A 72089-nucleotide genomic window follows, 5' to 3' on the forward strand; every position below is an offset into this window, starting at 1 on the left:
TAAGCCCTGAAGGGGTTTGAATAGCTGCCAAGGTTTCGGTTGCCGTGTGTGACATTTCCATGCTTTTGTATGTTTCTGTGTGACATGTTAGTTGTTTAAGTATGACACACTGCTTGACACTTTTTGCCACTGGAACAGTGCAGTGACGAACACGTAATAAAAATGATTATCAGAAATGTCCCCCTTTTTAAGTAGAACCTAGACAGCACATGACCTGTAAGTTAGTGAACTGTTGTATATGCTTAGTTGAGTTCAACCTCGCCTATTGCTTGCCATTGCTTTTCATTTGTCTATTTCAGTATCCTTTAAAAATCCTTGCCTGTTAGTGGCCAGTCCTGCCTCTTTGTCCCTCCTTTTTCTCTTCCATTCCTCCCATCGAGCAGGGAGTAAGTACGGTATCATTATGCTATGGTTGTTGATCTGTTCCTTGGGGCGCTATTTATTTCTTGGTCCATGCTCTGTTACTGTTTGCCTGTGCTTGCATGCTAATGCAGCATTTATCCCTCCCATTTGCATGTTTGGCAACTGCATGTGTTTTTTCTTTTGTCCGACACTGAGAAGGTATTGGAGCGTACGCTCGTACGTGGTTCCCGAACTTCAAAGTCGGCCGCTCTAGCCATTCCGTCATATCCTCTGCATTGCCCCATTCTGCCTGCTACCTCCCACCCTCTCCCTCATACCAATCACAGGATGTTGCGCCTCCCTACAGACTCAAACTCTATTCCTCAGCTTCAACGCCCTCCCCAGCTCCATTATAATTACATCTCCCTGCTCGCCCTTGTTTAAAAATAAATCTTTTTACATTTTTCAATGACGACCTTCAGTTGTTCTCTTTTGGTAGTGATGGAGCGCCATGCTATTCTGAAAGTTGTAGGGGTGCATCATAAACTCCAGTAGTCAGCACCCGCATATTTAGAAGACTATACTAATGCATGATTATTAGAAATGTAGTAATTAATCAATTTATGTTGCAATTGTTAGTAATATTCATGTCGTTTGAAGACTAATGTAGTACCTTAACTGAGAAATTTGTTAGGTAAAGTTGAGAAGATTATTGCTTCACGTATTAAATGTTGCATTAGGTTAACGTGCCATATTAAAGTTGCACGTGTAGAATTGTGTATTAATAAGCATGTGATGTTCTAACCTGATGAGAATAATATTGTTTTAGAAGTGTAATAAGAATTAATGCCTTTTAAAGTGATTATCGAATAACCTGATTCTGATGTTATGTTAGAAATACTTTTAAATGTGTAAAAGCCTGGGAAATGAAAAGCCAGTAGAGGCCTAACTGTATTTTCTTAGCATGACTCAAGAAGCAGGCCTGAATCGTCTTTGGGAAAAGGCTTTACCTTTTCAGTTGAATTTCGAAGTGTAACTTGGAGCTTGTACAAGGTTGTTGCTCATGTGTTTCTGTTGCAGGTGCAAGGCCATGGAGCTTGTTAGGTAGAATGAGCCATTGTTTAGAAGTTAGGATAATAGGAGTGGGAATGAAGGGAGAGCCTTGGAATGCACGACTGCAACATTTGGCGAGGAAGGTGCCTGGGACCCAAGGACACAGCAATGGTTTTTGAACGAAGACAGAGCCAGACTGTAAAAATCCACACACTGGTACCTGCCTCAAGGGGAGTGGCTGAGGCGTGTCAACTGTTTTTGGGATTTTGTATTAGGGAAAGTGCCCCGAGGGTGGAGAGTCAGTCTTGGGTTAGGCAGTCTTGGAGTTCAGTTGGAGATGTAGTAGGGTCTTGGGTTTAGAGGGAACTAGGCAGGAGAATAGAAGGAGCATCTTTGAACAAGCTCAGTGGCTTAGGCTACTTACCGATTGAAAGTGAATGTACTTCTTCGGAAGTCTTCACAGCTGACACCTTATTCTCTTGCCTGGGGTTGATGCTAAGTAGGGATGTCATTTAGTGTTAGTGTAGGGACAGACTAACTTTCTTTTCTTTCCTTTTGAACGAATGCAGCTAAAGCTTCAAGCTGTGTGGTGTTGGGTTCAAATCAGGCCTACATACTCTGCTAACTCTCGCACACCTTAGTATAGAAGTTGGCACGGACACTGGAAAAGGTAAAAGACAAGTTTATTAGGACCCCATGGGGTGGTGATACATTCCTACAGCACCCTTCGGCAATGTAAGAAGTAGCACACCGAACATTGGTGCGCGACCTCTTTTATACAGTTTATTAGCAATAAAAAGATAGGCGGTTACAAGTTACACATTTTAGGTACATATAAGGTCATTTTTGGAACACGGCCAACATGTGGGAGGAGTTTCAACAGCACTGGTCAGTTAGTGTGAACATTCCTAAAGAGTGACCAATTGGTGCGTAATGCGCATGTGCGCTTGACCAGTACTAAAAATAGCCTGTTGCCGAGCAGACTAGTGACCATGGGTATCGAGAAAGGACAAAAGGGCACACTGACCACGAGGCAGCGTGTTCATAGGAAACGGAAGTCAGAGGGATTCAAAATGGCCCCCGTTCGTTTTGGTCAAGTTAACAGAAAAGACCGTGTAGCTGTGCTAAACGCTAACTCAGGAGCTGCCAAAACACGACAGACGGCCCTTTTAGCGTTTAGCAAAAGCTACCTCATAGTGGACGTAGTCAGAATGTTCATCCTCAATGTTAATAGCCATTATTTTCAATACTTCATCATTGATCAGTTTCTCTTGCTTAACAATAGCTCGTTTGGACGGAATACAGGCTGTGATACATACAGAACATAATGTAGGGACACATTGAATACATAGACAAAGAAAAAATAGTACTCCAATAAAAACACAAAGAATCGTTAATAATTTCCAACCCCAAGTACTAAGCAGGGTCCAGAACCAACCAGAAAAGGTCCATGTTCCATTTTCTGGGTGGATCTCAGCAGCTATTTTATGTAATTTTGTAATCGAATCATATACAGAAGGTGAGTTATCTGGTACGTAAACGCAACAACTACTTCCGATGATGCGGCATGCTCCACCTCTATCAGCTAGTATCACATCTAGAACCATTCGATTCTGGAGCGTTACAATTCTGGTAATTTGTAATTCCTCAGTAATATTCCCTAAAGCAGAGGCAGTTTCATTAGCGACGGCTTCCACCACACGTGTAAGCCGCCTTATCTTCCTGCTATTCAGTGCAGCTCCTACGAATGAAAATAACCCCAAATTGAAATCTACATATTGTTGTAATGTGGTATCAGTCTGGTCTATTTCATCAAGATCTATTGTTCGTTTCACTCTATTCAATATGAAATCATGGTACAGAACGTAATCATTGTGATACATGGGAGGAGCAATAAATACAGGTGGTAATACGAAAGCTATATAACACGTTCCTAACCATCCCAATGGTAGACGATGGTATCCCTTATTTCCACAAATGAAATATGTGTTACGTGAAGCTACAAATGCAATTCCAGTTGGTGTATCAAAGGTAAGTGTAATATTACATTCACTGCGGCCTACAGGGATTGTACCTTTATTTCTAATACACAAATCTGCTTTTGTATCAATGACTGTTATTATATGCATGCTCGTCACATTTATAAGTCTTTGATTCGTATATACACGAGGTGTAGAAACATTGTCCGGACGGTACTCTTCCCATTCGAATTTAGTTCCTTCAGCGTGTGGATAGCCATCTTTATCGTTATAGCATATTTTATTCAACCGAAAAAGTAGTCCACCTTTCGTTGGCCATCGCAGAGTAAAAAGAAGAGTGTACCAAGCATGACAAGAACCATTATGAGAAAACGGGAGAGGAATGAGTGGTGTTCCTCCCTTCTTCTGGTGTCCGGGCAACATTCCACATACCCAACAATTGGACGTGTTGGTCATATTATGAGTATGATGCAGAATCTTAATAAAGCTGTTGTTCAAATAAGTCTGCCTATGTCTTTCTTCGTGAAAAGGCAGAGTGAAATGAAAATGTTCAGATGGACTTGGAGTGGTGGGCAGCAAATGTTCTCGTACAGGAAACAACAGTTCTATAGTCCAGGCTAATACTGCGATCACCACTACGGTCAAGACAAACAAAACAGCACCAAGAATTCTCCCTCTTCGTGTCGAAGGAGATGCCATAGTTCACAAAACAATACTCTTCAAAAACAACACTAAGCCGGAAAAATAAAAACGATGGTTATGAACCGAGGCTGCCGTTGATTTGTTCTCCGGGATTCAAGACGGGTGTCGCTACACTGGGCAGAACTGATCCCCCCCCCTTGATATTCCCGGCTTCCGTTTCACAAACCTCAGAGCGGTTACCAACCAGTTTCAAAAACACAAAAGGAATCTTATTTCCTGGGGCGTAGATTATACTTCACTTTATCAGAAACAACGTGGTCCGGGAAGGCTCCCTCCAATTCATCAGGCGTGACAGCTGGGCTCTTTTCTGTATCCAAAATCTTTCTGTAGTCGGATAGCACCACAGGGCTCACCAGATCCGGAGAGACACGACGGCAGTGCGTTGAATGTATCCACCGCTTCTTGTTGGTGACTCTCACAGCAGTTCGCGTAGCCAGCAGCACTTGCTCAGGGCCATGCCATCTCGGTTCCAAACTGCTGGATCGCTCAAAGACTTTGACCATCACGTGGTCCCCAGGGCGGAGATCGTGAGCCTCACCAGTGGAGTTATCAGGGAGCGCCTCTCGAACCTGTTGATGAATAGAAAGCAAATCATTTGTTAATCGTGCCAGATAATCGTTCATCATTATACAAGGCATATCATGTATCAAACGAGGTTTTGGAACTCCCCAAATATTCATAGGCCTTCCAAACACCACTTCGTAGGGTGTGAGGCCAGATCGAGAATGTGGCACTGATCGAATGGACAGCAATGCCAAAGGCAAAGCATCCGGCCATTTCAGAGATGTAGATGCCACTATCTTTGCTAACTTCAGCTTCAGAGTTGCATTGTATCGTTCTACTAAACCTGCTGATTGCGGATGAAAGACAGCATGGAATCGTTGCTTGATTCCCAATCCTTTCAGGACATATTCCACTACTTTTCCAATGAAATGAGGGCCATTATCACTCCACATAAGTTTACAAACACCGTAGCGCGGGAAGTACTCTTTCAGTAACACCTTAGCTGTTGTCAATGCTGTATTGTCTTTCGTAGGGTAAGCCTCAATCCATTTGCTGAAGGCACACACCACTACTAGGACATACTTGAGATTATTACAGCGCTCCAGCTGGATGTAATCCATTTGTAGTACTTCGAATGGTGCAGTAGGTGGAACAAACCCACCTTTAGGAGTATGAGTCCCTTGTCCAGGATTGTGCTGCAAGCATATCAGACAGGTCTGCACTACTCTCTTAGCCGTGCTAGCAATGTCAGCATTTTCCCAAACTCGTGCAAGCAATTTAGTAATTGCGAGAGCTCCAATGTGTGCCAGCCCGTGTGTCATTTGCACCATTGTTTGTAAATAGGCCATGGGTAGTTTCCATCTCTCCATATCTTTACTACGCCAGCAACCCTCATCATCTAATACTCCTTCAGTGGCCCATTTCACAAGTTCTGCCTCTGATGCTGACTTCTGTATATCTAGTATTTCTTCTCTAGCATCATGCCACCGCTCAGCTTGTGACTTCACCACATACATGGGGAAATTATTTTGCAGCATAGCGGTCTCTCTTGCAATACGGTCTGCAAAAGCATTGCCTTGTCCTATTTTGTCCGTCACCTTTTTGTGTGCACTGCACTTGACTATTGCAACTTTCTCTGGGCATAACAGTGCATTAAGGAGATCGCGTACCAATTCTCCATGCATGATGTGTACTCCGTGTGAAGTCAGGAATCCTCGTTCCTTCCAAAGTAGGCCAAAATCATGCACTACTCCAAAAGCGTAACGACTATCCGTGTAAATGTTCACACATAGTCCAGCACTTAACTCACATGCCTTCGTTAAGGCTATCAACTCAGCCGCTTGAGCCGATTTTTGGGGTATCCGTGCTGCTTCTACCACAGTCTTAAGTGTCGTGATCGCATACGCTGCGGAAGTCGTACCATCTGGCAACCTCACGCACGATCCATCAACCCACAGTTCCCCATCTACATCTGGAAATGGCGTATCCTGTAAGTCGATACGACCCTTTGTCTGTTCCTCAGTCAGAAAAACACAATCATGTTGTTCTTCCTTCTGGGTCTCAGCAACAGGATCCGGCAGTAAAGTAGCAGGATTCAGTGTCGCACATCGTTTTAGTGTGATGTGAGGCGCCAACAACGTTAGCTCATATCCTGTCAAACGGGCACTGGTTAGATGCTGCGTTTTCGTTTGATTCAGTAACGCATCTACCGCATGGGGAACTAGCACCAACAATTTGTGTGACAAAACTATTCCCTCACTTTGTCGTATCGCAACTGCTGTTGCTGCAACTGCTCGAAAACATCCGGGCAATCCTCGAGCCACAGGGTCGAGTACCGCCGAGAAGTATGCACAAGGCCTCTGTTTGTCTCCGTGTGTCTGCACTAACACTGACAATGCGCACCCATCCTTCTCGTGTACATATAATGTGAAAACCTTCGTGTAGTCAGGTGTACCTAACACTGGTGCAGAACAAAGAGCTTGTCTCAATTGTTCAAAAGCATTCTGACATTCATCCGTCCATTCAATGGGAATCGGTATATCTTTAGACAACAATGCTAACAATGGTTTAACAATATGCGAAAAACCCAATATCCATTGCCTACAAAAAGACGTCAAACCTATAAAGGCGCGAACATCCTTCTGAGTGCGAGGAACTGGAGTATCTAGAATTGCTTGAATTCGATCTGGTGTCAATGCACGGCCCTCCTTAGACAAAAGATGACCGAGGTAGGTCACCTTTGGTCTACAATATTGTAGCTTTTTCTTCGAAACTTTATGATTATGTTTGGCCAGGAAGGAAAGCAAGGAAAAGGTACTCTTCTCACATTGTTCTGGTGTGTCCGCAGCAAGTAAGATATCATCTACATATTGAATGAGAACCACTCCATCTTGTAATTCAAAGGAATCAAGCTGTCTTTTTAATGCCTGACTATAAATGCTAGGACTTTCAGTATAGCCTTGAGGAACTCGACAGAATCTGTACGATTTATTATTTAATGTAAAGCCGAATAGATATCGACTGTCAGGATGTACAGGGATCGAAAAGAAGGCATTCTTCAAATCAATGACTGTAAAAGTAGTTGCCGTCGGTGGAACCAACGTAAGCAATGTGGTGATGTCAGACACCACCGGGTACTGAGGCACTACTATCTTGTTTATTTCCCTCAAATCAATAATGAAACGGTAAACCTTAGCATCTGTATCTCTTTTAAGGATCGGTAAAATTGGGCTATTGCAAACATTGTAAGGAACTTCCTCGACTACTCCTGCCGAAATCAAATCATTTACAATGTGTATTAAAGCAAGTTCACCTTCTCTAGAAATCTTATATTGCGGGACACGTGGTAGAGAAACTCCCTCCTTTACAGTAATACGTACTGGAGGGATTAGCATCTGCCCCACATCCGTGTCAGAAGTGGCCCACAACGTGTTTGGTAAGGAGGCCAATACTTCAGATTCATGGAGAAAACACACTCGCTCAAAGTCTGGGTAATTCTCATTCAACACAACTCGCACTCCTTCTGGGGCACAGCGAATAGTAGCTCGAAAATGTTTTAACATATCTAGTCCAATAATATTATCTGGTGTATTTGGAGACAACAAAAAGGGACAAGGGGCAGCAAATTTATCAACATGAAATGCAACTGGTTGAGACAATGGGCTAGAAGTAGGTGTTCCATCGAACCCTATTGCTGTAATTACCTCGCCAGACAGGGGAGCCCTTGGAACCAAGTATTTGGACAAAGCGCTACGAGTAGCTCCTGTATCGACCAGAAATTGATCAGTGGAACCCAGAACATGTGCTTCTATGTATGGACCCCTTTGATCAACTGGTACCTCAACCGATTCCACCCCCCATCCTACGCAATCCTATGCATAATGCTCATCCCGTGGTTCGGCAGGACCACCCTCATTTATCTGATATTGATTGCGATTATCAAACGTATTATAATCGGACTGACCACGACCCCTTGCTCCATATCCTCCACGATCATTCGTGCCATAACCTCCTCTTGACCCTCCATAATAATTCCTAGATCTCCCACTTCCTCGTCCCCTCAAAGTGCGCTGCTCTCGAAACACCGGACAGTCTGCAATCCAATGCCCAAACTGTTTGCAGTATGCACATTGATTCACAGAAATGTCAGAGCGAGGGGGAGGAGCATTACTGTATGATCCTCGCCCCCCTCTATTGTTCCCTCTCGTAGCCTGAACCTGAGCTAACATTACCTTCGTTTTCAATTCCTTCGCCTTCTTTTCACTACTTTCTTTCGCCTCCAATTCCTGTCTTTCATATTATTGAGCCATAGTCAATAAAGAAGCAGGGGTTGCTGTGGTCCATGAACTTTCACTCGCTTTTAATCGTTTCGCAATCTCCGGTAGGAGATTAGCTACATACTTATCAACGAATAAATGCCTGCCAGTATCTTCTGTCAATAATTGACCACTGTAATCATGGAACGCTTCCTCGAAGCGAGAGAAAAAATCGGAAACTGATTCTTCCGCTTTCTGCTTACAAGAGGCTAATATAGTCCAATCAATCTTTTTAGCGGGAGCAAGAGTCTTTAGTTTTGTTAGTATGGCCCCTGGAAGGTCTAATATTAATTGACACGGCTTACATGCTGGTTCTCTATCTAAATCAGCCTGAACAAGATCTTTCCAAGTGGCCCCGAGAGTCGTGAGGTCATCAAACCTACGAATTACTCTCCACATATCAGGGGGCAATATCAACCCGAAAAATAGATCAATATCAACTAACGTCATGATACATGAAGAAATTGCACTTTCAACATTTTCATAAAAAGCCGCAGGGTTTTTACGGGGATCAGGTAAAGCATTCTTAAGCGCCATGACATCTGCTCTATTCCAAGGTGTATAAACCCAATTATATACAAAATACCCTTTCGCGTCTTTGGATCTTTTATCATCATCTGTGCCATCCCCTTTATGAGGGACATATAAAGGCGCAGCTTCTCGCATAGGTCTAACATTAATCGCAGCGATCTTATCTGTTTCAAAAATAGGGCATTCTTTGGATATCCCCGTCGCTCCGGACGGAGACGAATTCTTCGACTTTTCCAACTCCCGTAGTCGTGTCGCCTCATTACGCAGTTCAATCAAACGCTTGAAGAAGTCGTCCGCATCTGAAAGAACAAAAAGACCTTTACGAAAATACTCACGACCCTTGGATTCTAACTCGAGAGAATATTTTCTATACCGCTCAACAACTTCATCTCCAAACTGATCTAAAAAATACAGTCGTTCCTTATCAGGCCACTGTTCCATTTGTTCAGTAACGTCAGAAATAGTAACAGTATTAATATTTAGTTTTCGTGCAAATGAACGTAATTCCGCAGCTCGTTCCGCATGTAACCTGGTACGCTGTGTTCGATCACTATCCTCGTCTGATCCCTCGCTCGGAGCCGTTGGTGCGACGTACGGGGGCGGACAACGATCTAGTAATGAAAAATCATCCGTTTCATTAGTAAGGACTGGATAGAGAGGACGCCTGATAGGAAATTGACCATTAACCTGTAAATTGCGTTCTCGTCTCTCCCTCTCTTTCTTTTCCTGTAATTCCTTCTCCTGTAGCTGTAAAGCTTTGTCATGTGCAGCCTTCCGCTGCACTTTCTCCGCCAAGGCTTCCTCACGCTTCGCTCGTTCACGCACCTCTTTCTCCCACATACGCACACAATCAAACATATCTTGTCTAGACCTTCGCTGAAACAAACACTGCTCTACATATTGTACCTTTCGAAGGTCAAACGACCCATATAGCGGCCACTGTAATTCATGATCAGTTTTAGTATACTTATGCCATAATGTACTATACATTATTGGTGGAATACCGAATTTGACATACATTTCACGATTTGGAGTCCCCTCTGGGGGAGCCGGCTGTTTTGCACTTAATCGATAATTGGTACCATTTTCAGAACAGCACATCCTACGGAGTGTGCTAAAAACAGGCATGTTTCAAAAAGTACCACGAAAACGCGATACTACAAAAATGCCACCTAACACGGTGCACTGTTCAAATCAAATAAATCAGAGAAATATCCCTACATGCCTGCCTATGTGAGGTGCACTTCACATATTCAAATTCAAATTCAAAGATTCAAAACGTTAGCTAACAAATTCAAATTCAAATTCAAAGTTTCAAAAAGCCATAGTAAGTGTCAGTAGACTACCTCACCAATCAAAAGCTTACCAATTTTCTTTCAGACGTCCAAAGTCCAACTGCCAAGTTCTGTGGTCAAATCAGCCAAAACGGCACATCACGACAATCCAAGATCAGAATCTCAGTCGAAGACCGGCGCCACCTGGAAGGTCAGATCGGAAGGACGGGAAAACACACCGTGGGTGCCGAGACTCGGGTCACTCAGTGGCAGCGTACGCGTCCATGGCGAGTTTCCTGACCTTCGTCACGACCTCTCCTTCGGGCATCCGAGTCGCCGATGAGTCCCTTCGTGGTCGCCAATTGTGGTGTTGGGTTCAAATCAGGCCTACATACTCTGCTAACTCTCGCACACCTTAGTATAGAAGTTGGCACGGACACTGGAAAAGGTAAAAGACAAGTTTATTAGGACCCCATGGGGTGGTGATACATTCCTACAGCACCCTTCGGCAATGTAAGAAGTAGCACACCGAACATTGGTGCGCGACCTCTTTTATACAGTTTATTAGCAATAAAAAGATAGGCGGTTACAAGTTACACATTTTAGGTACATATAAGGTCATTTTTGGAACACGGCCAACATGTGGGAGGAGTTTCAACAGCACTGGTCAGTTAGTGTGAACATTCCTAAAGAGTGACCAATTGGTGCGTAATGCGCATGTGCGCTTGACCAGTACTAAAAATAGCCTGTTGCCGAGCAGACTAGTGACCATGGGTATCGAGAAAGGACAAAAGGGCACACTGACCACGAGGCAGCGTGTTCATAGGAAACGGAAGTCAGAGGGATTCAAAATGGCCCCCGTTCGTTTTGGTCAAGTTAACAGAAAAGACCGTGTAGCTGTGCTAAACGCTAACTCAGGAGCTGCCAAAACACGACAGCTGGATCTGTTATTGTTTGACTAATGCTCTTAGAATTAACTCTGCTCATCATATTGAGTCGTATGAGACTCTTTCATAGGATAATGTTTGTATTAGTGCCAGTCTATTTCCTAAACCTCTTGCTGAGGTGCTTGTATATTCAGGTGTTTTTGGTTATGTAATAAAACTCCTAAAACTTTATTCGGTAGTCAGTGGTTCTTGGATTGGAGTTACTTTGGTTAATTCTAAAAGTTGTTATGATTAATGTTGTTCTCCCCTTCACACTTCTTTGCAGGTAATAAAGATCTGGTCGACCTAGGATTCTAAAGATTGGTAAGAAAATCTAGTAAAGAATCCAAGCCTTCCCAGTAGGATATTGGTTTGGTTTTGTGCTTCCTTATGAGGGCGATTGGACTTGTTTCGCTTTGCCACTTATAACACCGATCAACAAATTGAGTATAGCTTTGATGGTTAAAATAAAGTATGCTCCATGTGTCCAGAAATTAACTGTATCGTTCACTTTACTCAAAATATCTGGAAGTAATATTTTCTGTAATCATTCCCGTTTAAGCTGTTTTAATGACTAAAGTACAAATGCAGCTCAAGTATTATTTTACCAATTAAAGAAGGCCAGTCGATTTTCACTCGTTTCTAAAATTGTGTGGGAAAACAGCCGCTCCTCCGTCTGTATTTGCTTCATTGTCGTTCAAAGGCAGTCGACAAGTTTGACTATCTGCGTTGATAGGCTTGACCTCCTTTCATATCGATTGTTGGTGGTGCTGACGGACTAGACTGGGTCTCGCTTCCTGTTCGTTCATGCCCAACTTGTTATTGGAATTAATTGTGTGCTCTAAAGCAAAGCAGTCCATGTGTTTACTTAGGATTTTTTGTTGTCAATTAGTTGCAGTTAGGTGTGCTCATTAGTTAGTCAAGGCAAAACAAACAGGTGGGTACAAGGTGCCTTTTGTTAATATTTTATCAAAGCTGACCAACTCCTAGATAACATAACAGGTGTATTTGTAAAGCGCACGATTACACGTAGGTGTCTTGGCGCTGAATAACAGATGTTTATTGTTACCCAACTCAATGGTACTCATTTTATCAACCTCGGATGGATGAAAGGCTGAGTGGACCCGCCGGGATTAGAACCTGTGACCATGAGGTCGAATACAGGCCCCTACAATGGACGCATTAGTCCACTGGGCCACCAGGCAGCATTGTGCTGGAACTGCAAATATGTGTGGGAGAGCGAAAGTCGCTCCCACCTTGATGAGCCTGGTAGGAGTGCGTTATGATCCCCGGTAGTCTGCACTCACATGTATTTGGTGTTACTAATGTATTAATAAAGATGGGGGTCTGACACTATTAAAAGTATCCCCATAAACTATAGCAATGTATATGTGTGTTTAGAATGTAGCTAATAGGATTGTGATATTTACATATTAATAATCCATTTAAAAGAGTTGCAAATGTGTTACATAGGTAGATGATTTATTATTGTGCCTTCAAAAATGTAACCCCATGCACAAGTTAACTTAGCTTGACTTGTGGACCCGAATTTCATTATACTTGAAGTTCATGTTTTCAGCTAACACTTGAAATTACGTTTCATTCTTTGCTGTAGAAATATTAGATGCATTTGTGTTCCCACTGCAGGTGGACAAGGCTTCGTAATTGAAACAAGCATTTGCAATGTAATCGGTCTTGATTTTAGGACTTTAAAAGTATTTAGCCATGCAGCACATTATCCTGGGTGTTATATCTACTGTTGTCATTTAGCCTTAAACAATGCCCTGAATGTGCTTCTCAGTTTCTTACATTCCATGGTAAATCAGCAATCTTCAGAGAAGGGGGCAAACATAGCCATGCCTTTGAGCAGTGCTAAATATAAAACAGAGCCTAAGCAGAATGAACGACGGGTGATGAGAGCTGCCACTGGCTATGGGCCCGATTCACAGAACTAACTTAAGACAAAATCCTTTCACAGAAGGCACTAACTCATTTCGGTATTCAAATAAGTTAGGAGTCCTAACTTTACTACTCCAAAACTGAGAAAAATCCTAATTTTAAGACTTTCATATTCACAGAAGGCATTTAGGAGTCCTAAAGTTAGGACTCCTAACTTCTTTGAATACCAAAATGAGTAAGTGCCTTCTGTGAATACCAAAATGGTAGTAAGTTTAGGATTTTGTCTTAAGTTAGTTCTGTGAATCGCAGTGTTGGCTCCTTTATAGGGGCGTGGGGGCGTAGCTCCACTGCTTTCTCGCAGTGCGAGAAGGCAGAAACATAAAATGGTAAAACTACCATTTTATGTTTCTACTTCTCGCACTACGAGAAAGCCGAAGTGCTGCATTGGGGGTGGGTGGTCATTGTTGTGGGTATTGGCTGTTAGGTTAGCCCTGGGGCCGACCAGTCAATATGCATTACAGTGGGCAAGCCACTCCCCCCTACCCTCGCGCAGGCCCTCCCTCTCTCTCTTTTTCAAAATGGCCCGGGTGGGCCGCACTCCGATGCGCCTCACCAATCACAACGCTGCCATCGCAGCGTTGTGATTGGCTTAGGGTAGGGGAGGGAGGCTGCCTGCTGGCTGCTTCTTGTGTTCCTCCAGGATTTAGAAAACGCGGGAGCGGCACGATTCCTGCGTTAAGGTAGGTAGCTTTACTGTTATTCCCCTCCTCCCCATGGCATGTCTCCTCAAAACAAAGATGCCTGTCCCCGTTTTTGACTTGTGCAATTTAGCGGTACTAAACAAAAAGGGGCACCTGCTTCGTGACAAAAGATAGTGACACAGTCTAAATCGCGTTGGCATTTCAACAACATGAAAGGAAACAAGAGTTGATGAACTGCATAACGAACATTGCTGTAAGCATTGATATAAAATTTCACCCCTAGACTGTTCCGGGGAAATTATTTGGCCTAGTGGCTGGGGCGAAGGGGGCTTTGCTGCTTTGCTACAGACTGTTCAACAGCCCAAGAGCGGCTTTTATTAATACTGTATTTAATTGCTACATTGCCTCTAAGCCATATTCTGCTGCTAGCCTGCTGCCAGTACCCGGGGTCTCTCGTTCCCACACACGGGTAGAGCTTCTTCATTGGTGGCTTCTGGTCATGGAAAGAGATCCCTCCCTTTCTTAGGTCCTTGGACAGCCCCTTGCACTTCTGAAAATAAGTGACAACTCTTCCGTTCATCTTAGTACTTCCCTGAGGATTTTAATTTGAGTAGGCTAGTACAGCTGTCAAGCATAGCGCCAAGACACGGCATCTCTGGCTGGCACTCTCGCAATTAGGCATCAAGCACGCTGGGTCTCGCTTATCACTAACTTGGACATTTAGGGGCAGATTTACAATAAGTGGCTCATCCTTGCAAATCAGCAGGGATACGCCACTTATTGTGCGCCATGCCTCCGCCACCATTGATGCACCGCATTTACAATGCGGCGCACCAATGGGCAAAAACGGCACAGATGAGTGACGCATCTGTGCCGTAAAAGCGCCGCATTGCTGAAGTTGCGTCGCAAGGGCGACGCAGCTCCAGCAAGGCTCCAGCAAGGCTCCAGCAAGGCTCTAGGGGACCCTATCTTGCGTCAATTCCTACGCCTGCTTCAAGCAGGCGCAGGGTTTTGACGCAGCATGGGCCCCAAAGTGACTTACAAGATTTCACTCAGCCACTTTTAGGAAGCGTTACTGCGCCGGAACGCGCCCCCCTGCGCAGGAACGCCTCCTTCTGGCGCAGGGCTTTACAACTTGATGCATCTCCCAGATGCTTCACGTTGTAAGTTCCCCGCACCATGGCGCTTCTTTTGCGCCACCGCTGCGTCACAAAAGCGACACAACAGCGGCGTAAAAGGGGTGCAAGGCACTTGTAAATCTGCCCCACAGATGTAAATCGGCCGCAAAATCACTTCAGAGGCAAGTGCATAATGTCCTTATGATTAAAAAGGATTTTTCAAAGCAAACGAGACCCGGATGCGCTTCTGATGCGCACTCAGATGTTGACGTTTCAAGGATTGCCTATGACAGTACATCACGCATTATACTTGAACCAATGCTAAAAAAATGTCTTTTGTGTCACTCGGTCCGTATAAGTGATTTCAGACCGGAACAAAATCGTCCCTCTGTAAATGTTGCTTCAAGAACTGTACAACAATGGCCAGCACCGCACCGGTGCATAATTCCCACTGAACCTGGGCAAAACTGTCCGGCTCTGTAAATGAATATTGCCGGTGGACTATTGGATTGCATTCAAGGCAAGATAAACAAGCTGTTTTTTGTGGGTATCATAGAAGAAATGTGCTTAAAATAAAGGATGTATACCGATACCCAACCATGAACGAAGCCCCGAGGGGCATATTAGCAAGGAACCTCGTTAAAATTATCGCTGTTTTATCGGCAGGAAACTGCCAATAAAACGGCGATAATGGGCTTGTTAATATGCGTTATAGAATTCCTATAGAATCCCAGGTTAGATGTGCAGGACATCTAACCTGGGATTGTATAGAAATTCTATAACGCATTTTAGCAAGCCCATTATCACCGGTAATTTTAATGAGGTTCCTTGCTAATATGCCCCTTGGTTTAATATTTAATAAGTGAAAGTATGCCTTGTGCGCAGAGCCCTTTCTCCCAGCTCTCTGACAAGGGCTCCCCTCGCCTGCTGGTGCTCTGCGCATCCATTTATTTTGAAATCAGCTCAGCCTATTAAGGCATTCTTTCCTCTTCGGATATGAAAGCAATTCTCGAAGGACCTGCTCATTTCTGAACAATGTACCAGAGACCTGCAGAAGTAATTTGTCTTCCCTGAATAGCGCTCACCGGCGCTACGCACAAGCCTTGGAAACCTCTCAATGAACTTTGTCTGTGGATGTTTATCTACAGCCTGCAAGTAGTATAGATTTATTTAAGTAATATAGCGAGCATTTGGAGATAATGCTGGAAGTAAACGTTACCTTACTGATTTCTTGAAATTTACACATCGCCATATTTTAATGGATTTTCTTTATGGTGTTCGGTAAAACTTTGGGCCGTATTATCAAGAAAGGGCGATACATTATCGCCACTTTTATCGACAGGAAACTGCTGATAAAGCGGCGTTAATGGGCTTGATAATACGGCCTTGTTATTTCCCATAGAAGCCCATGTTAACACCAGAACCTGGGCTTCTATGGGAATTCACAAGGGCATATTATCAAGCCCATTATCGCCGTTTTAGCGGCTGTTTCCTGCCGATAAAAGCAGCGATAATGTATTGCCCTGTCTCTACTTACGCCGCCATGATCTCAGATATTTGCTTTTAATTACGTACTGTTTTGACTAAACAAGATGAATAAACGTTTCATATGTGTTTGGTGGGCCCACATTTTTGTAGCAACTTTTTGTCTTTGACTGCTGTGGCTGCATTTCACATGTACGAACTTGAACATTTTTGACTAACTTTTCCCCAGTCGTACATTCGCTTCAGAGGCACAGAACTGACGTGCAGTTGAATTTGCTTGAGCCCTACCAGCCTTTCTAAGGCAGACGCAGACGTGTGACCCTGCTCTGTCCCTACCGGTTTGGGCCTTCCATAGGAGCTCCCTAATTTCCCTACAGACAAGGCCACCTCTGCTTGCCCCCTAAGCCTAAGGCCTCTGCATAACAACCACTCTGTTACTTTCGGATCGTCCAAGCATGCCACAGATGTAAAGCATTCGCACAGGCCAGAGACACAGATAGAGAAACACAGAGAGAGAGGGGCATATTACCAAGCAATAGCAATAGGTTAGAGACAAAAATTTACCGCTGTGCAGCGGCGATTTTTATCGCAAATAAACCTTGGCATTACCAAGGTTTATCGCAAATGCGATAAAAATCGTCCGCAATGCATGAATATCGCTGAAAAGTCCGCGATATTCATGCATTACCGAGCTAATGCTCTTAGCCATGTTATCCACCTCCCATTGGATAACATGGCTAAGAACTGCTCTGGAGATATTCTCGCTTAGCGCGAATATCTCCAAAAGTTGGTAATAGGAGATAGCGATGTTAGCGACTGTTTCCAGTCGCTAACATCTTGGCACGCCCACTTTGCATGTCATTAGTGATAAATATCACTGACATGCAAAGCGGGGCCCAAGATGGTCGCTATCTCCTACTAGCTGTCGCTAACTGGTGTTAGCGACAGCTAGGTAATAGGGAGATAATTTTAGCTCCGCGTGTTTAGAGGGTTAGAAAGAACTAGGGGGTATATTATCAAGGGGTTTATCTCCGCTTTTTTGGCTTTAAAAGCCAAGAAAGCGGAGATAAAATTGTCTCCCTATTACCAAGCTGTCGCTAACACCAGTTAGTGACAGCTAATAGGAGATAGCGACCATCTTGGGCCCCGCTTTGCATGTCAGTGATATTTATCACTAATGACATGCAAAGTGGGCGTGCCAAGATGTTAGCGACTGGAAACAGTCGCTAACATCGCTATCTCCTATTACCAACTTTTGGAGATATTCGCGCTAAGCGCGAATATCTCCAAAAGCTAACACCTGCCCTGAGCAGTTCTTCACCATGTTATCCAATGGGAGGTGGATAACATGGCTAAGAGCATTTGCTCGATAATGCATGAATATCGCTGACTTTCCAGCGATATTCATGCATTGCGGCCGTTTTTTATCGCATTTGCGATAAACCTTGCTAATAGCAAGGTTTATCTGCGATAAAAATCGCCGATGTGCGGCGATAATTTTTGTCTCTAAACAAGTTAGAGACAAAAATTATCGCTAGTTGTTGGTAATATGCCCCTAGGGTAAGTGTGTGTATGTATGTGAGAGAGAGCGTTTTGTGTGTGTGAGAGTAGTAGGGGACAGGGTAAGGCGTGTGTGCGCGTGCGTGAGAGAGCAGGTTTGTGTTAGAAAGACCATGTGTGAGATCGAAAGACTATGATGGGCATGACAGAGGGAGGGAGGAAGGAGTAAAGTGTGTGTTTGTGTGTGTGTGTTTGATACTTGCCTCTCAGGCACCCAGTTAATGCCAAAAGCACAAATGTTAAATGTTGACAGTTCATTGTGCACACGAAGCCCAGTGAATTCTGACTGTAGTACACCTTGGCACTGGCCTAGATGAACGAGCATGCCTTGCTTATGATGTTACATTTAAATACACTTTTTAATCTGTTGCTAGATATTGTGTTAAAGTGTTTATTAATATCGAGAAATTAGAAATGAATTAAAATAATCATAAAGCCCGGCAGTGAATATTCCCAGATGTGGACAAACTGCCTGAGTCAGTTCAAAAACATAATTACGAAATGTGCGAAGGCAGGACAGTAAAATATTTAAGCAAATTCAAATCACTGTGGCCATAAAGCGGCAGGGCCCCTGCAGGGAAGGGGTGGCAAAGACATTCAGGGAAAACGCGTGATGCCTGTGAAGGAAGCAGGAGGTCAAGGGAAGGCAGATAGCTGGCACTGCCCCTGTTGCAGCAGGCATAGGGAAGGTGGTGGCACAAGCATTCCAAGGGCAGGTGTGAGAGGGGATATAAGAGGCAGAAAAAGGGGGGTACACTAACCAAGAGGAAAGACAGGAGTGAGATGGAACTGGGGGAGGAGGCTGAGTGTCTGACTATTTTTCTGCATTATAATTCCTACTATAAGATCCGTTTGGGTGTCTCTGGTGTACATTTTCAAGACTGAGATGTGTCTGCTTGTTAGTTGTGTATTTGTCTGTCTACTTGGCAATCCCCAGTAGAGAGGCGTGTGTACACCTGTGAGTGACCATGGGTCTCTGTGGAGCTGGGTGAAGGTACAAGAGCAAAGCTGGGTGAAGTGAGGGGAGGTGCAGTGACCGATCTATCTTTATTAGGTCTAGCACTAATTGCTTTATTAACCTTTCTTTTTCCTCAAATTTGCTTAAAAATGCACCGTTTGTCCACTGTTTTTTCAGAATTTTCTTGGGGGAGAACACCCTCAAAGCCCCCGTAGATTGTTCGCGCTCACTTGCCGCAATACAGTATGATAATATTGTTACACATCACCACTTCAAAATGTCACCAGCCGCCACTGCGTACCAACCAGGGATCACAAGTGCACATCCAGAGTTCTCAACCAGTCTTGTACACTGGCTGTCATTGCAAGTCTCTGGGTTCTGCACTGAAGTACAATGTTTCATTGAGTGACGTCAGCGGGCCATTCTTCTTTCTGACCCAGAATAAAGTTCTGGAACTATTAGCAAGAATTGGTTCACTGCCAACATTTTTTATCTTAGCAACTCAGGACATGGATATTAGCCTATGTCATTAAAAGAGAGTAGCTTGGCGGGCATCTCAATATCACATAACCATTTCTGACTCTTTGAATTACCAGGACAGACCTAGCCCTTGGGGCACACTGAATTACTGTTATAGCTGGGCCAGTAACATTTGGAATACTAGATCTCATGGAGTTGGGTCATTCAGGAAAAGGGTGAACACCCTTGCACCATGCAAGAGATATTTCTGACTCCGCAATACTTTATTTTATACTAGCAGCCCGTCCAGACGTTGTCCGGGTCAGTATTGTAAATGTTGTTGTGTTGTTAATGAATAAGAAGACATTTATTTTAATATTTTGTGATAAACAACATTTTGTGTTTCATTAGAATTGGGATTTAGAGTAAATTGATTTTCTACATTCCCTGTCCAAGAGAGTGCAACATATAACTGCCCATGAGTGAAGCAGGCTTCTCTTAAGGCTATGCCTATAACTTTGTATGTTTGGACTTGTGATTTGTTAATAGTGAAAATGGTGACTTTTAGCAGCCCATTCTTCACCTTTGGGTATTGGTGGTACAGTGACTTCCCCTTGCAAGCTGTACTGTGCTAAAACTGGAAAATAATTGCAAAAAGCTTCCTGTATATGACCAGATATGTTAAAATGAGCTTTTCTACCTTGATATGCTAATGTACATATAGTTGAAAGAGAAAAATTGGCAAGCAGTGGGAGATGTGATCATTTTGGGATCCTCCCTAACCTAGGGAGAGTACCTAACAGATGCCTTGAAAACAAAAAAACACATCCTATTGAACGATTTAGTTGTAGTCCCATCCTCTTAGGACAAACCCAAACACAGTTATTGGCAAAAAAACTTTCCCAACCAAAGGCCCTGCAAAGCATTATGGGACAAAATTAGCAGTGGGCATTGAATATTATATAGTATACAATATCAAAAGAATTCTACAAAGAGCTGCAGTTCCACTGGTCGTCCCTAGAATGCTTGATGAAAGGGTTTCAATGGTTTTGCATTTGACTCATGAGGGACATCTAGGGACGACCAGTGGAACTGCAGCTTAATGTAAGAATAATTTCAATGCTTTGCATTTGATTTGTGAGGAACATCTAGGGACGACCGGTGGAACTGCAGCTCTTTGTAGAATTATTTTGCTATTGGATACTATAATATTCACTGCCACTGCTAATCTTGTCCCATAATGCTTTGCAGGGCCTTTGGTTGGGATTGTTTTTTGCCAATAACTGTGCTTGGGGTGGTCCTAAAATGATGGGATCACCACTAAAGTTCAACAAAATGTGTTTTTTGTTTATACTCTTTGAGTTCAAGGCATCTGCTTGGTGCAAATCCGCCCCTTTGTGTTCAAGGCATCTGCTTGGTGCTCCCCCTAGGTTAGGGGGGACCCCAAAATCATCAGCTCTCTCATTACCTAATTATTTCAATGTAAAATTTCAATTTTGTGAATTGATTATATGCTGTTAAGCATGTAAAATTGCTTTTTCAAAGCATCTGAGAGTATTGTTCATTTAGATGCTACACAAAGTTGTAAGCCCAGGGTTAACCACGCCCCGTCCATGATGTCAGCCACGGTACGTTGCATTTCCATAAAAATGCTGTAATAATGTGTTCTGTACTGTTGGCTATGTGAACTGGTTTCTTTGAACGCTGTGAACGACGCCCACATTGCAGCAGTGTGAAGTTGCCTGCCACTCTGACACTGTTAACGCCCACATCCTGCCCCTGGTAACGCCCACTTTTTCTCACATGTCAACGCCCCAAGGGACTACTTTAGGACTGAGGGCGTCTCCCCTTTCTAATGTATATGGGGTCCATCTATATAGCCTACTAGCAGCCCGTCCCGACGTTGTCCGGGTATGAATTGCTGCCGGCCAGTAGTATATTGTGTCGTAGGATTTCGTTTTGATAGCATTTCTTATCTGTGACAGGCCTGTGAAATGCTCCGATTCACAGTGCACTGTTGATGCACTTAAGAGTGCGCGTTCAGTAGTGTGTGAACTCGAGTTTCCCTACTTTTTTTTCCTTGCAATATTATATAGCGCGAACTCGACACCATGGCATGAGCACAATTTACATTACAGAAGAACACATTCATTTGTGGTAGGCACGGGGAGACAAAGCGATTTGTCTGGAATCACAGGATGTTGAGCTGATGCCGAGATTCGAACGTAGCTCCCCATCTCTAAAGTTCGTAATTCTAGAACTTGTGGTGGGAGGTGTGTCTAAAAGTGTATGTCGGTGCTGGGCATCAATGAGGGAGACCTGTGCATTTTTCCAATTGGTGGTGAAAAAATATGAGTATGTTGCTGGAGATGTGGGCTGCCGTGCCACCAATGTACTTACGGGGAGGGTAAACACCCATTATTCCGCATCTTTCTTTCCGCATACCATCACTCCGCATGCTTTCATTACGAAAGTACCATGACTCCGCAATGCCATTATAACGCATGGCATTACATTTTATATGCTTTTACCACGCATACATTTACAACGAAATTCGTTGTAAATGCATGAATGATAAAAGCATGTTTTTTTAAAATGTTTGGATAAGGCAAGTATGGGTATAGGGGTATATGTTTTGGGGTACTGAGGTATATGTTTTGGGGTGTTTGGGTATTTTAAGGGTTCAGATATAGTTTTGGGTTCTGGGGTACAAGGGTATTTTTAGGGTTCAGGGCTAGGTTTGGGTTTTGGGGTATAGGGGTATTTTTAGGGTTCAGGGGTAGGTTTGGGTTTTGGGGTACAGGGGTATTTTAAGGGTTATGGGCTAGGTTTGGGTTTTGGGGTACAGTTTTATTTTAGGGTTCAGGGGTAGGTTTGGGTTTTGGGGTACAGGGGTATTTTTAGGGTTCAGGGGTAGGTTTGGGTTTTGGGGTACAGGGGTATTTTAGGGTTCTGGGCTAGGTTTGGGTTTTGGGGTACAGGGGTATTTTTAGGGTTCAGGGGTAGGTTTGGGTTTTGGGGTACAGGGGTATTTTAAGGGTTATGGGCTAGGTTTGGGTTTTGGGGTACAGTGGTATTTTAGGGTTCAGGGGTAGGTTCGGGTTTTGGGGTACAGGGGTATTTTTAGGGTTCAGGGGAAGGTTTGGGTTTTGAGGTACAGGGGTATTTATAGGGTTTAGGGATAGGTTTGGGTTTTGGGGTACAGGGTATATTTATAGGGTTAAGATGGGTTAGTGTTTAAGGGTGTTGGGGTATTTTATAGAGTAAGGGTGGGTTATGATTATGGGGTGCAGGGGTATTTAAAGTAGGGGTGGGCGGAATTGGTGCGAACTTGGTACAATAAATCCGCAATATTTCGTTCCGTCAGATTTCCAATTATTAAAACAGAAACCTCATATATTCGAGGTAAAATAACAAGTATTTCTACATGCTAAAATGCATATAGTCATTTCACAAAAGTGAAATTAGCTTCCAGCAAGCAGTGAGAGAGGTGATGATTTTGAGATCAAGCCCCTGCAAAGCATTATGGGACGAGATTAGCAGTGGGAAGTGAATATTATAGTATCCAAATAATTCTACAAAGAGCTGCAGTTCACCTCGTCGTCCCTAGTTGTCCCTGATGAGGCAAATGCAATAGCATTTAAAATAGTATACATCAAGCTGCAATTTACCTCGTGGTCCCTAGATGTCCCTGATGAGGCAAATGCAATAGCATTTAAAATATTACATATCAAGCTGCAGTTCACCTCGTCGTCCCTAGATGTCCCTGATGAGGCAACTGCAATAAGCATTTAAAATATTATACATCAAGCTGCAGTTCACCTCGCCGTCCCTAGATGTCCCTGATGAGGCAAATGCAATAGCATTTAAAATATTATACATCAAGCTGCAGTTCACCTCATCGTCCCAAGATGTCCCAAGATGTCCGTGATGAGTAAAATTCAAAAACATTGAAACCCTTTCATGAATGCTAAAAATTATGCTAATCTTATCCCATAATGCTTTGCAGGGCCTTTTAGTTGTATTTTTGCCCATAACTGTGCTTGGGGTGGTTCTAAGAGAATGGGACCTCCACTGAATTACTATTTAAAGGGAGCAGGAATGTATAGAACCTGGGAAGAAAAAACAACACTCGTGATGGAATGCCCCCAGCGATTGTCACGCCCCCAGCACACACCCACAGCACAATGCAGACACGCCCATAAGGGACTACTTTGCTGGCACGGTTCTTTTACCTTTTAAATGTATATGGTGGGCGTCTGCATAGCCTATGTCCTTCTGCTGCAACTGCACTTTCCAGCGCTGTATTGGGTGTGTGGATTGGCGCTGTAGTTCCCGAGTTTACCTTGCCAAAAGGTGTCTGTTCTCTCTTTATAATAGTAGTATAGACGTCCATCTCCTGGTCCTCCCCTTTCCAACGCTGTATTGGGTGTTGAGATTGGTGGTGTAGTTTTTGAGTTTACCCGGCTCAAAGGACACAGTTCTCTCTTTATAATAGTAGTATAGATTTTGATACAGCTCATCTTTTGCCCATTATGGATGTTGGTGAGCTTATATTGTGAAAGCTTGAAACTCTGAAGTGAGTGCCCAATCGGGGGCACATTATCCCAAGTAATGAGTGGGTGGGAAAGGTCCACAGCTGTCCTGATTTCTGTATACGTCTCCTCTCTTTACAGGCTGTGGCTACCTAGAAATTTGCTATCTCTTTCGCTGATGAACGGGTGTGCACAATGGGTCTTGGCCTGTCCTGTTGATAGAGCGTGGGTTCATCTGCTCGTTTTACTATACTCACCTGGGCCCAAAACATACATACTTTGAACAGGTAACCCTTGCCAATCAGGATTTTAATTAACTTTTAGGACTTATACCTATACCATTTAACTTACCAATCCTAGTTGCCAGTACCTAGAGTCCTAAGGGATCAAGGGAGTTAGCATAATAGGTAGAAACAACATTTACATGCATAAAATAACCACAGATTCAGGAAAAGTTTCAACACTTTATCTATGTAATTCTTAAATGTCAGAGTCCATAGAATTTGCAATTAAAGCTCGTTCAATTAGGAAGATAATGATCAAAGCAAAAATATGCTGAAATTTTATGAGACTGTCTTTTATCATTTGAACATAGGAAGGGTAGAAAAGGGAAACAGTACATTGACGTACCCACATAGATTATATTCACCTAGAATGGTATGTAGACCAACCCTGGCCATGGGCTGGGATAAAGGACAGGACTCTCAAAAGTTCAGGTGCAAACAGGATAAACAGGTGCAGACCAGAACCAAGACAGGTGCGGACCAATATGGATCAGGACAGGTCAGATGTAGGTCAGGACAATTACCCTCAGCTAAAGTGCAACTCCAGCGTCACACACCTCACTGCGGCTAACAGTCGGACCACGATTGGGTTATCAATTCTTCTCCCTCAGACCCCCGATTGGGTTATCGATTCATCTGACAGAGTGCTCCGCCAGCACCTCTGCTCTCAATTGCCTATTGAGTGCGTTGGGTCAGTGACAGGTCAGCTATTCGGACAAGTCAGACAATCTAACTAGCTAAGACTACCTTAGATATACCATTTTCCAGGGCAATGTACCACCCCCCAATGTTTCAAATTTGTGTGTTCCCTCAATTTTATTGGTCAAAAGGCGAGGAGAGGTCATCACACCCTACCAGTTATGAGATCATTTGATTCAGTAATGCAAATTATCTTACCCGCCCATAACTTTATTTTCCCATGCACTTTTATTCCACCCTTTTATTCCACCCAACAATGAATGTTCTAATAGTAAATACAATGTTAAACATTTTAACAAGTTGACATCCTCTTGGAAGTTCATTGGGTTGGGTTCCCAGGAGCATCGCAGGCAAGACTGTCACCCGTTCAATGCCATGGCTTGTGGACTCTCTGGATTTTGGTTCATGCGTGGTCTCAGGACCCAGGATGGCGCTACATTGTACCTCATTGGTCCAAACACGAGCGAGTAGCAAAGTCAAAGAAGAACAGTTTTAGAATAAATAATAAATGAATGCACTGTATACCACTTATCTCTACTCTATTCCCATGACTTTATTTTAACTATAGCATTGAAAAATTAAGCAGAATGAACACAGTTTAGTTAAGGCAGCAGCATAAGCATTAGAATATCAAACATAGAGTAGCTATCTTTAATACTAGTGCGCAGAAGCAAATATTTCCCACCACAGCAGCGAGTACGTCACACCATGTGAGTGTGGTAGACGCATGCGTAGTGAAATTCCCGCGTTGTGGCGGCCATATTAGGTCACTCGAGTTACTGTTAGTAAAAGCACATTGAAAAGCTTCCCCAGCTTACTATAAATGTTGTGTGGTGCAATTATTAGTAAATCAAAACATGTTGATTAATACATTTCTTGTTATTTAGAGAGGGTTGAGTCCAAGCTAGTCTCTTTACATGTGAAACCTTGCTCCATCACTGTGAGAGGATCTACAACAAGGATTGGCTATTGAACGCCAAAGGTTGTTGGGCAAATGAATGTGATTGTGGCAGTGTATGTAACACAGTGCATTGCTTCTTTCAGTGCTTAATTTGATCCGGTTATTACCGGTGCTTGGCATCTGCACTTATTTCTCAGCTCTGGGGATAGGACCAGTCTCCCACATGGTGGCACTGTCCGACTAATTTAAAGATGAGCACAACAACAGTTGTTTATTAATTCAATATACATTAAAAAAGACTTTTGAGTGCCGCTCAAGCCATTGTAATAGCATTCGGGGCCTGGAATAGGCTGAATTGTCACACCTGTAGGAGTGTGATGATTAGTAATTGTGTTGGCACTGCCATTGGCAGCTCTGGGAAGGGTAGTTTGTGGTGCAAGCCGCAGTGACCTCCTGACGAGGGACCTGGCATATGTTTTTTTACAAATTAAGCACTGACTTCTTTCCTGCTGTGTGTGCGGCCCTCTGTGGGCTTCACTTGTTGCTTGTCATAAATTAGTATAAGTGATTAGTTATGTAGGTGCTGATGTCAGAATGCACTTGTAATAAGAAAGTAACGCCTGCATTGTTAGAGTGACTAACATCTGCCACTTAGAACATAAAATACATAACAGTTGAAGGAGCAATTTTTGAAAAGAGCAAATCAGGATGTCATGGCTTGCATGGGAGGGAATTTTGAGAAGGAGTTTTAGTAATGGAGTTGAGGGCCAAAACAAAATGTTTTAAAGCTTTTATAGAATTGGAGAACGGCTTTCACAGTGTCTATGGGGCTTAATATCAAGAACGGCGATAAACTTATCCATGGATACGCCCAGGTTGACACCATTTCCTGCCGCTAAAGTGGCGATAATGGGCTTGATAATATGCCCTTGTGAATTCCCATAGATGCCCAGGTTAACACCAGAACCTGGTCTGCAATGGGAATTCTCAAGCACATATTATCAAGCCCATTATCGCAGTTTTAGCGGCAGGAAATTGTGTTAACCTGGGCTTATCCAGTGATCATTTTTGGTAATATGCCCCAATGTTCGTAGGTATGTAATAGGTTTCTAAAGTGTACTTTTTGGCACTGAAGCCAATCACATGTGAGAAAGTGCTGCATGTAAGTTAGCCAAAATGTTGGCTAAACAGAGAGATCTTAAACTGCACTTAAAATTAACGTGGGAAGAGGTAACTCGAAGGTGCAGTGGAATACCAATTTCATAACTTTGTAGCCATGACAGAGAAAGCTTGGCCACTCGTACATGATCTTTTAAATCTGGGAACGATTAACAAGTTATGGGTGGCTAAATATAGAGATTTATAAGGCATGTAAGTTTTATACTGTATTAGCTCGAGTACCATGACCTACAGGGCATTGTGAAAAAGATGAAGCACTTTAAACAAAATACGAGCATGAATGTAAAATGTTATAGCCATTGTGACGGAAAGTGTGAATTCTGTTAAGTACACGGAGGCGAGGATTATACATTAAATTCCTTTTAATCCAACTCCAACAGCATACAAAAGCTTTCATAGAAAAAAACAATGGGGCATATTATCAACACAGGCGATAAAATTATCGCTTGCTTTATCGGCAGAAAACTGCCGCTAAAGCCGCTTTTGCGGCAGAAAACTGCCGCAAAAGCAGCTTTAGCGGCAGTTTTCTGCCGATAAAGCAAGCGATAATTTTATCGCCTGTGTTGATAATATGCCCCAATGTTCTCAAGACACTTCCTGGAACAAATAGACCACAATTACAATTCCCAGGATAGCCAGTATATGTTTTAGCCAATCAGGATGCAACGCTCTCCATAAACCTCAGTTCCCCTCGAGAGGTCCCCTCTGATTTTAGGTCGAGCCTGGGCAGTGCATGTTGAAGCTCCGCCCACTCCCCACCCATATTTTTAATTGGCTTGTGTCATTGTCCTTTGTAAATGCTGGCTACTGATTCGTTAGTAGACGTGTTAGTCCCGCCTTGGTTTGCCTTATCTTCATTTGTAACCTCCCATGAGGACTGGCCCTTTTACTTCGGTTGTTACACGGTACGTCTTATTTGGTCTTTAAGCACTATGGGGCAGATTTACAATTACTGGCGCATCCCCAGGGACGTGCCAGTTATTGTGTGCTGCAGCTCCGCCACCCATGGTGCGCCGCATTTACAATGCGGCACATCATGGGGCAAAAACGGCACAGATGCGTGACGCATCTGTGCCGTAAAGGCGGCGCATTGCTGGAGTTGCGTCGCAAGCGCGACGCAGCTCCAGCAATGCTCTGGGGAGCCCTATCTGTCCAATGCTGCGTCAAGCCTTATGCCTGCTTCAAGCAGGCGCAGGGTTTTGACGCTGCATTGGCCTCAAAGTGACTAAGTGAAATCTTGTAGATTTCACTCAGCCACTTTTAGGAGGCGTTCCTGCGCAGGAACGCCCCCCCCCTGCGGCGGAACGCCTCCTTATGGCGCAGGGCTTTACAACGTGACGCATCTCCCAGATGCGTCACGTTGTAAATACCCCGCACCATGGCGCATCTTTTGCTCCGCCGCTGCGTCACAAAAGTGACGCAACAGCAGCGTAAAAGAGGCGCAAGGGGCTTGTAAATCTGCCCCTATTTTTTTAATGCGTTTCTCCTACTGCAGGCATTACATGCTTTTCTGCAGCTTTCAGTCCCGTCTTGCTATTGAAGTGCCTCCTTCTGTCAATTCCCAGGCCCCCCGAGGAGGGCCGGCTGCTTCATTGATGCATGCTGTAACTGACTGACCCAGAATCACAATCGTCACATAGATAAGAACCCGTTTTAAGGCTCCAGGCTTTGAATACCAAGTTTGTAGTGATTTGTTTGGTCCCTTTGGGTCTCGTGGAGACTAGTCGGTCTTTGAGGCTGCTGGCTCTTTTGTACGCGAAAAGTGGTTGGTCCCAGTTCCTTTTCCCAGTGTTTAAGATTTGCCAGTTCTTTCTGATTATTTTAGACCCCATCTCCGATGCCTCATTATAAGTTGTGACACATGTCAAGGAGGCGGTGGTTTCCTCCCGTGTGTTGTCTTTCAGGAGAGCATCTTTATTCTGATTGCCGGCCCGTTTTTTGGTGTTTTGAACTATTTTGTTGGGGTATCCTCGCTCACATAATTTTGTGGTCAGCTGCGTTGATTGCTTTTGGTAGTCTGATACATTGCTACAATTTCTACGCAAAGGTAGTCTGCCTCCTGTTTGGAGATGTGTTGATTTTCTTCTGCATTTTCAACTAGAGATTTGATAGCCGATTGTGGTTAAGTTTGGGTTGTCTTGTAGCTTACAAACTATTTCCCTTTCTTCCTTGGAAAGGTTATTATAGGTCTTGGGTTGTTCCATCCTCTCGACTTGGTTGTAGACTGCTTGTTCAAACGTGGTGATTTCCACGGGAATGCTAGGTGGTGGTGGTAAGAACGTCGATTTAGGTTTCAGGCCCGTTTCATTAGTGTTGGTGTTAATGGTAGGCTCTGTGGCTGATTGCTTTTCAAAGAATGCTCTCAATTTGAGTTTGCGGGAGAATTCCGCCAGTTCGGTGTGTAGTTGAAACTTGTCTAGCCATGTGCTAGGTACAAAGGACAGTCCTTTATTGAGTATGTCTTCTTCTTTCTGTGCAAGGATAAATTGAATAACAGGGATGTGGGTTTCGGATCTTGCGTTCTTACCGATGTCCGCTCGCCCCTTGTTGTTGTTCTCTCATCTTGGTCCTGGCGTTAGCACTCACTGGTCCTTCTTCTTCTGCCCAATGGACCTGTTGTTGGTTCCTTCATCATCCTCTTGGTCTCCGGCCACGTCCTAAAAAAGGCGCCCTTTGGTTATTTTGAAAGATGGGTGGAGGTCCGAAGTGATACAGGGGGACCACCCAAAGTATGGATTTTGGGGGGGGTGGGCAAATGCCATAGTTAGGACCTTGAAAATCTGGCATGCTCCATGATTGCTGCCACCGTTGTTGTCGTCCCTTCCCTCTAGATTTGTGCGAGCCTGCGCTGGAATCACTTGAGATCAGGCTGTTATCTCCCATAATTGTCACTGGATCTGTCTTGCTTTTGGGGAGCAGTGTAGTTATCCTCTGTATAAGGATACGTTTTTGTGTACGAAAATTTTTTACGGTCTTTTTGAGATTTGGTCATTTTCGCCTGTGTGAGATACTCTTTATATTCCGCCATTTCTTTATTTGATTCATCAGTTTTTTCTTGAAAGATATTATCTTTGTTTAGTAATGGCTTTCTGTGGCCTGAATGACTTGCTGACTCTCACGGCCACGGGAGATCCTCTATTTTATCTCTAGGCGACTTCGCTCACCTTTTTGTATGTCTCCTCTTTAACTTAATAGAAGGCGTGTCTAAGCCGACTTCAATGCCGGATACTCATGAAGCTTTGCTCTGATAATCTCAAGAGTAAGCATTTGTAATCTTTTTACTGTCCGTCACCAATTCGGCATCATGGTGCGATTCCGCTATTGATTATATGCACATATATCTTTTACTGCTGACCAACTACCACGTCACAGTCCGTACTGCGCCACTATTTTAGCATTATGGTTACTACACGGACACAATGGCATTCAAGCACATAAGATACATGTGCATCCTGAGATGCTAATTTCCATTCATTATGTATTTGTTTGTATTGTTTTATGTCCTTTCTTTTTACAGGTACAAAGCACAGAGGGAAGCACCTTCTTACCCACATTGCACTTTAGCGAGTGTAACGCATAGCGGGTCACTTACACTCAATTCCTGACCCTGCCTTTTTAAATCACTTCACAAGCACTTCACACACTTTTAGGTCCTGAAGAAAGCCAGCTCATTACCAACGCCTGGCTGAAACATGTTGACCACACAGGATGTGGGAGACAATAGATAACTCCACAACACGTCCATTGCCGTGTTTTTAACACTGCCAAGGGCCTGCTAATAAAATTACCTGGTATAGGAATTGGTACCCGAGGACAGTTTTTAATTCACACTCACACGCTATCACTGCACACTCATTCACCACAAAACCAGCTCTGCTGTAAACCAAATGATGAAGCATGCCACCAACTAGGTTGGTGGGTGAGGGCTTTTAAAATAAATAATATTTCTTTCTTCCCTACAAACATTATCCCTATGCCCTGTGAGGCTAGTTCCCATTGATAATACATATATTTCAGGGGAAGTGAACTAGCTCTGTTGTTCCTCCCTCTCCCCTTGATACCTTACACTCTAATTGACACACATTTAGTTGTTGAATGACTCTCATTAATCCACTGAACCTATGAAAATATCACACTTAAGCAATCTCAAACATTAGCAACTACGCTCAAATGGGTGTAATTTCTTATATTTATATGATTCCCTTGCCTTCATTGCTTGATTTTGCTCGCGAGAAAGTGTCACTCATAGTCGTTGAAATTTCACTTATAGTTATAGTGAAATTATGGAAATGTCACACATAGCAATTTGAAACATTGTCAGCATTAGTGTTTCATGTACAGGGCATTGTGTAAACAATGGAAATAACACCCAGGATAATGTGCTGCATGGCTAAATACTATTAAGGTCCCAAAGGCGAGACCAATTGCATTGCAAATGCTTGTTTCCTTTGGCAGGGCCTCGTTTCTGGTTCAGATATATCAATCATCACCTTCCACAACACCCTATTATTCATAAGTCATTGGCAACAAAGTTATCACATTGACCTTTTCCCTACGAAGGGAAAAGGTCACTTTAGTCAAATACATACAGTAAATAACTGCATTTACTCCACTTGTCTTCATCCGCATTATCCTCTCCCCTATTGCCATCCGGTTCCTGGATTAAAGAGAAAAACGATAAAAAAGGTAAGTGGCCTCTCTAGATGCCCACTCCCAGGTAAGGGCAGGAGGACCGCTTTGGGTCCTCAGGTGTTGTCGTCGTATTCTTTGTTGCCATAGCCTTCCAGGCCCCCCTCCTCTGTAAGTGTACAAGGGGACCCTTTTGTGTCCTCACATTTCGTTGCCACTGCCTTCATCTGATCCATCCAGTGCAAAGTGGTGATGCAGGAGACTGTGGCTCATCTTTTGACACACCAGGATCGATGTCTCCTTCCTCCCTACTACCAGGCATTTTCTGGCTGACAGATAAACATCTTTAAAGCAGCACAGGAGCCTCCAGCAGTCCTGGAGGTCCCTAAGTGTGTGTGTGTGTCCCTGGGAACAAACCAAGTCAGTGCTGATGCATGATATTTGTATCCAGACCCTAAGCTGTGAGACTAGGGCCTTCAGTAGGTCCTGTGAGTATGCACACTCCTGAAAAGATGGTAGGTGGGTCTTCTCGCCCGTGGTGCACCCTATCAAGGAGAAACTTGTATCGGTTGAACCCTCTTGTGTGCATGAAGGTTCTCACTGGCAGTCCTCCTTGTATGGCCATCCAAGCGATGTCTTTGTGCTGGTTGATTAGGCTCTTGGAGGCAATATTCTCCCACATGTGGTCCACTGTGGCAGAAGGGAGGGTGCTGATCAGTTCACTGATGTCCCCCGCACGTATCTGGTATTGAACGATCGTTGGAGTCCACTTTGCTGGGGCAGCAGCCTCCAGACCAAACTCCTTGACAAACATTTCTACTTCCTTGTAGAATCATGGGGTGTCCAAGTTGTAGAAGACGGCGCTCGCCCATTCTGACCATCTGAGGCCGCTCCATGTTGGCAAAAGGAAAAAACGTAACCATCAGTAGCCTGCATGGCTCTCATCTTTGGTCCTCAGGATGCTGCTCACGCAGTAGAATACAAAGATTTCCTTCATGATGGTGGCGATGATCGGCACTCCCTTCCCTCCCTTGTCATGGGTCTTGTGCATTTCCTCCCTCTTCACTCTGTTCATCTTTAAGCTCCAGATGAAGTAGAAGTTAATTCTCTTGATCGCCTTGGCCGTACTGGTCTGCAATAGCCACACTTCAGAGACGTACTGTAGCACTGGCAGGGTCTCGTTCCGTAGGACCCAAGACTTCTCTTCAATTGTCCGCTGAACCAGACTCAAAGGATCTTCACCTGCTTGATGGGGAATGGCAGTGGGTCTCGGGCGGGGGGTCCAGTGGCCGAAGAGTAGGGTGTCCTACTTGGCGCTGTTGATCTTTGCTCCAGATGCCTTTCCAAACTCGATACAAGTCCTCTCCAGTTCTCTCACAATTGATCCGTCCGCGTAGATGACTGAGACGTAGTCTATGTAGAGGGAACACTTCACTTCGCCCTTTCTGTTGCTTCCTGGGGCTGTCACTCCTCTGATGTTCTATTGGATGCATTCAGCAAGGAGGTCTATCATGCAGATGAACAGAAGAGGGGAGAATGGGTAGCCCTGCCTCACAGCCGACGGGACGGGGAAGGGGTTGGTTTTCCATCCATTAACCAACGCTGTGGGCTGTCACTCCTCTGATGTTCTTGTTCTATTGGATGCGTTCAGCAAGGAGGTCTATCACGCAGATGAACAGAAGAGGGGAGAATAGGTAGCCCTTCCTCACAGCCGACGGGACGGGGAAGGGGTAGGTTTTCCATCCATTAACCGACGCTGTGTTAGAGATGTCTCTATACATTGTGGTCATCAGAAAAAATCTCCCAGTCCCAGTGCTTTCAGTGTCCGGTCCATGAACTCATGGGAAACAGGTGAACACCTTTGCCTGATCCAGGCTGACCAAGGCCATCAGAACTTTGCACCTTTTGACGTACTCAATTGTGTCCCAGACCAGGGATAGACTGTCCGTAATTTGCCAACCTGGTATCCCACAAGACTGATAAGGGTGAAATATCTTCGCTATCACTTTCTTTAGGTGGTTGGCTATCACCTTCATGAGGATTCTGTATTCCACATTAAGGAGTGAAAGGGGCCTACAGTTCTTGAAATCTCTCTCTCCCTTCTGGTTGTACAAAGTGTTATCATGCCTTCACGCTGGCATTGTGGCATACTGCCCTTGCCCACCAAACCCTCTGGGAGGTCCAGCAAGACCGGCTCATCAGCTCCCATAGTTCAACATAAAGTTCCACTGGGAGACCATCATTTCTAGGCGTCTTGCCCCTCTTGGAGGTTGTAGCGGCGAAGTGCACCTCTTTCAGGGTGAAGGGTGCATTCAGGCCCTCTCTTTCACTTCTGTACCCATTGTCTTTGAGATGTCCTCCAGGACAATATCTGCCATGGATCTCTATGACGACTTCTGTGGGTAGAGTTCACCATAAAACTCTTTTATGAATCTCCAGGCTTGCTCTTTCTCACATTGGAGGTTTCCCTCCGAGTCCCAAAGGTCTTCCAGCAGTGTGTGGGTCGAGTGAAGTTTCTTGAGGAATGAATTGCATTTCTTGTCCTTTTCAAGGTTCTCGGTTCTGGTCTGGAAGATGATTTTCTTGGATTCTTCCCTAAAGTGCCCTTTGAGCCCTTTTCAGGTTTCCTTCAGTTTGTCATCCAGATCCTATCCTTTGAGCTCGAGTCCATACAGTTGCTTCAGCTTGCTTCGCAGCCTCCTGAACGCACTCTTCTTTTCCCGTGCAGTGGCTCTGCTTGCATCCTGGAAGAAGCTCCTGAACCAGTCCTCCACCCATTCCCACCACTCGCTGGAAGAGTAAAAGAAGTCCCTCATTTCCCTCCACTCAACATATGCGACTTTGAATAGGAGGTCGATCCTTGAACGCCCAAATGTGTCCGGCCTACTCCAGGAAAAATTCCTGGTATTCGGCCCCATGCCACTCCACCAACAGCCTCCACCAACAGCCTGAACGTCGCATCCATCCCTGCAGAGTCTGACCCATTTCGTCTATCCATCTCTACTGTGCAGTTGAAATCACCACCCATCAGGATGGTCCTGGAGGTCACGAGTTTCATCCTGAGCATCTCAAGCCGCTCAGTTTTCTCCGGGGGAATAGACATCGATAAGCCTCATGGGATCACCAGCAGCCATACATGAACAGCCATCTGCCACCTGCTCAGTGACCTTATCAGTCGCTGCTCGGTGACCTTGTCAGTAGTGAAATGCTTCCCCTTGATCAGAATGGCGACTCCATTGGAAACGTTACCTACGGTCCGGATACCTGGGTAGACACCCAGCAGACGACAAATGTCTGCCGTGCAAGAAACACTGTCAAGTCCCTCCCAAGAGCTAAATTGAAGATATGTTTAGGTATTTCCACCTAAACATAAATCCCCTCCCCAGAGGTCTAGGGGATTTACTGTGCTGTGAAGGATGTTAGGAGCATTATTAGTCCTCCAGCATTAGTCCACCCAAAAGACAGGAAAAGTAGAGTAGCTAGGGAGCCCAATGTTACTGGGCTCTAGAAGCTGACCACAGGTTCTCAGGGTGGACAGGGGGTACTATTTTGCGCTCCTAGCTGCCGATTCACAGAACTAATCTGAAACAAAATCCTAAACTTACTACTTTTGGTATTCACAGAAGGCACTTACAATTTATGGTATGCACAGAAATCACTTATGACTACTAACTTTACGTCCGCACTCGGGCCGGAATTTCCACACCCGTAGTGGGATTTCCGTCTCCGGGCCGGAATCTCTGCATTTGGGTCTGATGACGATTTCAAGTGCCTACCATTCCCCCCAGGCTCAAGTTGAATGTGTGATCACTCATGATAATTAGTGCTACACACCTCTGTAACAGTAGGACCCACACTGCTTGTGCTCTTCTTTTATGCCTGAAATTGAGTCCATCACATGTGGCAGCAGAAATATAAAGTTGCAACACACTTATCATTGTAGGTACAATGATTACCTCCCAGATTCCAAGACCCACAGTGACTTCTCCTACAAGGTTGTCTGTGGCATCTGGTCAGGGACCACACACTGAGCAGATGCGGGGCCATGGTAAGTAAACCCAAGAATAGTGTACCTGAATGCTCATGCCCATGAAAGTGCCTTTAATCTCTGCTGTATGTTGTATGTGTTTTATATGGTATTTAACCACATACCAGATCACACCATGGTGGCTAGTGAAAGGATGACACAAAATGTATGAGAAGTGAGTGCTGAATGGACATCAAAATAGTATCTAGTGTCATATTGAGTGTACTAGACACAACTGGATTGTAATTCAATGATATGAAAACTCCCTAACAAAATTCTAATGGACAAATCATACTGAAATTGGTGTGGATGAGGGACGCAATGGTGCCAGTTGTGTACGTTTGTGATGGATATATGGGATGCTATGGGGAATCTTCAAGAAGTTACATTATAAAATCTCTTGGCGGAAAGGCACAACACAAATCCAGTGTAGGTGGCAGCCATCAAATCTTCACAACTTACCCACAATGTGGGATCTGAGTCAAATGTTGCATTCTGCTTGCCTCCTCTTCTACTGTATACAACGAGATAAGTGAGTGTATAACATATGAGGTTAGGATGTCTGCTGTACAAGACATCATCCGTTGTCAGCTTAGTTCTATCCTGATGTAGTAAATGGATTATGGGAACAGAGGACACTCAAAGGATGGACATTACAAATGTGTGATCTCTCAATCCAAAATGAGCTTTGTGACTTCACAGGTAGGGAAAGCACAAATGACACACAAAATGTTCCTGACTATTGCACATCTCATATATGAACTGATATGCAAATGTGAAACTGGTCAGCCTGTGGATGTACACTCCTTTTAATTTGTCAATAGACAATATCATACTCATGAGCCATGTTAGTCTTAACGGTGAAGGTGCAATCAATGTAATACGGTGGCGTCCTGATTATTTCCCCCCTTCATTCAAATATCAGTAACATTATCAAACATGTTTGTCTGTTGATGTGTCATCTCATTGATGTCAGCACTGTGTGGAGGTAACAGCTGGGAATTGCTGCATGTGAGGGGTCCCACATGTAAATTGCATGAGGTAAACATGCTGCACATTGTCCTGGAATATCCTATCAATGGTCATTGAGAATGACATATACATGTTAGCTCATAGCTACGACCTGCTGTACTGAAATATGGACATGTATGTCTCATCACAGCTGCTACTGATATGATCCCACTTGCACTCAATGTTTAATGAAAAATAATCAATTATCGCGTGCTCTAGGGTGCACTCTCCGTTAAGTGCTTGAAAATATGGATTGGCAGCGTGCCCCTCAATTGGGTGACGTCCCCTAGTCACAGCAAAAACCCCTTGGTCGGGTTACAAAATTATAAGACCCAAGATAAAAATCTTGTTCAAGTTCGTTGAGTGTTTCAAAATTTCTTTATTCAACCATTTGGTATTTCGCCTTAATTCATGGTTATTTCCAAATTTTTCTTTCAAAATAATCCAATATTATCACAGCTGCTGACAGGATGACACCAGTACAGCGTACAACACCATCCCAGGGAATGCAAGACATCCTGGCTGCAGCAGTGAAACCCTCGCACATTTCCATCAGGTAAATGTGGCGTGAAGTGTTTCCCTATCAATCAATCAATCAAGAATTTGTAGAGCGCACTACTTACCCGCGAGGGTCTCAAAGTATTGGGGAAAAAAGAGGGGGTGCTACTGGTCGAACAGCCAGGTCTTGAGTAGCCTCCTGAAGATTGGCAGGTCTTGGGTCTGTCGTAGGCTGAGTGGAGGGGTGTTCCAGGTCTTGGCGGCGAGGTGGGAGAAGGATCTGCCACCGGTGGTTGTTCGAATGCGAGGGACGGTGGCGAGGTCGGCGGAGCAGAGCTGGCGGTTGTGGATGTAGAAGAAGAGTCGTCTGTTGAGGTAGGCTGGGCCAGTCTTGTGGAGAGCCTTTTGTGGGTAGATGAGGAGTTTGAAGGAGATCCACTTGTTGACGGGGAGCCAGTGCAGGTTTCTCAGGTGGGGGGTGATGTGGCTGTGGCATGGTACGTCAAGGATCAGGCGTGCAGAGGCGTTTTGAATGTGTTGCAGTTATTTGATGAGCTTGGCCGGGGCTCCTGCATAGAGGGCGTTTCCATAGTCGAGTCTGCTACTGACGAGGGCCTGGGTGACTGTTCTTCTTGTATCTGTCGGGAAACACCTGTAAATTTTGCGGAGCATGCGGAGGGTGTTGCAGCAGGAGGAAGAGACTGCGTTGACTTGCCTGGTCATGGAGAGCGTTAAGTCGAGGATGACACCCAGATTGCGTGCGTATTTGGTGGGTTTTGGGGCTGCTGCCAGTGTCATCGGCCACCAGGAGTCGTCCAGGCTGAAGGGTTAGAGCTGAGGATAAGGACCTCCGTCTTGTCTGTGTTCAGCTGTAGTCGGCTGCTCTTCATCCAATCGGCGAAGGCCTTCATTCCTTTGTGGAGTTGGATTTGGCAGTGAGGCGGTCCTTGGTGAGGAAGAGGATCAGTTGAGTGTCGTCAGCGTAGGAGATTATGTTAAGGTCGTGCTGTCGGGCGATGTGTGCGAGCGGAGCCTTGTAGATGTTGAACAGTGTCGGGCTGAGGGATGATCCCTGGAGTATGCCGCAGATGATCTTGGAGGCTTCGTATCGGAATGGGGGAGGCAGACGCTCTGGGTTCTACCGGAGAGGAAGGTGGTGGTCCATTGCATGATCCCTGTGTCGTGGAGGCGTGCGCGTAGTGTGCGGTGGCAGACAGTGTCGAAGGCGGCGGAGAGGTCCAGGAGGATGAGGGCCACTGTCTCACTGTTGTCCAACAGGGTCCTGATGTCATCGGTGGCAGCGATGAGGGCAGACCCGGTGCTGTGGTTGCCTCAGAACCCTGACTGGGATGGGTCCAGGATGCTGTTCTCTTTGAGATATCTGGTTAGCTGTCTGTTGACGATCTTCTTGATGACCTTGGCTAGGAACGGAAGCAGGGAGATGGGCCGGAAGATCTTGAGGTCTCTCGGTCCGCCTTCGGTTTTTCGAGTAGAGTGTTGATCTCGGCGTGTGTCCAGCTCTCTGGGAAGGTCGCAATTTAGAAGGAGAGATTGATGACATTGCACAGGTGGGGTGCGATGGAGCCGCTGGCTTTGTTGAAGATCTGGTGCGGAAAAGCCTCTGATGGGGAGCCGGACTGGATTGTGCTCATGGTCTTGATGGTGTCATTGATGTTCACGTTGGCCCAGGCTGGCAGGGGGTTGTGGTCGATGGTGTGCAGAGAGTATGGTGTGTTGATGTCTGTTGGGGCTGGCTAGATGTTGAAGCTGTCATGGATGGCGGCGATCTTGTGGTGGAAGAAGGTGGCGAGGTAATCGCACATGGCTTGCGACGACGTGATGTCGTTGGGGTTGGAGAGTTCCTTCATGATGTTTAAGAGCTCCTTGCTCATGGGTGCATTGTTGCCGAGGCGGTCTTTGAAGGAGGTCCTCTTGGCGGACCTGATGTGGTGATGGTGGTTGCGGATGGCGTCTTTGTGGGCTGCGTAGCTGTCCGGTATCTTTCCACTGTGCCTTTCTTCTCTAGTTTCAGGCAGGTTTGCTTGGAGGCTAGGAGTTCTGGGGTGAACCAGCTGGCTCTCTTGCTGGTGTCTCTGTAGGTGGCTTTCTTCAGCGGGGCGAGGGTGTTGGCGCAGTTGTCAATCCATCTTCTGAGGTTGCGGGCAGCGTCGTCGGTGTTGGAGGGGTCGTGGCTGGGCTGAGAGCGAGGTTTGCCTGTAGTTGGTCCTCTATGACTTTGCTCCAGCTGTGGTGGGGGATCTGTTGGGTGCGGTGGTGTATGGTGGGTTTCTGGAAGGTGACGTGGATGCAGCGGTGGTCGGTCCATAGGAGTTCGGTGGTGTGGCTGAAGGATTCGTGGGAGCTTGAGGAGAAGACTGGGTCGAGTGTGTGATCAGCGGAATCAAAAAAAACATGACTAGGATCAAAATCCACTTTTGCATAAAACCTGCAAATGGGGCTTACAAAATGACATCCATATCATAAGTCTCACATGTGCCTGTTTGTAAATTAGTACTACAGATGATTGAGAATGGTGTCACTTCCCTCTACAGATGCTGGATCGAGGACTGCTTCGTCAACAAAACCCTTTGAGGAGCATGGTTCAGCAGTTGACATCAGCGGGGATCGCAAAGGGACACGAAGCGACACAAAGCTGTGGCTGGAGCTAGTGAGTTTGCTTGTGCAATGTACATCTCCATTTCACCCCTCAGTGCTATGGTGTGAGCTGTCACTTCTGTTGATGCAAAGTACATTAGAACCAACACTTGTGTTGCACCAGACCTTATACTAGGTCAATTACTTATCCTGTTGCAACCTCTGTGTTCCAGGTGATGATGATGATGAGGAGGATGGACTTCCACCAGTGTTGGGCGACGGGCAATCAAAGTGGAAAATCCACTGCTCCTCCAGGCAGTTATGTCGGCTGCAAGTACTGTGCAAGAGGAAGAGGAGGAAGTACCTGAGGAGGATGTAGCATTGAACGAGGATGGTGGCTATATGTTCATCCTCTCAGAGGATGAATAGTCTGATGCCATGGACAGAACTATTCCCACATCGCCCACATTTTGCAAGGCCTCACACTCATCCTCCCAGCAAAGTGCCTCAGCCTCCTCCAAAAGAAAAGATTGCCTGTCCCCAGCATAGAGCTAACCAGCCACACCTCACACACACCCCAACACAGATATCACTCCATCACAGGCCCCACATCTGGAACAGATGTGGTGGTCCACCTACATACTCCTCCTATACCCAGGCATTCTCTGAGGGAAGTACCAACCCTGTTGCAGTGCAGGTATCCCCTGGGCACCATTCTCCTGTTCACAGGCTTCCACATGCCACCCTCCCCCCTGCTGTTAGACCTGGTGGTCTCATCCATGGCCAGCCCCTGCTGAGAGGGTCTACACATGGCCATGGTGCCCAGTGGGAGCAGGACGTCTTCCAACAGCAGGCAGATGTGAGGCAGGACATTCGTGCCATAGGGGCCGCCCTGTCAGACATGTCTGAGGCCCTGTGCTGATTGCCTCAGGTGGTGGACAAACAGACCCATGTTTTGGATAGGATGGATAGATCTTGGCAAGACATGTACAAGAATATCATAGCCATCATATCTATACAAAGGGAAGAGAGTTTAAGACACCATGCCATGGCCATGAAGATGAAGGAGGGAATGATGAAAGTGATCCAAAGTCTGCCTTCATAGTCAACATCAGGAGGAGAGCCATCACTTCTGCCTGCAGTACATCACACCCATATAACTGTACCACAAACTGCAAGGGTCCACACCCACCACCTTCGCCTATCCAGGCACTCCACTCACCTGCACATCCACCCCCCCCCCCTGAACAGGCACTCCCTCCACCTGCACAACTGCCACCACCCCCTGAACAGGCACTACAACCACCTGCACAACAACCCCCTGTCCACGCACAAAAAATGCTGATTGGGGGTCACACATCCATATAGGGTCTGGCCAATTAGGTTTGCTAAGTTGTGAGTCTAAGCTTTTGATATTCCCTCACAAAAGCTGACAATCCAGTACCACATATTGGCTTTGGAGACTGATCAGGTAGTGCTATGCACTGGTGAACAGTAGTGGCTCGTTGTTACAGCTACCTGTACATGAAAAAGGGCATACAGGCCACTGTGGGTAAGACATGTGTCTGTGGACACGTTTGGTAAAATTGGAAACACTTAAGAGTGAGGCAAGAGTCTTAAAGTCTGTCTTGACTCCTTGGCACATGGTGATCTGTCTCAATCAGAACCCATATCCACCGAAAGCAATGCAAATCACAGCATCCAATAACCATTGGTCCCTCATACACACACTGGACAGTATCTGTACCATTCCTCATCCAATGCACACATAAGTTATGATTCCCTTGGTTCACTGTTAGTGGTGCTGGCATTGAAAATGTCTGTAGAAAAAAATGCAACTGTGTGGCTCAAATCCCCAGTTAAGATCCACCTCTAAGAGGTTAACTGTACACCTAGGTGTCAGAGGCATACACAGTATTTGTTAAACTACCTCTCACACACCAAAAGGGCCCTTGGTGTCATGCTTCATCATTGGGGTCTTCCCGCCCTGCTGCGGGACGGGGCGTGCTACGACTGGCGACTACGCTGGAGCACTTGAATATTGTAAGTGCTATGTGAGGTGTATTGAGTGAATGCAAGTAGTGTCAGGGGTGAATGAACAAGTGAAGTTAAAAAATACCTGACCTTATGGTAACAAAAACTATTTATTGGTCATAGGCTGGTATTATTAAAAAATGTGTGTCGGAGAGACCAAAGCTGTTAATGAGCTGGTACTCCAGTGATGTCAACATGTTTCGAGGCTTTACATGCCTCTTCGTCAGGACGGAGTCAGATCCCTCAGTCACTCACTATGGTTGCCATCTGAATGTGCAAAGTGTATATACATGTGAAAGTAAAAGTACGATACCTATGTGGTATGGAAATAATTCTAGTTGTAGCCCCGTCATTATTTCTGAATCATGAGCTGGCAATGAAAGGAGTCAATGCCCCGTGAGCCGGTCAGGAAGAGGGTTAAATGAGACTTAGAGGTGGATCTTGTTGTTTATTGATACCATTGACTGGAGGAGGGTGCATCCACCTGAGTGCTTCCTAGCACTTCCTCTTCACTCCCCCTTTTGATTTTTGTTTACTCAAATCCCCAGTTGTCATGATGAAACTACAACTCACAGAAGGCACCTGTACAGTCAATGTGCTACAGTGAGCCTTTTGCTTCATGAGGACTGCTGCATATCACAGAATAGGTGAATGGAGGCATGGGACACATGATGGTACAGCTCTGTCTTCACTCAAATCATACTTCCAGACACATATTTCATATGATGCACTTACCAGGTCTCTGCTGCTCATGCTCCTCAAGCTGAGCATGAAGGGTCGGATAAGCTGCACGCAGGACCCTCCTGTACAGTGGCGAGAGGCGAGGACAATGCACATGGTGCTGGTAAGACTGGCCCAGTAGCTCTTTGGCCTTGTGCCGGGCCCAGCCTTTTATGTCATACCAATGCTTGCTGCAGGGCATCGCATTCCTGGTGTGAACGCCCACTGTACTGCTGTCTGCCCATAGTCTGGCCCATGCGGCATTACTCACCTGGTGCTCTGGCCCCCCCATATAGCTGAGGATATTTGAGTATCACCCCCTCAGGTAAGATGTCTAATTCCCTTTCTCTGAAAGGGGGTGTTTTCTCTTCAGAAACCTCAGCCATTTTGGAGGAAATAAGGTTGAAAACATCAGCAGGATGGCAGAGGATCTGATGTGTGAGAGGATCACTCAGAATGAACACAAAATGGCTGCCAACAACTTACTGTGATGTATTTCCTGTCTCTTACTTCCTGTGTGTAATTTCCTGTATGAAATAATGGGTTCCGGTACAATTTCGGAGATTCCGGCCCGGAGACGGAAATCCCACTCCTGGTGGGGAACTTCCGCTCCGGGTGTGGAAATTCCGGCCCCAAGTGTGGACGTAAAGTTCATAGTCGTAAGTGATTTCTGTGAATACCATAAATCGTAAGTGCCGTCTGTGAATATCAAAATAGTACATTGAGGATTTTGTCTCAGATTAGTTCTGTGAATAGGCCCCACAGTGAGCAAAAAAGATACCAGCACGCTGGTATCCCTCCTCTTGCTTCCTTAAAAGTCAGTTGGGCCTTTTCTGTATTTTGCGTATGCAATGCAAATTTACTTCACTTCACAGTCAAAGTCGCAGAGCCGATACTTATCAAAATTACTACCATTTAATAGTGGTTTAAAATGATAGGAACAGATACTACACTTGATCTTAGCCACACATACATCTGCAGTTCATTAACTAATAGAGGTTTCATAACGTACTATAGTGCATTTCCCAATAACTTTTCAGTTTTATTTCACCAGGTAGGTCCCGCCCTAGCCACCGCGTGGTCCTCCCCGTGCTGTGCTGCTATGCTCTAACCGCCCATTCTGCGATTCCCGCCTCCCCCTCTGCTCCCTGCAGCCCGCCCCCCGCCGTTCCCATTCACCACCCCGCTCCTCCCTCCCTCCCTCAGCCCCTCATGCGGACGCGCGCAGCGGGTGCGCCGATTGTGCGCCGATGGCGCGCCAAAGGCAAGCCCCTCTACGCCCGTCCGCGCCTGGACCGCGCCCAGTGCCAGGACCCCTGGCCCCTGACGATGCCAGCCCACCCAAAGGACTTACGACGCAGCCACCCTCCACGCACTCAACGCCGACCGGAACCCCGCCTGCTACCGAGCCACCCCGAAACGCACCCACAGACCCTTCACCTGCCAAGAATGCAAGTTCACCTGCCTCCAAACCTGCACCGCACCCGCCAAGTCCAGCACCAGCAACAATCACCTCAAGTGCATCCTGCTCAACACCCGCTACGTCCACAGGCACACCATCGAACTCTGGAACCTCATCGACACAACAGCACCAGACGTCGCCTTCCTCACAGAAACCTGGATGAACGCCTCCTCAGCCCCTGACATCGCCATAGCCATCCCGGATGGCTACAAGATCACCCGGAGAGACCGCGTCAACCAAACCGGAGGAGGCATCGCCATCGTCCACAGAAACACCATCCGCGTCACGACCAACTACGACGACACCCTCACCGCCGCCGAGCACCTTCACTTCCAGATACACACCGACCCCAGGACTAACCTCAGAGGCACTCTCATCTACAGACCCCCGGGACCACGCACACAATTCAGCGAAGCCATTCCAGACTTAATCAGCCCGCACGCCCTAACCTCCCCAGACTACATCCTCCTAGGGGACCTTAATTTCCACCTGGAGAACAACAATGACAGCAACACCACCACCCTGCTGGATAACCTCTCCAACCTCAGACTCAAGAAACTGGTGAACACCCCCACCCACTAGGCCGGCCACACGCTTGACCCCATCTTCTCCTCCAGCAAGCACATCTCCTTCAGTCACTCCACCGGACTACACTGGACAGACTACAGCTGCGTCCACTTCGAGTTCAGGAAAACCACGACCCACCACCACCCGCAATAGGTTCCCCGCAGAAGCTGGAGCAAGATCACCGCCGACCAGCTCACCACCTCCCTCAGCCAGAACCCTCCCACCAACACGACGGACCCCAACGAAGCAGCCCGCAACCTCACACAGTGGCTCACCATCTGCGCCGACGACCTCACACCACTGAAGAACCCACCCAGCAGACCCGGCAGCAAGAAAGCCCCATTGTTTACCAACGACCTCAAAAACTCCAAGAAAACCTGCCGCACCCTCGAGAAAGACTGGCACCACGACCACACAACAGAAAACATGACAGCCCTCAAGAACGCCACCCGCTGATCCGCACCACCAAAAGGACAACATTCAAAGAACTACTGGACAACAACACCCACAACAGCATGGAACTCTTCAGCATCGTTAAAGAGCTCTCCAACCCCAGCACCTGCAACAATGACATCACACCCTTGCAAGATCTCTGCGACTCACTCGCCTCGTTCTTTCACCGCAAGATCACCGACATACACAACAGCTTCAACGCACAGACCACGCTCCCAACCGCCGAACCATCACACCCAACCACCACCCTCTACGCCTGGACCCCGGTCAGCACCGAAGAAACCACCCGCACGATGAACACCATCCACTCCGGCTCCCCAACCGACCCCTGCCCACAAAACATCTTTAACAAAGCCGACTACATCATCACACCCCAACTCCGGGACATCATCAACAGCTCCTTCGCATCCGCCACCTTCCCGGAGAGCTGGAAACATGCCGAGCTGAGCGCCCTCCTGAAGAAACTCACTGCAGACCCCACGAACCTCAAGAACTTCCGGCCCATCTCGCTCCTCCCTTTTCCTGCCAAAGTCATCGCGAAGACCGTCAACAAACAACTCTCCGCCTTCCTCGAGACTAACGGTTCCCTCGACCCCTCGCAGTCCGGTTTCCGAGCAAACCACAGCACCGAGACCGCCCTCATCGCAGCAACCGACGACATCAGGTCCCTGCTCGACAACGGGGAAACAGCTGCCCTCATCCTCCTGGACCTCTCAGCGGCCTTCGACACTGTATGCCAGCGCACCCTGTTACAGCGCCTCAGCAACACCGGAATCCAAGGAACGGCCTTGGAGTGGATCATATTGTTCCTCGCCGGAAGAACGCAGAGAGTCCGCCTCCCACCGTTCCGATCCGCGGCCACCGAAGTCATCTGCGGCGTCCCGCAAGGATCCTCGCTCAGCCCCATCCTCTTCAACGTCTACATGAGCCCCCTCGCAGCCATCACACGCCAACACAACCTTAACATCATCACCTACGCTGACGACACCCAGCTGATCCTCTCCCTCACCAACGACCCCGCCACCGCCAGAGCCAGCCTCCAGGAAGGAATGAAAGACGTCGCGGAATGGATGAAGCTTAGCCGTCTGAAACTGAACTCAGACAAGATGGAAGTCCTCATCCTGGGACAACTCCTGGTGGCCCCCTGCCCTGGGCACTGCACCCAAGCCAACGGACCATGCACGCAACCTGGGCTTCATCCTGGACTCCTCCCTCACGATGACCAAGCAAGTCAACGCCGTCTCGTCTTCCTGCTTCAACACCCTGCGAATGCTCCGAAAGATCTTGCGGTGGATCCCCACCGAAACCAGGAAGACGGTCACCCAGGCCCTCGTCACCAGCCGTCTGGATTACGGGAACACCCTCTACGCTGGAACCACAGCCAAACTCCAGAAAAGACTCCAGCGCATACAAAACGCCTCTGCAAGACTCATCCTGGACATCCCCCGTCACAGCCACATCTCTGCCCATCTGAAAGACCTGCACTGGCTCCCCATCAGCAAGAGGATCAGGTTCAGACTCCTCACCCACGCACACAAGGCTCTCCACGACATGGGACCCGAATACCTCAACAGCTGCCTCACATTCTACACTCCCACCCGCCAGCTCCGATCCGCCAGCCTCGCCCTCGCCACCGTCCCAGGAATTCGCAAAGCCACCGCCGGAGGAAGATCCTTCTCCTACCTGGCGGCCAAGACTTGGAACTCCCTCCCCACCCACCTACGACTGACCCAGGACCATCTCTCCTTCAGGAAACAACTCAAGACCTGGCTGTTCGAGCAGTAGCGACTCCCCCTCCCCCCCCTCCCAGCGCCTTGAGACCCTTACGGGTGAATAGCACGCTTTACAAGTTTGTTTGATTTGATTTCTCATGTAAGGTGCAGATTATTTTAAAAGTAGCTATCTGAAGGTCGAAGACCAAAAAAACATATAGAATATTTTTTTTTGGAGCCCCACCTTTGACCCAACCCCCATTGCATGCAGCATCACATTTCTCATAATGTTTTTAGGTCGAGCCTGAGTCAGCAAGCAAGTGCTGCTCTGGCAAGCTACTGTAGTTGAGTATGGAAGAGAGCCCCTATCCACTCCCCGCCCATATTTTTCAGTGGTTTGTGTGTTTGTCCTTTGTAAATGCCAACTACTGATTCCTTAATAGGCTTCTTAGTCCCTCCTTAGGGCCACCTTGTCTTCATTTGTAACCTCCCATGGCTACTGGCCACTTTACTTCGGTTGTTACACGGTACGTGTTATTTAGACTTGGAAGCCCTATTTTCTTTGTTGAGTTTCTCCTACTCCGACTACTTGCTTTGCTCACATTCAGCACGCCATGCGTGCTTTCACTTTCAAGCAGTCGGGACAATGGTATTGCAAATATTTTTATGCAAGGGCGCTGCTCTTGAACATGGCGCCCATTTCATTTAATATTCACCGGAGCCGTGCATGATCACAGCGCCCGCGTCGACTATTTCCCCCCACATAGTTTTTCATGTAAATATTCCATTTTAGGTGGAAGCAAGATGGCGGTGTGAAGACGCCACGGAGAGGATGCTCCTGCTGTGAACCCTCGACCCTCGAGCTCCTAAGCGATTGAAAGTGCCGAGTATGCGCCCGTGATAGCTATGGCCTGATTTCTGATGTCTGGACGTCTTGGTTGTTGAGAAAAAATTATCCTTAAAGCGCTGAGAAGGTGCCTCATTAGCGGTATAAAAGGTTTTACACAGCGATATATAACGTTACCAGCCGTAAAAAACTAAAGCTACAAAGTAACGGGTGCGGCAAGCGGCAACCTGCAAGTCATACTGCTGTTATACTGCAAAGTTACACTGTCTTTGCGAGGCTTTTTCTTGACTTTCTGAGCGGGAACTTGCTTACTTTCCGTACCGTTGGCTGTGGTCCTCTGGAGCTCGACACTCGCTGCTTCGGCTTGGGCTCGGGCTTGGGAAAACGTGGAAACGCGCTTTTGGAGGGTTGGAAGAAACCCGGCGGCCGCTGCGACCAACTGCCTGAGAGGTGGAGCCGGCAAGCCGGAAAGTGCTCGGAACACCCACGCAGGCGGAGGCAGAGGTGTCAGAGGCATCAGAGGTGGAGGCAGAGACACGAAGTCGAGAAGCACTGGCTTAGAGCGTCCAGGCACTGAACTAGAGCGACTGCCTCAATTGACTGACTTCACCGGGTAATGTACGGGGGGATTTCTGATTTTTGATTCTACGAGGTGCTTTGCCTGAGGTGTTTAGCCTGAGTTGCCGGTAATATTAAAGTGACTGTGCCGAAGCTAGGAATCGGTTACGAAGTTCAAGGCTTGCCTAATCTTGTTTGGGCATTGTGGAGAGAAGGCATACCGGGCTATTGGCCTTTGGCGCTGCTACGTCAGTATAGTACGGTAATCATTGACTCCAGCAACAACGCTATTAACGCTATTAACTCTATTTATTTATTTATTTATTTCTGAATTTGTAGAGCGCATGGTTACACTTACAGTGTGTCCCCGCGCTGTCAGAAGAGCCATCTACTCCGTCAGTCAGACAGGACGGGTTAATCTTTAGGGAAGAGGAAAGTTTTGAGCTTTCTACGGAAGATGAGCTCCGATGTTTCCAGTCTTAAGCTCAGGGGGAGAGTGTTCCATTTCTGTGCCGCCAATGTACGAAAGGATCTTCCTCCCATTCTGGCTTTCTTGTGTCTGGGGACAGCGAGGAGGCCTGCCCCTAACGAGCGGAGTTGTCGAGTGGGCGTATAGGGGCAGAGAAGGTTCCGCAGGAAGGCTGGGCCCTTGCCATGTACGATCCTGTGACCAATACAAAGGACCTTGAAATCAATTCTTTCATTAATCGGAAGCCAATGTAGGGTTTGTAGGGATTTTTTTGAAGGGGCTCTTCTGGGCAGCCGGAGGACCAGGCGAGCGGCAGCATTCTGAATTGTCTGCAGTCGCCGCCGGCTAGTGGCATTGGCTCCCAGATAGAGGGCATTGCCGTAGTCCAGTCTTGACGTGACAAGGGCGTGGACCAGGGTCTTCCTAGATGATTCTGGGAGGAGGTCAATGGTTTTGCGGAGTTTCCGTAGAATCGAGAAGCACGTCCCGGCTACCCGTCTAGTATGGTAGTCGTAGTCCAGCTTTGAGTCCACCCATACTCCCAGATTCTTGACCTGGTCACTAGGGGTAGGAAGGGGCCCCAGGGTCTGCGGCCACCAAGCAGATGACCAGACTGAGGGGGGTTTTCCCACAATCAGCACCTCAGTCTTGTCACCATTAAGACGGAGGCAATTCTTCGCCATCCATCCCGCCATATCCTGGAGGCATGCTGAGAAGTTAGCGGCGACTTGTTCAGCAGGTTGGGTCAGAGCGACCACCAACTGTGTGTCGTCTGCGTATGTCACTACTTCTACCCCGTATTGTTCCGACGTAGTAGCCACGGGGGTGACATATAAGTTAAAAAGGGTTGGACTGAGGCTTGAGCCCTGCGGCACTCCTTGACCAAGGTCGAAGGTGTCAGAGCGTGCTCCTCCTTGCTCTACCGAGAAGCTACGGTTGGTGAGAAAGGATTCCAGCCATGACCAGGCCAAGCCTGTCACCCCTCCTTTCTTCAGACACTGTAGCAACGTGTGATGTGCTACAGTGTCGAAGGCTGCACTGAGGTCCAGGAGCACCAGTGCTGCCACATGTCCTGCATCTACGTGCTTCCTCAGTGCCTCAGTCGAAAAAAGGAGGGCTGATTCCGTGGAGTGGCGTGCTCGGAATCCCGATTGGTTGGTATGCAGGAGGCCTCTGGACTCTATGTGCGCGGATAGTTGTTGGTTAACCAGCTTTTCCGCCAGTTTAGAGAGGAAGGGTAAAAGCGAAATGGGGCGTAAATTGCTGAGCTGAGACGCACTGATGTTGGGTTTTTTCTTCAGAGGCAGTACGACTGCCTGTTTCCACCGGTGAGGGACCTTGCCAGTGTTGAAAGAGGTAGATAGTATGTGGCCAACGTAAGGTGCCAGATGACTCATGGCGCTGGCCAGGAATTTAGCAGGGGCAGGGTCGTGCGGAGAGCCTGATTTAATGCCTTTAGCTATGGCTATCAGGAAGTCCTCTGACGGAACTTGGAATGCTGTGAGGCAGTCTTCGATCTTTGCCTCCCACATTGCTTCTTCCTGAGAAGGAAGAAGGTTGGGACCAGTTCTTGCATCATCCGGGAAACTGTTGTAAATGTCGCGTACTTTTTTATGGAAAAATTCTGCGATGGCGTTACATGATTGTGCTGATGTGTCAGCGTGCTCTAAAGCGGGGGGAGGTGAAGTAATCTCTTTATAAATCCTGAAGAGTTCCTTGGATGAACAGTTAGCACTATCTATTCGATCCGCATAAAAGGTCGCTTTGGCTTTCCTAATTTGGAGGTGGTATTCCTTTATGCTAGCTCTGTATACAACTCTTGCTTCTGGTGAATAGTTCTTCCTCCAGACTCGTTCAAGTCTCTTACAGGCTGCCTTGGTTTCTCTAAGAGTTGTGCTGAACCAAGGTGCAGTTTTAGTTTGTCGCTCCGGGCCCTTATTGGCCCAAGGGGCAGTGATGTCCAGGGCTTTAGTAATGTGTCCGTCCAGGGCTAAGCAAGCTCTGTCAACGTCCACTCCTAAGTCGGCGGGGGAACCGTTTAGCCGGAAGTGATGCTCGAAAGAGTCCATGGAGAACCGGGCCCATTTCCTTTGTCGTTTATTGGCGCAATGGTGAGTTTTTATATGATGAGTCATAACTGGGAAGTGAAAAGGGACTAGGAAGTGGTCTGTCCACAGCAAAGGAATGGGAGTATCCTGCTTCAAATCCTCTAAATTATTAAAAATGGGGTCAAGAAGGTGCCCCTGACGATGAGTCGGGAGGTGGGAGGCAGTTACTAATTGTAAGGTTAGCAGCTCTTGGCACAATTCTTGAGCAGCTGAGTTGTTCAGGTCTTCAATGTGGAGATTAAGATCCCCTAATACAAGGAACTTCCTGAATCTCAAAGCCAATGGAGTGACGTTCTGGATAAGACTTTCCGTAAAGTTTCTACTACCTCCAGGGGGTCTATAGATCAGTAGTCCTTTAATGACCGTATTTTTGTCAATACCAATGGAGAAAGCTCCAGTTTCGCTATCAGTTATAGTAACAGGTTCGAGGGAGCATGTCATATTCATTCTATAGATTATGGCAATGCCGCCTCCCCTTCCCTTAGGTCTATCCTGCCTGCAGATTGCATATCCAGGGGGCAGGGCCTCCCTGACTTCAGGGTCTGAATCTTCGTCCAGCCAAGTTTCAGTAAGGCATAGTAAGTCCCATTTGTAGTCAGTTATAAGGTCGAATACTTCGAGTTTATGTTTTTTGAGGGAGCGACAGTTAAGTAGAGCGCCACTGATTTTTCTACTGTGCTCTGGTTGGGCATTGCCGTTGGGCGTGCTAGCTTTGGGGTGTTTATTGAGGGTGAAGCCACAGTTGTCGCAGGAATTAGTAGGACTACCGAGATCAATACTGTGCTCACATACCTTCAGGTAGTTGGTGCGAAGGCTGAGGAGCTCGTCTTTGTCGTAGCGGTTATCTGGTAGGTCAGGACCAGGGGGTCTGGCCCCGTGCCCCGGTCTGCCGCGGACGGGCGCAGACGGGCTTGCCTTAGGCGCGCCTTCGGCGCGCAAACGGCGCGCCCGCTGCGCGCGTCCGCTGCACGTTTGTGGAGGGCACATTTTCTAATGATGTGGAGGGGGGTGCGGCCAGCGTCAGTGGGCGTGGCTTGTGCTCGCTCTGATTCTGGCGCCAAGAACTTCGCCCGCCGCAGCCCTGAAATCGGCAGCGCGGGGAGTTCTAAACAGGTAAGGTGAGGGGGTGCTTTAGTTTCCAAAGTGCAACTAGTATTCAACTTTAAAAACAACAGCATCAATTATTACATATAAATTTTAAAAGTAAGTCTTTAAAATTCGGCAATACAATTGGTTAAAAAAGCTCTCCCGGCTATCTCGCCTCAGGAGTAGAGTTGTCTCTGTTAAGCGGCTTGATTTTCACTCGCTTTTGTAAGATTTGCAAGGGGGCGCGGCCAGCGTCAGTGGGCGTGGCTTGTGCTCGCTCTGATTCTGGCGCCAAGAACTTCGCCCGCCGCAGCCCTGAAATCGGCAGCGCGGGGAGTTCTAAACAGGTAAGGTGAGGGGGTGCTTTAGTTTCCAAAGTGCAACTAGTATTCAACTTTAAAAACAACAGCATCAATTATTACATATAAATTTTAAAAGTAAGTCTTTAAAATTCGGCAATACAATTGGTTAAAAAAGCTCTCCCGGCTATCTCGCCTCAGGAGTAGAGTTGTCTCTGTTAAGCGGCTTGATTTTCACTCGCTTTTGTAAGATTTGCAAGGGGGCGCGGCCATCGTCAGTGGGCGTGGCTTGTGCTCGCTCTGATTCTGGCGCCAAGAACTTCGCCCGCCGCAGCCCTGAAATCGGCAGCGCGGGGAGTTCTAAACAGGTATGGTGAGGGGGTGCTTTAGTTTCCAAAGTGCAACTAGTATTCAACTTTAAAAACAACAGCATCAATTATTACATATAAATTTTAAAAGTAAGTCTTTAAAATTCGGCAATACAATTGGTTAAAAAAGCTCTCCCGGCTATCTCGCCTCAGGAGTAGAGTTGTCTCTGTTAAGCGGCTTGATTTTCACTCGCTTTTGTAAGATTTGCAAGGGGGCGCGGCCAGCGTCAGTGGGCGTGGCTTGTGCTCGCTCTGATTCTGGCGCCAAGAACTTCGCCCGCCGCAGCCCTGAAATCGGCAGCGCGGGGAGTTCTAAACAGGTAAGGTGAGGGGGTGCTTTAGTTTCCAAAGTGCAACTAGTATTCAACTTTAAAAACAACAGCATCAATTATTACATATAAATTTTAAAAGTAAGTCTTTAAAATTCGGCAATACAATTGGTTAAAAAAGCTCTCCCGGCTATCTCGCCTCAGGAGTAGAGTTGTCTACGCTACTAGGGGAAAACAGGCATATTGCGCTGATGGCACCCAAAAACGTCAGGAGCAAATTAACCAAAGGCACTCCCATGAAAGATGGAGTGGACGAGGGGAGTTCACCAATTTTTAAACCGATTTCACCAGCAGTGGTAGCAAGGATGCCCCGCCACGCAGATAGGCAAACTGATAAGCAACAAGCTATTCAACTTTCTCCAGATACACTTATCAAAACTAGCTCTACTACAGCAGCTATTAAAAATAAAGACAAAGGAAAAGACAAAATCTAAGTAGCAGGAATATCCACCAATAAATCTGATAAATCTATTGATACCGTAGTCAAAGACGGTAAAGTGATGTCAGACATGGTGGGTAGGAGTGCTACGTACAAGGTGGACAAGCTGAGTAAGGCTGAACATAACGAGAACATGGTGGTGGAGGCCCATACTACAGATGCTACTACTAAACCTGGCCTAGAGCCTGCTCAATCTCCTCAGTCCTTACCGGTTTTAGATCTGATTACAACTGATGAGAGAAAAGATAATCTTTTTTATGGCGCTGATGGAAATGACGGCACCGATAATGAGATGTTCTTAGAGGCTACTTCTGATGATGCGGAATATCAGGAGCTAGTTGAAGCAGGTGACACTGAGGGAGGAGAAGATATACGCGAGGACATAGACTACAGCTCTGCGCAATTAAAGGCTAGCAGATCCTCTGCCCTCAAAAAAAGGGGAAAGGCAAAAAATAAAGTTAAGAAAGGGGGGAGAAATATGATCCCTGCAGTTTTAATAAACACATTAATGCCAACCATCAGCGGAGGGAAACTGCTTACAGATCAGAGCCCGCTGAGTAAATGGTTTCAAGCTCAAAAAAGAGAAGCTAAAAAACTGTCGCCGACCTTACCAGCAAATAATCCTACTGCAGGTGAAAGCCTTAAAAATAACTAAAAAAACTCGCAGGCTATTCCGCTCGTGAGCATTGCCCCATCTAATACAGACTCGGAATCGCTGCCTTTGCCGCTACCTCCTACAACTGACCTCTCTGCTCCTGTTCCTGCGAATACACCATCTACTGGTAACATTCTTGACGGCAATATTGATACTATTGGGAGAACCCGGAGTATTCGGAAAGACAAACCTCTTGCATTTACTTCCCCCCATAGCGGTCCAGCGCTAACACCTATTATCTCCCCTCCACCGGCTTCTGCTTCTGCTAATGCTGCTAATGTTAATGCCTCATCTTTGGATTTAACTTTAAAAACATTAATGGATCATCGCCAAGAGGTACAAGACCATTTCCGACAACTACGGGAGGATAATACTAAAATTCACAGCTCCCTTCAGGAAGTCACTAATAAGCTGAGTGGCGTAACAAAAGAAATCGAGGAAATACAGCAAAGAGTTGTCGAAGTGGAGGAAACCCTTGCTACTACTACGGCTTCATTGGATCGACACTAAGAAGAAATAGGGGCTCTGCAGAGCAAAGTTGAAGATTTGAAAAACCGACAGAGGCGGCAGAACCTGAGACTCTTTGGGATACCTGAAGGATCTGAGGGAGCTGATGCAAGGGGGTATATGGTAAAAACACTACAAAGGGCATTCCCGGATCTATCCGACTGGGACTGGGACTGTCAGCATCAGCGGGTTCATAGACTCCCCATCATTCCCAGAACCCAGGAGAGTAAATACCCACGGCCCTTTCTAATCTACTTTGGCAATTACTTGCTTAGACAAGCAGTTTCAATGAAAGCCAGACCAAGAACTCCAGTGACAATCGACAATGTAACTTTCTTTGTAAAATCTGATCTCAGCAAAGTAACTATGGATAAAAGATGGGGCCTACGTAAATTGATTGACCCCATTAAGTCTCATGGTGCAACGGTTTATTTACAGGAACCGGCTCGCCTCAAAGTTATTATGTCCGGCCATAGCTATTTTTTTCATGATGTTAAAGAGGCGGAGCACCTTCTTTCGAAAATGGATTTAAAATCTTAATCAAGAAAATAATGGGATAGAAGGAGACGGGAAAAAATAAGATACATTTGCCTAACTTGCTATGTTGCTAACTTGCCATGGGTGCTATATGTGTCTATAATTGATTAGGGCAATTTCCTTCTCTTCTGAATCTCGTTCTATATTTTTGGGTCATTTGTCTTTCTGTATGAGAGCAATACAGAGGGTTGGGGTTACTGGGGAATCCTCTCTGGCTGGCTGCCCTACAAGCGGCAGTAGAAGATAGGGGGATGCTTCCGGGTAGGTACAGGGGGGAGGGATCTAGGAGAGTGGAAGGGAGGGCAGGGCAATGGAGGAGGGATGGGAGGAGTTTTGACTTGGGTTAGGGGAAAAAAAGGGAGAGCATTTTTTATTGCAGGAAGGCAAGATTGCTTAGATAATCGTAAATCATATTTGTTTGTATCAATAAAATGATGTGCACAGAGGATAGACAATTGTATGACTATAGAAAATGCCGAAAATTAGACTTTTAGTTTGGAATGTTGCTGGTCTCAATAACAAACAGAAAAGAAAATTGGTACAAGAGGAAATGGATATGTATAAGCCCCATCTAGCACTTATGTCTGAAGCACACATCAGATACCAAGACAGAAAGCTACTGTCCCAAATGGGCTATGACTTGGTTGTTAGCTCGTCCTTAGGAGCTTCGATCCGTGGGGTTGCTATACTCAAACATAAAAGCTTCGTGATGGAAATTATTAAAACGGCTTCTGATGCACGGGGAAGATGGGTGGTTGTGCAAATTCAATTGGAAACTAAGAAATTTGTCCTGTGTCTGGTGTATGGGCCCAATATTGATGACCCGAAAATGTACGAGCAGTTGAACACTGAGTTATTGGACTGGGAGGGCGAAGTCTTGGTAATGGAAGATTTTAATTGTGCTATGGACAATAAAATAGACACTACCGGTTTAGGCAGTACTAAGGGGATGCGTAAGGTGAGGGCTGCTATTCTGGAGTTGGGTAGAATTCATATCTTGAAAGACACATGGCGCTCAAAACACCCCAAATTAGCTGCCTTCACTTATTATTCTGCGCCTCACCGATCTTGCTCTAGAATCGATATAGTGTGGGCTTCTGATCATATAATAGAAAATTGTACGATAGAACTATGCCCGAGGGTTACCTCGGATCACTATCCGATACTTATGGAACTTAAAATTACTGAGCAAAGCCCGGTTGCACGACTTTTTACATTTCCAAAGCACTTGTTTAGCGACTCTCAATTTGTTTTACATATTAAGGAATATATAGATTTAAACACCAATACGGCTCCGATAAATACAGTCTGGGACGCTTGTAAGTGCAGCATTAGGGGCTTTACCCAACAATATATATTTAGGAAAAACGCTGAAAGTCGCCGAGAAACTAAGCTAACCATCTCTAATATTTTGCGGGTTGAGCAGCAATTAACAGAAGCTGCCGCTCAAAAAACACCAAACATTGAACTACTAAGAATGGAGCTGTTAAAACTACAATCTTCTATTAAAAAGTCACTAAGAGAAGGGTACAGCGCTAAAATCCATAAATACAAATTGGCTCAGTATGAAGGAGGGGATAGAATAGGCAAAGTACTTGCATACAAAGTTGCTGATAAGAAAGCCAGAACTAAGGTTAAACTAATTAAAGGCCCAGATTTATGCAGTTATGAACAAACAGATCAGATTCTTGACCAATTCACTAAATACTATCGCAAACTATACACCCCTGAAAACGCTCCTACTACAGCCAAAATACTTCAGTATCTCGATAAGTATATACCTACATCTCTAGACACTGAAGCTGTGCATCAACTTAATTCTAGAATAACATGTCTGAAATAAATGCGGCAACCCTCGCCCTGCCCTCTGGCAAAGCGGCAGGAGAGGATAGCTTGCCTATAGAGCTGTATAAACTATGTGCACAGGAACCACTCCCTATATTAGAAACAGTGATGGACTCTATAACGGAGTCTAGAAAGGCTCCCATGTCCTGGAAAATTGCTAAAATAGTATTTTTTTTTAAGAAAAACAAGCCCCCGGAAGAATGCGGCTCTTATCGGCCGATTTCTTTGATTAACTCTGACGTAAAAAATGTTGCTAAAGTTTTGGCTAAACGTTTAGCTCTTACAATTCCAGGTTTAGTTAACCCCCAACTACACGGTTTTGTGACAGGAAGGGATACCACCGCCCATGTAAATTTGGCAATCACAGCCTTTGATGTCGCCTCAACTACTCACACCCCACTCGGGTGGTATTGTTAGATGCCGAAAAAGCATTCGAACGAGTGGGGTGGGAGTATCTGTGGGAGGTTTTGAAGAAGAAAGGTATCAACGGCCCCTATTTTGACTGGGTTTGCCCGCTTTACGATACACCACGGGCGAAGATCAGTTATCGGGGAACGGAGTCAGCTACGTTCTTGATAGAGAGGGGAACAAGGCAAGGCTGCCCTCTGTCCCCTCAACTCATTGCGCTTTCTTTGGAGCCTTTCTTAAATGCCTTGACAGCTCAGTATAATATTATACCTGCACAACATGGTGGTAAAAATCGGAAGATAACTGCTTTCGCAGATGATATAGCGATATATACTACTGACTTGGTTACAGCCATTCCGGCAATAATACAAGAGGCCGGAAATTTTGGAGCTGTGTCCGGCTATAAACTTAATGTAAGCAAGACACAAGTTATTGCAAACTACAAACCAATGGAACCTATCTTGGGTTTATGCCAAAGCGCGACTTATCTTGGAATCAAGTTGGCAGCTAATATAGACAAGTTGATAACTATGAACTATGACTCTATGCTAAAGGAAATTATGTCACTCTTAAAAAAATGGCATATGATACCGCTCAGCCTTGTGGGGCGAATCAATCTAATTAAAATGAAGATACTGCCCAAATTATTATATTTATTTAGATCAATCATCTTGCAAATTAATAAACTTTTCTTTAAGAAACTAGAAGGCACCTGTAGTAGCTTTGTATGTGGCTATAAAAAAGCGCGAAGATCCATCAAATTATTGGAGTTACCAATCGAAAAGGGAGGCTTGATGTTTCCTGATTTTAGATTATTTTATTTCGCCACTTTTTTCCAACGTATTCGGAGCTTGCTGAAAAATGAGAGGGGCATATTACCAAGCAATAGCGATAATTATCGCTATTGCTTGGTTAGAGACAAAAATTTACCGCTGAGCTGCGGCGGTTTTTACCGCAAATAAACCTTGGTATTACCAAGGTTTATCGCAAATGCGATAAAAATCGCCGCAATGCATGAATATCGCTGAAAAGTCAGAGATATTCATGCATTACCGAGCTAATGCTCTTAGCCATGTTATCCACCTTCCATTGGATAACATGGCTAAGAACTGCTCAGGGTAGGTGTTAGCTTTTGGAGATATTCGTGCTTAGCGCAAATATCTCCAAAAGTTGGTAATAGGATATAGCGATGTTAGCGACTGTTTTCAGTCGCTAACATCTTGGCACGCCCACTTTGCATGTCATTAGTGATAAATATCACTGACATGGAAAGTGGGGCCCAAGATGGTTGCTATCTCCTACTAGCTGTCGCTAACTGGTGTTAGCGACAGCTAGGTAATAGGGAGATAATTTTATCTCCGCTTTCTTGGCTTTTAAAGCCAAAAAAGCGGAGATAAACCCCCTTGATAATATGCCCCAGAGTTCTCTATTTTACCACCACTACATGCTGGGATCTGACTGCAACCAATTCTTATTCCGTGTACACGATCCCAATTACTTCAAAAGAGTCAAATTCAAGACCGCTAGGCACATTAAGAAAATTTGGGACCAAATCATGGGGTATATTATCAAGGGGTTTTATCTCCGCTTTTTTGGCTTTAAAAGCCAAGAAAGCGGAGATAAAATTATCTCCCTATTACCAAGCTGTCGCTAACACCAGTTAGCGACAGCTAATAGGAGATAGCGACCATCATGGGCCCCACTTTGCATGTCAGTGATATTTATCACTAATGATATGCAAAGTGGGCGTGCCAAGATGTTAGCGACTGGAAACAGTCGCTAACATCGCTATCTCCTATTACCAACTTTTGGAGATATTTGCGCTATGGGCGAATATCTCCAAAAGCTAACACCTGCCCTGAGCAGTTCTTAGCCATGTTATCCAATGGGAGGTGGATAACATGGCTAAGAGCATTTGCTCGATAATGCATGAATATCGCGGACTTTTCAGCGATATTCATGCATTGCGGGCGTTTTTTATCGCATTTGCGATAAACCTTGCTAATAGCAAGGTTTATCTGCGATAAAAATCGCCGATGTGCGGCGATAATTTTTGTCTCTAAACAAGTTAGAGACAAATATTATCGCTAGTTGTTGATAATATACCCCCATGACTCTAGGAAAAATTTCTTACTATAATGCTGAGCTTAGACTGTGGGGTAATCCTGGGCGGCCTTGTATTTTTTCAGATGGCTTGGGGAAGACATGGGCTAGGCATGGAATTACCACTCTAGGAGACCTTTATGGCCCCAATGGTTTTCTAGATTTTGACACACTTAAACTTATTTTTGAATTAAATGATGATATGTATTTTAAATATATCCAAATCAGGGATTTTCTACTCCGCAAGATGAAGATTGTAGAAGTATCACATTCGGACTCTTTAACGTGTCTTTACTCAGACAAAGTTAAATCACTTATCAGCTCAAGCTATGGCCATTTGATTGCAAACAAAAGGGACGATAGTGGGAAACTAACGGCTAAATGGTCATCCAGATTAGGAGTCAACATTAACCCTAAACAGATTTCAGCCTCATCTATACTACTATTATAAAGAGAGAACAGACACCTTCTGGCAAGGTAAACTCGGGAACTACCGCGCCAATCCACACACCCAATACAACGTTGGACAGGGCAGTTGCAGCAGAAGGACATAGGCTATGCAGACGCCCACCATATACATTTAAAAGGTAAAAGAACCGTGCCAGCAAAGTAGGCCCTTGTGGGCGTGTCTGCATTGTGCTGTGGGTGTGTGCTGGGGGCGTGACAATCGCTGGGGGCATTCCGTCACAAGTGTTGTTTTTTCTTCCCAGGTTCTATACATTCCTGCTCCCTTTAAATAGTAATTCAGTGGAGGTTCCATTCTCTTAGCACCACCCCAAGCACAGTTATGGGCAAAAATACAACTAAAAGGCCCTGCAAAGCATTATGGGATAAGATTAGCATAATTTTTAGCATTCATGAAAGGGTTTCAATGTTTTTGAATTTTACTCATCAGGGACATCTTGGGACGACGAGGTGAACTGCAGCTTGATGTATAATATTTTAAATGCTATTGCATTTGCCTCATCAGTGACATCCAGGGACAGCGAGGTGAACTGCAGCTTGATGTATAATATTTTAAATGCTTATTGCATTTGCCTCATCAGGGACATCTAGGGACGACGAGGTGAACTGCAGCTTGATGTATAATATTTTAAATGCTATTGTTTTTGCCTCATCAGGGACAACTAGGGACGACGAGGTGAACTGCAGCTCTTTGTGGAATTATTTGGATACTATAATATTCACTTCCCACTGCTAATTTCGTCCCATAATGCTTTGCAGGGGCTTGATCTCAAAATCATCACCTCTCTCACTGCTTGCTGGAAGCTAATTTCACTTTTGTGAAATGACTATATGCATTTTAGCATGTAGAAATACTTGTTATTTTACCTTGAATATATGAGGTTTCTGTTTTAATAATTGGAAATCTGACGGAACGAAATATTGCGGATTTATTGTACCAAGTTCGCGCCAATTCCGCCCACCCCTACTTTAAATACCCCTGCACCCCATAATCATAACCCACCCTTACTCTATAAAATACCCCAACACCCTTAAACACTAACCCATCTTAACCCTATAAATATACCCTGTACCCGAAAACCCAAACCTATCCCTAAATCCTATAAATACCCCTGTACCCCAAAACCCAAACCTATCCCTGAACCCTAAAAATACCCCTATACCCCAAAAACCCAAACCTACCCCTGAACCCTAAAATACCACTGTACACCCAAACCTAGCCCATAACCCTTAAAATACCCCTGTACCCCAAAACCCAAACCTACCCCTGAACCCTAAAAAGAACCCTGTACCCCAAAACCCAAACCTAGCCCAGAACCCTAAAATACCCCTGTATCCCAAAACCCAAACCTAGCCCTGAACTCTTAAAATACCCCTATACCCCAAAACCCAAACCTACCCCTGAACCCTAAAATACCACTGTACCCCAAAACCAAAACCTAGCCCATAACCCTTAAAATACCCCTGTACCCCAAAATCCAAACCTACCCCTGAACCCTAAAAATACCCCTGAACCCCAAAACCCAAACCTAGCCCAGAACCTTAAAATACCCCTGTATCCCAAAACCCAAACCTAGCTCTGAACCCTAAAAATTCCCCTGTACCCCAAAACCCGAACCTAGCCCTGAACCCTTAAAATACCCCTGTACCCCAAAACCCAAACCTACCCCTGAACCCTAAAAATACCCCTATACCCCAAATCCCAAACCTAGCCCCGAACCCTAAAAATACCCCTGTACCCCAGAACCCAAAACTATATCTGAACCCTTAAAATACCCAAACACCCCAAAACATATACCTCAGTACCCCAAAACATATACCCCTATACCCATACTTGCCTTATCCAAACATTTTTAAAAAAACATGCTTTTATCATTCATGCATTTACAACGAATTTCGTTGTAAATGTATGCGTGGTAAAAGCATATAAAATGTAATGCCACGCGTTATAATGGCATTGCGGAGTCATGGTACTTTCGTAATGAAAGTATGCGGAGTGATGGTATGCGGAAAGAAAGATGCGGAATAATGGGTGTTTACCCTCCCCCGTAAGTACATTGGTGGCACGGCGGCCCACATCTCCAGCAACATACTCATATTTTTTCACCACCAATTGGAAAAATGCACAGGTCTCTCTCATTGATGCCCATCACCGACATACACTTTTAGACACACCTCCCACCACAAGTTCTAGAATTACGAACTTTAGAGATGGGGAGCTACGTTTGAATCTCGGCATCAGCTCAACATCCTGTGATTCTAGACCAATCGCTTTGTCTCCCCATGCCTACCACAAATGAATGTGTTCTTCTGTAATGTAAATTGTGCTCATGCCATGTTGTCGAGTTCGCGCTATATAATATTGCAAGGTAAATAAAGTAGGGAAACTCGAGTTCACACACTACTGAATGCGCACTCTTAAGTGCATCAGCAGTGCACTGTGAATCGGAGCATTTCACAGGCCTGTCACTGATAAGAAATGCTATCAAAACGAAATCCTACGAAACAATATACTACTGGCCAGCAGCAATTCATACCCGGACAACGTCGGGACGGGCTGCTAGTTATCTATACTACTATTATAAAGAGAGAACAGACACCTTTTGGCAAGGTAAACTCGGGAACTACAGCGCCAATCCACACACCCAATACAGCGTTGGAAAGTGCAGTTGCTGCAGAAGGACATAGGCTATGCAGACGCCCACCATATACATTTAAAAGGTAAAAGAACCGTGCCAGCAAAGTAGTCCCTTGTGGGCGTGTCTGCATTGTGCTGTGGGTGTGTGCTGGGGGCGTGACAATCGCTGGGGGCATTCCATCACGAGTGTTGTTTTTTCTTCCACGGTTCTATACATTCCTGCTCCCTTTAAATAGTAATTCAGTGGAGGGCCCATTCTCTTAGAACCACCCCAAGCACAGTTATGGGCAAAAATACAACTAAAAGGCCCCGCAAAGCATTATGGGATAAGATTAGCATAATTTTTAGCATTCATGAAAGGGTTTCAATGTTTTTGAATTTTACTCATCAGGGACATCTTGGGACGACGAGGTGAACTGCAGCTTGATGTATAATATTTTAAATGCTATTGCATTTGCCTCATCAGGGACATCTAGGGACGGCAGCTTGATGTATAATATTTTAAATGCTTATTGCATTTGCCTCATCAGGGACATCTAGGGACGACGAGGTAAACTGCAGCTTGATGTGTAATATTTTAAATGCTTTTGCATTTGCCTCATCAGGGACATCTAGGGACCACGAGGTGAACTGCAGCTTGATGTATACTATTTTAAATGCTATTGCATTTGCCTAATCAGGGACAACTAGGGACGACGAGGTGAACTGCAGCTCTTTGTAGAATTATTTGGATACTATAATATTCACTTCCCACTGCTAATCTCGTCCCATAATGCTTTGCAGGGGCTTGATCTCAAAATCATCACCTCTCTCACTGCCTGCGGGAAGCTAATTTCACTTTTGTGAAATGACTATATGCATTTTAGCATGTAGAAATACTTGTTATTTTACCTTGAATATATGAGGTTTCTGTTTTAATAATTGGAAATCTGACGGAACGAAATATTGCGGATTTACTGTACCAAGTTCGCGCCAATTCCGCCCACCCCTACTTTAAATACCCCTGCACCCCATAATCATAACCCACCCTTACTCTATAAAATACCCCAACACCCTTAAACACTAACCCATCTTAACCCTATAAATATACCCTGTACCCCAAAACCCAAACCTATCCCTAAACCCTATAAATACCACTGTACCTCAAAACCCAAACCTACCCCTGAACCCTAAAAATACCCCTGTACCCCAAAACCCAAACCTACCCCTGAACCCTAAAATACCACTGTACCCCAAAACCCAAACCTAGCCCATAACCCTTAAAATACCCCTGTACCCCAAAACCCAAACCTACCCCTGAACCCTAAAAATACCCCTGTACCCCAAAACCCAAACCTAGACCAGAACCCTAAAATACCCCTGTATCCCAAAACCCAAACCTAGCCCTGAACTCTTAAAATACCCCTGTACCCTAAAACTCAAACCTACCCCTGAACCCTAAAAATACCCCTGTACCCCAAAACCCAAACCTACCCCTGAACCCTAAAATACCACTGTACCCCAAAACCCAAACCTAGCCCATAACCCTTAAAATACCCCTGTACCCCAAAACCCAAACCTACCCCTGAACCCTAAAAATACCCCTGTACCCCAAAACCCAAACCTAGCCCAGAACCCTAAAATACCCCTGTATCCCAAAACCCAAACCTAGCTCTGAACCCTAAAAATACCCCTGTACCCCAAAACCCAAACCTAGCCCTGAACCCTTAAAATACCCCTGTACCCCAAAACCCAAACCTACCCCTGAACCCTAAAAATACCCCTATACCCCAAAACCCAAACCTAGCCCTGAACCCTAAAAATACCCCTGTACCCCAGAACCCAAAACTATATCTGAACCCTTAAAATACCCAAACACCCCAAAACATATACCTCAGTACCCCAAAACATATACCCCTATACCCATACTTGCCTTATCCAAACATTTAAAAAAAACATGCTTTTATCATTCATGCATTTACAACGAATTTAATTGTAAATGTATGCGTGGTAAAAGCATATAAAATGTAATTCCATGCGTTATAATGGCATTGCGGAGTCATGGTACTTTCGTAATGAAAGTATGCGGGGTGATGGTATGCGGAAAGAAAGATGCGGAATAATGGGTGTTTACCCTCCCCCGTAAGTACATTGGTGGCACGGCGGCCCACATCTCCAGCAACATACTCATATTTTTTCACCACCAATTGGAAAAATGCACAGGTCTCCCTCATTGATGCCCAGCACCGACATACACTTTTAGACACACCTTCCACCACAAGTTCTAGAATTACGAACTTTAGAGATGGGGAGCTACGTTCGAATCTCGGCATCAGCTCAACATCCTGTGATTCCAGACAAATCGCTTTGTCTCCCCGTGCCTACCACAAATGAATGTGTTCTTCTGTAATGTAAATTGTGCTCATGCCATGTTGTCGAGTTTGCGCTATATAATATTGCAAGGAAAATAAAGTAGGGAAACTCGAGTTCACACACTACTGAACGCGCACTCTTAAGTGCATCAACAGTGCACTGTGAATCGGAGCCTTTCACAGGCCTGTCACAGATAAGAAATGCTATCAAAACGAAATCCTACGAAACAATATACTACTGGCCCGCAGCAATTCATACCCGGACAACGTCGGGACGGGCTGCTAGTGCCAAATAAACCGGGTAGTCCATTCTTCCAACTTGAGGCTCCAGCTATATCGAACAGTCACTCAGCTATACTACACCCCACAAATAATATTTATTTGGACACGTGACAATCAGACCAATGATCGTACCAAGTGTCCGAAATGCGATACGGAAGCAGCAGGTATTGAACATATGTTGGTCTTATGTTCAAAGTTATCTATATTTTGGAATGGGTTAACTGACGTTCTGTCGAAGAAACTAATTAATACTCCGCCGATATCCCCACAGTTGATCTTATTCGATCTTCATGATAACCCTAGCCAACATAGGGATCTATTAACTATAGTATATGCATGTGCTAGGCTAGCCATAGCGAGATCTTGGATCACAAAAGACCCTCCTAGTGTAATGGAATGGTGTAGTCTCATAAATGAAATTAATGTTATGGAACTCTCTCTAGCAAGACTTAGAGGTCCTAATGCTTTGAAAAAGAAGGAAAAAATCTGGGGAACTTTTTTTGAATTGTAAATATGTTTACAGACCAGTGTCAAATCTGTTGTTGCAATTATGCTTTTTTTTTAAAAACATTTTTTGGAATTATATAAGTCTATTCTCTGCTTTAGCTGTTAAAGGAGGAATTGTATTTTCTTTTTTTTGTATTGAAATTTGATGAAGATGTTCTTCCTGCAATAATAAAAAAGAGTTAAAAAAAAAATAAGTAAATAAACATGGCATTCTGTCCGGCTTACAGGAGAGTTAAGAGGTCACCCCAACGTACGTGACTGGTTTTATTTCATTTTGCCATCATCGTCGCTAGCTCCTGTGATCATGCAAATTTTAAACGCGGAGTCCACCCACACCCCTTGACATCGGCACCATCTCTGTATAAATAAGTGGATTTGCGATCAGTGTAAATCTATATCACCAATATTACAGTTCAAATAACCATTGTTGCAGATTTCAGCTCACTTTTTTCACTTCTTGCATTCGCGTATTAAAGTACATCATTTCAACACTCCCAACTCCCCCGCCTCCCTCTACCGGCTTCCTGTTTGCCAATTTCTTTGATGTATGCTTCAGATATGTCTTTAGTTGTCACTAACTCATACTGCCTGACTATGTGTGTTGTTCATTTCTCGGTGTTCCCCCACGTGGTTCTTGCTGTGAAGGTGGGATTTGAACTAATACCTCCTGAATCATCATCCCCAATGCCTGCAACACTTCTGGTAACTTTTTGTCTCTTCTAGTTTTTCTCATGTGTTCCTCTTCCGCCGTTGACCATTCCTTCAGGTCTTTCTTCCATTTATCTATATTTGGGCTCTGGGGGGTCAACCAGTGTATTGCTATTCCACTCTTAGCCATCGTAAGTCCCAGAATCAGAAATCGTCTGCTCCTCTTAAGTTTTGCATTCCTAGGTATCAGTCTCAGGAGACCAGTCCAACCCGCCACCCTGTTAAGTTGTTTCAGTATTTCAGTCCAATATGCTTGCGTTTTGAGGCAATGCCAGACCATATGTAGGAAGTCAGCCTGTGTGAGCTGACATCGGGGAAAACGAGGGTCTCTTGTTGTGTTTATGTGCGTAATCGCCTAGGTGAAAGTTATGACATGTGAACAATATTGTATTGTATTTGCTTAAACCAGGCACATACCGATACTCTATGTGGACTTCTTCATGTATTTTTTTCCATTCTGTCTGCTGGTAGTTTATCACTGGTGAACTGCCACCTCTCCTCAATCTTAAGGGGCTTGCCTCTTTTATCTTCCCTCAACCCATAAATAGGTGGGTTACAAACCTTTGCCCGCCCGCCACTGTAATCATAGTGATCAAAATTTGTAAGTGTTCCGGGGCTTCAGGGAATGTCACCCAAAGATGCTCGGCCGTGGCTGCCCTCTTTGTATACTGTAAAAATTGCCCAGCTCCTGGTTCGAATGTATCTACCGCATCCTGGTAAGTATTTTCTGGTTAAAAATCTGACAGCATCAGACAGCCCCCCCATCCCCTTTGATTTCTCGATCGTCATTGCCTGTTCTACGTGGGCAAACTGTGCTATAATCCAGATGTCAACGAGTGGTGCAAAGGGCTCTCGCTTAATAATCATTTTTACAGTCCTATTCCATAGTACGGCCATTAAGCGGATCAAGGGGGGTTATGTTCCTTGTAGTCTCCTTTCTTTCAGGAGGAGAACTCCCAGCTGCTGCCTGCTGTAGGTGCCCTGGGCGTAGTTTGAGTAGTAGCGCTACGTGTAGTTATGCAAAGTGCACTTCGCACTACACGAGATACGCGTAGCACTACGCAAACTGCATAGTGCACTGTTCGCAATGATTGCACAGTGCTGGATGCTTGTCCGCACTGTGCAATCAATGAAAACGGCATCTTGCACAGTGCGAGCTGTAGTTTTCTGCCGCTCAAGTAGATTTTTACTCGAGCAGCAGCTTTCTCAACGCGGACTGGTAGTGTCTCATTGCGAGCGGTCGCGAGCATACGCGACCATTCGCAATGAGAAACCTGACCTCCCTGCATTGAGAATCTCACCGGGAGGTTTATTTTCCACACTCGTGATCGCCAACTTAATGTTGCTGATCACGAATGAGTAAAAAGTCGCTCCGGGATGTCATTTTGCTCGCTCGCGGTCGCCAACTTGATGTTGAGGACCACGAGCGAGCAAAAAATGGCAACTTCGCTACGCTACACGTTTTTGCACTGTGCTACGTGCAATTAGCATAGCTCGAAGTAGCACAAACTACGTAAACTACACGAGCGTAACGTAGTTGGCCACCCAGGGTTAGCCTTAGAGTAGAGTTCTTTCCCAGGAGGGGTCCGTACCTAGCCATGATATGGCATGTTGTAGTTGTGACGCCAGATAGTATAGTTACAGATCTGGGATTCCAGCCCTCTCCTATCCCACTGCTGTTTTATTACCTCCAGTCCTACCCTGCAGTGTTTCGGATTCCATAACTGTGTAAGGAGAAAAACCAGTTCTATGAATACTTTATGTGGAATTTCATAAAAGGACCCCTGCATAACATAAAGGCACCTATGCAGTACCACCATTTTTATCAGTGCTACTTTTCCCATCAAAGTGCTCACTCCCTTGCAATCCCTTGATTATCCTTCCAATATTTTGTTCGTAAAAAATGTCGGGGCATATTACCAAGCATTAGCGATAATTATCGCTATTGCTTGGTTAGAGACAAAAATTTACCGCTGAGCTGCGGCGATTTTTACCGCAAATAAACCTTGGTATTACCAAGGTTTATCGCAAATGCGATAAAAATCGCCGCAAAGCATGAATATCGCTGAAAAGTCCGCGATATTCATGCATCACCGAGCTAATGCTCTTAGCCATGTTATCCACCTCCCATTGGATAACATGGCTAAGAACTGCTCAGGGCAGGTGTTAGCTTTTGGAGATAGCGATGTTAGCGACTGTTTTCAGTCGCTAACATCTTGGCACGCCCACTTTGCATATCATTAGTGATAAATATCACTGACATGCAAAGTGGGGCCCAAGATGGTCGCTATAGCTGTCGCTAACTGGTGTTAGCGACAGCTAGGTAATAGGGAGATAATTTTATCTCCGCTTTCTTGGATTTTAAAGCCAAAAAAGCGGAGATAAACCCCCTTGATAATATGCCCCGTCTTTCTCTCTGGCAACGTTTATTCCTAGATATCGGACTAATTCTAGTTCTCATGGGTGCTCCAACCGCGGGACACTTTCCCTCCCTCGACTTTCCCTAGTGGATATAGCCGTGAATTGGATGTATTAATGCCTAGGCCCGAGGCTACAGCAAACTTATTTAGGACCTGAAGTAGAATTAAGGTAGAATGGGCTGGGTGGCTCAGGTATATCAATGTATCGTTTGCATATTATGACACTATGGGGTATGATGTCGGGCGGATTGCCCCTGCCCGCCAGCCTGGTGAGAGCAATCCGCCCAACATACACATTCGTTACCTTTGGTAAGGTCTCATATAGAAATAAGACCTTCCATAAATTTAACGCAGTTTCCCCAATCAGCGCCACACAAAATGCAGCTGACTATAGAGATAATATACAAAATTGAGTGATAAGTGTAAGTGAATATTCGTCTTTGTAAATAACTTATTTTACTTAAGGCGAATAGGACGGTGTTTTATTTAATGATGTTAAGCGTGGTAAAAATAAACTATCTAATATGTGAAAAGTTAGATACAAAATGTATGTTCTAATCTTATAGACAACTATCATTGGCTGTGGCGGCTGTTGGTCTTCTATGCAGTGCATTATCGGTATATTATTTACCATATTCTCTTTACCATGTCCTCATTCGAGATTTCCGTCAGATGATTGACTGCAATTCTACCGACATTACCGCGTCAACCCTGCTCCAAGGATGGCTTCGAACAGACCCTGTTAGACAGCCTGTGACATCACATCTCCTCTTTCTATTTTATTTTTACTGCCACAGTGGGAGAATGCATTTCTAGAAAAGGCATCTCGAGTAGGGATGCCACCTTTCTTATAGAAAAATACCGGCCATTTGTTTAAGGAGTCTGCTAAGGCCTCCCCTTGACACTAAATAGGGCTGTAAATAAAATGGTATGTATTCAGTTGTAACCTGACCTTTCTGCCTTTGTTTTCTGTAATTATTAGTCATGAATCATTAATGTAGCCCTAAAACATATTTATAAGTGCTATTTATAATTGCTTTTTTAAGTATGCACAGATAAGTGCTAAAAATACCGGGCTTCTCAGTGCGCACTCCTTGCGACATACCTGATGCGTCATATTTAATGTATGACGCATCATGTTGCAAAAAGTTACAGATACGACAGTATTTCTGACGTATCTGTAAGCTCAAAAGTGAGGCATTGCTGGAGTGTATCACAAAAGTGACGCAACTCCAGCAATCCATCCATTCACTTGGGGCAAGCCTCATGTGAAAGGGCCTGCGTCAGTCTTACGCCTGCTGTGAGGCAGGCGCAAGATTTTGACGCAACGTCGTCCTAGAAGTGACGCAGTGAAATCTCATAGATTTCACTGTGTCACTTCTACGAGGCTTTTTGCGGGGGAACGCCCCCCCGCATACATTATACCTGATGCAGCGCAGGGGTTTATAAAGAGACGCATCTACTTAGATGCGTCACTTTGTAAATAGTGCGCAACAGAAGGCATGTTTTACTCCGCCGATGCGTTACAAAAAGTGACGCATCGGAAGCGCAAAACAGACGCAAGGCCTCATAAATTAGACCCACCGGAATTAGTTGACAGTATAAAATTGATCAGCTAACAACCCTAATAAGGAGATTGAAAGTTTGTTTCAGAATCAGCACATTACTCATTTATTCCACTCTCCATCCCAGATTGATGCCATAATAGCAATAGTTTATAGTTATATATGAAACTCTATGCCAGCTGTCAATACAATGCTGAGTTACTCCAAGGGTCAAGAACAAAAAACAGGGGAACCCTACTCACTAAGGAACCGGGGTAGGTAAAGTACTTTCAGAAACAATGGTTCCTGTGGACTGGTATTATCTGTTATGATATTAATACTGTGCGTAATAGCGATGTAAAAGGGTTAGTGTACTGTCAGAAGGCAAAGGACCACCAATACCAATGGTTGAATATATCACATCAAATTTTATAGTATTTAACGGAGTATAAAAAAAAAAAAATTAAATAAACAATTGTGCGTGGTTTCCCAGTGAAAAAAGGAACCTCAAATAACAGTGCCAAATTGTGACAATATTTTTACAAGTTTCCCACAATTCTTTAAAAGTCGACCATCAAGTATATATGAAATATGCAGCAGCTATATACAATGATATGTGCTTTTTAATGGTTCGCTTTTGCCTTGTGTGGACGACGTTTCGACCCTCTGAGCAGTGTAGGTGCTCATCAGGACCTAGGGTTGTAGGGACATCTGATGGTTTTGTGCAGCCCAGTGAAAGGTGTGTGCCAGCCGTGGGCGAAAGAAGTAGAAAAATGGGACCCAACGGGTACACAGTTGTGAGTAGGAGGGAGGAGCTGATCGTCTGGGATGGCACAGCATTTCAGGTGAAGAAAACACTACAGCAAGAGATGGCTAATAGTGTAACATGGGAACTCTCTGTTGGAAATGTATTCGGGCCTAGGAGCTCCTGTTGCATTCAATATATGGGATTATATATGGTTATTGCCGTGCCCTGTAGGTGAGGTCATCACTATTAATTAGGTGTACAAGGCGAGTCCCTAAATAAGAGAGAGTTCTCCCAAACAGCAGGTCGGTCCCCCGTGTGGTTCCGCAGCTGTCAGCTCTGCATCTCATTTTTTTGATACTGTTTAAACTGCTTACTCCGTTATATACTATAAAATTTGATGTGATATATTCAGTCATTGGTATTGGTGGTCCTTTGCCTTCTGACAGCACACTAAACCCTTTCACATTGCTATTGCGCACAGTATGATATCATAACAGATAATACCAGTCCACAGGAACCATTGTTTCTGAAAGGGAGTTACTCCAAGGGGCATATGTATAAGAAACTGGCTGAGCGCTGTGTTAATCCAAATTTGGTAACACCGCTCTCCTACAGTCTCAAAATGCAGGGGTGCGCCATGTTCACAAGAATGCAGCGCACTCCTGCATCACCTCTAGCGCTGGTGCCAGAAATGCTGCCTGGTGCCAGCACCATTTTGCTAGAGTGCCTGCGCTATTGGGTGAATTCTTTATGTGCAGGAAGGGACACCTTCCGGCACATAAAAATCCCAACAGGCAATTTGCTCTATCCATGTGTGCTGCAGAATGCAATACATGAGGATAAATAAAACATTTCTCCTCGTATCACCTGTTTAAGAGCAGGCATTCCCTGGTGGTATCTTTGGCTCTGCCGCATACCGTGTAAATTTGGGACAGTGTCAAAAAAGCAATTGGTGTTGCGGCGGAACGCCCACTGCAACACTCATTGCACTCACCCTTCACACTAAGGGGCAGATTTATGTTGCCTGACGCATCGCTGTAAATCGGCAGAGATGCGCCAGGAAAGATACGGCACGCAAGTTTATCCTTGCGCCACCCATGATGCGCCGCATTTACAATGTCCATCACTGTTGTGTTTGCATTTACAATGCGGCGCACCATGGCGCAGGAATAAACATGTGTCGCATCTACGGCGTGAAGTTGGCGCAGTGCTGAAGTTGTGTTGTGTGCGGCACGCAACTCCAGCACTATTCCAAC

The 72089-nt window shown here is 45.4% G+C and overlaps 1 long non-coding RNA gene across 1 annotated transcript; it reads left to right on the forward strand.

The window, feature by feature from the left end:
- The first annotated feature begins 13683 nt into the window (after positions 1–13683).
- On the forward strand, positions 13684–42024 carry LOC144771487 (uncharacterized). Its single transcript, XR_013599309.1, has 4 exons — positions 13684–13765; positions 37031–37127; positions 39622–39737; positions 39898–42024. It is a non-coding gene; the product is annotated as an uncharacterized LOC144771487 (long non-coding RNA).
- Positions 42025–72089: the final 30065 nt, after the last annotated feature.

Source organism: Lissotriton helveticus, chromosome 8 (assembly GCF_964261635.1).
Source record: "Lissotriton helveticus chromosome 8, aLisHel1.1, whole genome shotgun sequence".
NCBI classification, from domain to species: domain Eukaryota; kingdom Metazoa; phylum Chordata; class Amphibia; order Caudata; family Salamandridae; genus Lissotriton; species Lissotriton helveticus.